The sequence below is a fragment of the Arvicanthis niloticus genome, chromosome 5, assembly GCF_011762505.2.
Source record: "Arvicanthis niloticus isolate mArvNil1 chromosome 5, mArvNil1.pat.X, whole genome shotgun sequence".
Lineage (NCBI taxonomy): Eukaryota > Metazoa > Chordata > Mammalia > Rodentia > Muridae > Arvicanthis > Arvicanthis niloticus.
This window is the reverse complement of record NC_047662.1, coordinates 70,845,754-70,917,842: the sequence shown is the minus strand read 5'-3', so window position 1 is coordinate 70,917,842 and position 72,089 is coordinate 70,845,754.

The window sequence follows — 72,089 nt, the reverse complement described above, 5'->3', positions numbered from 1 at the left end:
CCCATAGAAATACAGAACAGCTGCCTAATTTTCCTGTAATGATACTAGAGCTTTGGGCATGATTGAAAATTTGAGGAGCAATGCCAGACAAGGCATACCCGTGTTTGGTTTCAAAGGGCTCTTTGTTCTGCTGGCCCTAATCACAAGATGGGATCAGACCAGAATGGGCTCCACTGATGAAGACTAGGGTAATCTTCCTAGTAGATGGGACTTTTAGATGACTGCTGCAGCATTTATTAAAAATATCATTCAATGAGTAGCCTTGGGGAAAAGACACTTATGTAATCCAAAAGCAACAGGACTAAGCAAACAAATAAATAATAGACATAGCACAGTGCACCCTATATGCCAGGATTTATTGGAAAATCGTTGAATAGGCTTCTCCTCTAAGGTCAGAAGATCATGTTCTAACCCATTTCTCTCCGAATGCGTACCCCAAATAAAGCATGGGAAAAGGTTAGTGTATCAATTGATGCATGCAAATAATTCAAGGAGAAACATTTGCCAAAGTTTTTAAAAAATTAATTAAATAAGTGCCCTAATTATACTGAGATTATCACGGCAAAGGTCACCTGTATATTCTCTTCTGGGAACCTCATCACTGAGGAGAATGGAAAAGTAGAGCAGCTAGAGAGGGCATCTATGTTTCCTTTACTCTTCAAAATAAAAGTTCTCATTCTACAACCTTGAAAAATGTTTTTGACTATACAGTTTCAGACTGTGTTGCCTTTATATCTGCAAATGTTTTTTAGTCTTTAGTGGCTTTTCTTCTTCCAACAAATTATGAGTCTATTGTTTAAAGTAAGGTCAATATTTCATAGTAAGCATTCACTTATTTCTGTCATTTACTCCAGAGGTCTGTAGTGTCCTTGGGTAGTCACTGTCCTGTTCCTCTCCTTCACCGTCCTCTATCAAAATGGCTCTTTTATGACTGAATTCATTCTGATTTATAAAATTTACTTTTCAGTCTACTTCAAAAGCATTCTTGCTACCTTGGTAGATCAGCTGATATTTTTGCCATGCATTTCTTTGCATTTAGTGCTAAGCTATACTGCATTATTAAACCAACTTTTGCTCATTATGTGATTGGTGACCCCAAATCTTGTGTGTATACAAACTTCCCAAAACAACTTCTTCATTTAAAATGGCACAGGTGGGAGATACGTTCAACTGATGGAGCTACTGGTTAATTGCCATGAAACATAGTGTTGTATGTTTCAAGTTTTAGAAAGCCATTGGAAAGACTTGTAAGTGTGCCTGAAGGAGTAAGCATAAAAAAAAAATCTGGTCATGAAAAGTAAACTGGGGAAGAAATACATGTTCCCCAGTCAGGAAGATACTGATTGAAGCTTCCAGAACAAGGAGTCAGTTACATCCTTGTGGAATTTTGGTCAAAGAGGCCCCAGGGAACCCCCAAGACAAAGGCTATTTCTACTATAGTTGGTCTCATTACAGAACTGACTGTTCAGATCCTACTACTGAAGATGATTTACAGGTTGGTTGCAGGTCTTGGAGAAATGAGGACAAGCCTTGACATGAAGGGTCTTATTTGGGAACTTGTTCCTGTAGTGGTAGTTGTTGTTACTAAGCAAGCTAGAGAGGATCAAGGCCAACAGTTCATCTCAGTTGTGGATCATGCATGCTTCCTGATGGAAGTGACAGTTAGGATGTTCCAATTATAGTGGCATGAGTGGTCTGGCTAGACAACTATCTGATTCAACATAAAGCCCACTCCAGAGTAGAGTTTACTCCTTGTGTTAGGAATTTACACAATTATCATTGGCTGGTGAGTTTATAGGGATCACTGGGGAACCTAACTTACTATTTTTGTATTTGATAATGCCTACCTACTTGCATTTCTAAATTTTCTTGCACATAGAAATCACTGCTACCTGTGTCACCTCAGAACAACTGATGAAACTCTTTAGAGCATCTGAATATAGCTGTACCATAGTGGCCTGATCCTTCACCCTAATTGGGTGTTTCCCCTACTCAATAACCTTTGTGGAAGCATGGGTCAGAAAGGAAAGAGCATAAAAGCCAGTGCTGGGGGTGGAGTGTTGTATGGCTTCTTCCTCAAGATGCAACATTCTCTCCCAATTGAAGTTTTTACCCTAAAAATGAGTGGAAAGCTCACCAGCCTCAGATGGCAAGCAGCACATTAAAAAAAATGTCAAATATTTGGAAAAAATAGAAGCTTGAAACATTCTTGGGGTACCATCAGCGATACAAAAAGAAGAAAACTGATGCTTAGCAGTCAAAATACTAAAAAGAAAAACAGACTTTTAACTGTTGATCTGTCTGCAAGGAGTATGGAGAAAATCAGGGTTGAAGCCTTTTGGGCATAATACCACTTGTTAGGACAGACTTTCTGGTAATGCAGCTGCTTTGAATTATCCATGTTCCTTGTAAATAGTCACCCACCAAAACTCCTGTTAGTAACCTATTGCCCAAAACTCTTATTGGCTCAACAAGTTGAATATTGGTACAATTGTTTCTTAGGTATTTTGTAGGTTTCTTTTCTGAGGTGAGCAGAATTGTGTGTTAAATCTCTGTGAGAACAGTCTGTACCTAAACAAAGAGATGGAAACACAGGCTTACATTCAGGAGCCATTTAACTAATTTGACATTAAAAAATGTTAGAAAAGTACTCTGTATAACATTATTGTATGTATGTATGTATGTATGTATGTATGTATGTATGTACATATGTATGTCATTATGTATGTACCTGTTTATCACTCCAAACTGAAACATTTGCCCCAGGGGAGATTCACCATCCTTGGTAAGTACTCTCTCTCTCTCTCTCTCTCTCTCTCTCTCTCTCTCTCTCTCTCTCTCTCTCTCTCTCTGTGTGTGTGTGTGTGTGTGTGTGTGTGTGTGTGTGTATACTTTAAGCATAAAGTAGATTTAAATGGAAGGAGCCATGGGGGACATTATTTTAAATATACCCTCAATTCTTTAGCAACTTTGAAAGGTAAGTTACTTATCATGTTTTTCTCTGGGGGTCTTCTACCCCAACTGGGACATTTAGTGTGTTTTAACAAAATGTGGCTTCTTGAGATTCTCTCTTCTTTCCTTCTGTGTTTGGTTTGTAAACACAATTCCCATCAATTCAAAGTATTTCTGAAAATTTTTAATTATCCCCTTATACCCTATCGCGTTATCTCCAAGACTGTGGATTGGTAAGACCATTGTCTTTTTGCATTCTAATAAAGTTTGGTAATTAATTGTGTACTGGATAAGCTTTTCCCAATTTACAGATAGATTTCTTTACAATGCAAATTTCTCAACCTGATCCCTTTTCTACATTGGAAGCCAATGCTGTCAAAAGCAGTGCTCATTAAATGCTACTCTTCATTAGAACAATGGTAGTACCTGATTACAAGGTAGCATAGAGCTTCATCTGCTATCATTTCAGGCACAAGTTATTTTATTCTTTTTGACCCATTCCTTTATTATTTTAAGAGTCATCATGATCCTGTACTGTGCTGTGCCCAGGGTGGTTCCAGGCACTCCTGTAAAGTCAGACACAGATGAGTTCCCAGCATGTTAAAGAACAGAAGCGTGACTCCTGCAGACAAGCACATACAGGAGAGATGCCCCACAAAACACTTTTGGATGTAGGATAGATGGCTAACTCCACTGTGCAGTATAGGATATTATGTGATGGGCTTCCTAGAAATTCTCTTAGGCATGAAGTCCTCATTCTATCTCCTTCTGAGCTGAGCCCTTTAGCTCTCTTCAGGAGTCCACATCCACTTGCTCAGTCATCCTCTTGCTCCCTAAGGAAGGCAGCTGTTCAGAGGTCCTCTATGACCTACTTCCCTTCTTCAAGGAGGACATCTGTGAGAATCATTCCTAGTTTCAAAATATCAAAATGACTTTTCTGGGGGCTGTTTTAGTTATATATTCCTTTCTCCCCATGCAAGCATTATTTACTTAATTTTGCACATGCATTGGTGTCTGAAATCCATACACACCATACATTCTTAAAATGAATCTAATTATAGATGAAGTACACCCTACACCAGGCTTAAAATAGAAAAATTTCGCATGTCACTTAAGAATGATTCCAGCAGACAAGGGACTATTGTATTTTGTGAGGTATTGGGTTTGAGAAGAAATCTAAGATTCAGTTTGCAAGACCAGAGCATACTTGCTTATGAAGTGCAGCAAAACTTAGAGGTAGATAGTTTCATAGTAAGGAGACAGGCTGAGTGTCCAAATATAGAATGATGCCTGTGTTGAAGACAAAGAATTCTCTCTAGGGTATTTCTAGAGTCTTTATACAATGGTTGCATTTCTTTAGGGAGATAATTGTTGCAATCATGTTGAGAGAAGACTAAAGGCAGAGAGATCTATGATGAAATGTCAGTTAGAAAGCTTTAGTGTCAGACTAAAGTGGAGAAAGCCAAAATAAAAAGAAAGGTACTTATGTTAAGATATCTGCAGGATTAGATGAATACTAATTCATCAATTATCTACTAAAGGAGGCAAGAGAGGGTTTCCAAAGAAACGGAAATTTCAGTCAAACCATTAGAGACTTTATTGTCAATAATGATCCATGCAGGATCAAGTAAAATGATTTTGACTATACTCGTACATAATCACGTTTTATAATACAACCCAAGGCTAACAACGTGAGAACAGCAAAATTCAGAAAAATGTGAAAATGAAATAAAATAATTTATGCAAAGCCCGTAGGACAGTGCTTGGCATATAGTAAACACGCCATTTATTTGCTTGAGAACTAAGCATAACTTTGTTATATTGATTTAGAAATGGACAGGCCATGTGCTGCTAATAAACCTCTTGTATCTTTGAACAATGTAAAAATATTTAATACATTTCCAGATGATATACACATTTTTTAAAATTAAAGTCCGAGCAAAAATTCTTAAAAGCAATCTTGTATTTTATTTTTAAACCTTTGTTACTTACACTCTTTTCCAGGGTCATGTACCATGCATGGAAAATCAATAGCATGAAGCAAGTAATTTAGCAGGCAGTAAGTCAAGGACAGCCTCTAATTCTGCTCTGAAGAGTGTCTGGTGCTCTAGAGGTACTCCAATATAAAATGTAGCCTTCATTTTTCCTAGGCTAAAAATATTTGAAGTTTTGAAGTGTCATTATCAAACTTGGGTTGTCAATATTTGATGTTGCCTTTGAATGATAATAGCCGGTTTTCACTGACTATCTCTTGTGTACCAAGGACCAAATAAAGCACTTCATAAACATGTCTCTGACCCCATTAGTACACCTAAAAGATTATTACTTTTTTCTTTAGCATTGCAACCAAGTTTTGAAAGGTTAGTATTTCATACAAGCTTAGGGAATTAAGTATCTTGTCCAAGCATTGGCTCTGAGTTGCACATATGAGATGTTACTGGATAAAACTTTATTAGGAGCTCTAGAACCTAGACTTGACTAAATAAAATTTCTTGAAAAATCACCCTGCAAGTCCAAAAGAGGGGAATATTTTCATTCCATTCTATGTCAGATTTTCAATGCATTGTCTTTCCTTTCCCTCTCTCAGACCAAGAGACCATGTTTGATGTTTAATTGCTCAGAACAGTGATATACAACTTTCCTTCTATGGCTATATTCTCTCCTCATACTGAAACTACGTTTCAAACAAGCAAGTAGCAAATAGTGTTAACAGAGAACGAATCCTGATTGTCAGCTTTCTTGTCCTTTTGGTTTGTTAAGTCAAACAAAGGTTCATAGCTACAATGTGCTTCTTTTAACATGCAAGGGGCCATTAAATAAAATAAATGCATTATAATTCAAAATATATTGTAGGAATTTAAAAATGTTTGCCTAAGATAACAGTAACCTGTATTAATATGTTTGTAATTGACTTACTTTAGTAGTCAGAGATTTGAAGTGCATTGTGGAGGTGATACTCAGGGGTTAGCAAATAAGGAAAATGTGTGTGGTTCTCATATGATTGTGTATTAGCCTGTCTTAAGAACATAGTGTTAGAATGTGAGGAGTCACCAGCAGGTATATTCAGTGAGATTTATTATTATTCTACCAAATCTGTATATATTAAAAGACTTTTTAAATCATTGAGGAAAAGCCACATTATAGTTGAGGAGGACAATCATTTATGTGAGATGCTCACAATATTTTTGTTATTTTTCACATAAACTGTTTCATTCATGACCACATAATGAGGCTAGACTTCTGCAGTGTTCTAAAATTAATTATATTGTTATTTTATGTGAATTAAGTTAATATTGAATAACTTCTAGTGAACTTTGACTAAACTCAGAGAGCACATGATATCCATTACTACTGATATTCCCATATGGGCTTGATTTAAACTTGAAATTTTCTGATAAAAAAAAAATAAATGAAAGTAAATATGTCAATTACATTTTGTGCATCCAGATCTAACTTTACAAAGGAGCTAATACAGTAATACTTTTTAACATTTCACAGAATAAAATAAATATTGCTGCTAAAGATTTCAAAATGACAGTTGCCTCTCTCATCCATTTGCGAAATATAAAATTTAGAGATAAATGTCACTATTACCTTTTAAAACTGCACTAAGCATAATTTTAAAATTGATTATTGCACATATCTAATGTATTTCTGAATGTTCAGTGGTTCCATGATAGATTGTACTACAAATCACTTTTATCTTTCATCTTGATTTTTTGATATACATTTTAATATATTTTGTTACATTGCCTGTCTTCCTATGGTCTTGTTGTAAATGCACGTTATAGGTTAGAGAAAATTTTACAGAAGTAATGTATCAGGAAAAAAATTATGAACAAAAGAAAATGTTGCAAAAGTCCAACTTAAGGGATATTCAAGCATGCATATAAATAATCATTTAAAAGGAAAAACTTTAAATATGATCCAGTAAGGTCATTTTAGAATAGTGGTAACTTACGGTTTTTCTTAGTCAGTGTTTTATAGTTGGGAAGATATATACCATGACCACAGCACCTCTTTTTTTTTTTAATTTAATTTAATTTTATTTTATTTAATTTAATTTTTATGTACTCACTTTATATTCCATACACTGATCCCCTTCAGGTCACCCCTTCCCAGAATCCTTTTCTATTCTCCTCTCCTTCTCTCCTGGACAGGTGAGGAACTCCTGGGTATCACTCCTACCTTGAACTTCAAATCTCTGCAATGCTGGGTGCTTCTTCTCCCACTGAAGCCAGACAAGAAAGCCCAGCTAGTAGAATATATCCCAGGTATAGGCTTTGGGATAACCTCAACTCAGTTTGTTCAGGACCCACATGAAGGTCAAGTTGTACATCTGTTACATATGCTCATGGAGACTAAGTGCAGCCTGTACCTGTTACTTGGTTGGTGGTTCAGATCCCTGAGGTTTCAAGTTAGTTGACTTTGTTGGTCTTCCTGTATAGTTATTATCACCTTCCAGACCCACAATCTTTCCTCCTGTTCTGTAAGAATCTCCAAGCTCCATCCATTGTTTGGCTGTGGGTGTCTGCATCTGTCTGAGTCAGCAGGACCACAGTAACTCTTATAAAAGCAAGCATTTAATTGTTGCTTGTTTACAGTTTCAGAGTTTAGTCCATTATCACCATGCAGTGGAACATGAAAGCAAGCAGGCAGACATGATACTGGAGAAATAGCTGAGAGTTCTATCCAGAACCACAGGCCGAAAGAAGAAAGAGCTAAGCCTGACTTGGGTGTCTGAAACCTCAATGTTCATTCCCAGTGACACACTTCCTCCAACAAGACCACACCTCCTAATCATTTATGACAGCCATGCTCATCCAGATCACCATAAAGTTACATTGATATAAAGCTTAGAATTGCTTTCACTGTCTTGGAAATTCTCAGAAACACTCTGGGATACAGAACAGAAGCTATTGCTTCATTTGTTACTCCAAACTCTTTACTGTTTAATACTTTTGAAACAACGTAGCTTTTTTAAAGTTATGCAGTTGGGGAGTTGGGGAGTAATGTGAAGACATGGAGGAGTGCTCGAATTTCTGGGCTTGTTGTTTTATTTTGAAACTGCACTAAATATCTGTTCTCAGTTAATACATATATAAAGCAAAACAATTGTACCAAAGAAATTGAACCTTTATTCACTGCCCTACCCATGGAATATAGGAGAGAACTGCATTAACACAAATTTGTACCAGGAATGATGTGATATTGAATGCCTTGAAAGATGAGTAAGCAAATCCCTCTCTTCAGTAAATCATTTCTGACTTGATTCAATCTATCAACATTTTGAAATGACTCTATTTGTGTTTGTTCTACCACTGTAGTTACAGTGCTTTGCTTAATTTAAAGTAGTATCATGACTGGTAAATGATCATTTGAGCATGCATATTTCTGCTTATTTTAAGCAGTCCACTAATGAATACTCTGTGGAAATAAACTGGTTATATCAAATCAATGATGAGGGTTGAACCATGCACTAATCTATAGGAATAAAACTAAGATTTTAGGAAACAGTTTAATGTCATTGAACAGAATACAACTTTTAGGGTTTCTTCGGGACCTGTGATTTATCTGGCCATACAGGGTTTTTGACTAATTAAACATATCACGTGTGAGTTTCATCTGGTGGAAAAGGCTTTAAATTCAATAAAAAAGTAGTTGGTTACCCTCATAACACTCACACCATTATTACATCAGCGGTTGTATATACCAGGACCACTTTTTATAATAGCTCATAGGTTTCATAGTTTTCCTAGCTTGTTATGAATAATGGTTGATTATTGTTCTCTAGTGGAATATAAATAGAAACGTCCACCATGTCAACTAACCTGTAGTGATGAAGATTTCATGTGAGTACCAGCCTTATTTCTCCATGTGCTGTGATTCAAATATGTAGTGTCTTCAGAAACAGGTCTTAACAGCAAATTTTAGAGTATAAAGTAGATCCATAGCAATATCCAAGAATATTTGGGTAGACTGTGTATGGAAACCCATTGAACAGCAACTAGAAAAGTGCTATTTCATTCCTGGCTCTGGGGTTTTTATTTGATAGTCTTTGGTGTCTGGGGAGGCAGTATCCCGGTGTTAAGGGCAACTTCACTCATATTTCTTTTATATACATATATATTTAGGAAGCTGCAAGAATAGTTGTTTGCTGTTTATCATTTCCAAAGACATTAATGTTAGTTATTTCTAACCATACTCCCCATCGTCTATGATGCCTTCCAAGTTCCTGAGTCATTTAACCCTTCATGTTTTATTTATTCATACTTTCCCTTCCATCCCCTCTGTAGCCTATTTCCCCCTCATCTTGAAAGCTCCCAACTACCATGTAACTTCTTTTATACACTTTGTGACCAGTGCAGTTTTAGCATGGCTTTCTTTCTTTCTTTCCTTCTTTCTTTCTTTCTTTCTTTCTTTCTTTCTTTCTTTCTTTCTTTCTTTCTTTCATATATATATATATATATATATATATATATATATATATATAACATATATATATATGTTTCTTTTTATTGGATATTTTATTTATTTACATTTCAGATGCCATCCCCTTTCCCCATTTCCCCTCCCTAGAAAAACCCTATCCCATCTCTTCTCCTCTTTTTTGCTTCTATACCATTTTAATTACATGCAAATATTAAGGTCAGTTCTAGGTTGAGGAACTAGCAATACAATAGCTGCAAATAGTCAAAAAACAAGCAAGACAATAAACACAAATAGTCAAAGAACAAGCAAGGCAATAAACAAAATTCTATGATACATTAGCAAGAGATAAAATTGGGGCAGGATTTGGATTTCAAACAAGTGTTAGTACATGTGTTAAAGCTCTTTTAATTGTCAAGTTAAATTACTTTTGTTTCTTCTACAGTATTTAATGTAAGTTGCATTGATTGTACACTTTCTAATTGTGTTACCGTGATGAAATCCGGCATGTCAGTTATAGAGGTCTATCAGCCAGCTTTTGTTTTATTTCCCTATCACAAAACCTTGGTCTTCTGAAAAAAGCTTGCAAGTACTACCAAAAGTGAGTCAGGCTTTAAGCAGAAGCAAGAGAGTAGTGGGATTTATTATTGCTGGAATAACAGATTTAATTACATTAATTGCTAGCACCACTGCTTCTGCAATTGCCTTGTCACAAGAAGTTAAGACAGTTAGCAAAAAAATGTTACTAATGTGTTGAATATACAAGTGGATTTAGATAGGCATTTGGAAGAACAGATCGATGCTCTTTATCTTATTCAAATTATTGGAAGGAGGTTCAGAGTTTAAGAGTAAGAAACCATCTCAAGTGCCATGCCAAATTCCATTGGATTCATGTTAATTCTAAAATTTACAGTGGTAGCCATTATAATTAGGAAAAAGTTTAAAGATACTTGCAGTATATTTGGCATAATTCTAACACCTCTCTGGATGTTTTAACTTTGCATAGTGAGCTTATGAATTTAACATGGCATTCTAAAGACTCAAAAGTAGCATCTGTATATGACAAGGAATATGCAGACTTTCTGTTTCTGGTTTTTCTCAGTCAGAATGATTATTTTCAGCTTAACTAGGAACACTAACCTGCTAAATTCATTTTGCCTTTTGGCTGAATATTTCCTCGTGTATATGTAAAATATTTTTCTACATAGTCATTAGTTGATGGACATCTAGGATGTTTCCGTTTCTTGGTATTATGAATATAGCAGAAACAAACCTGAATGAGTAAAAAATCTCTATAGCAGAACACAGAGTCCTTTGGAAATATTCCCAAGAGTGACAATATTTGAAACATATGATAAACCTATTTTCAGCTTTTGAATAGCTTCCATACTAACTAATAGTGGCATATCCAGTTTGTACTCTCTTTAGCAGTGAATTAGTGTTCTCCTTTTCCCACATCCAAATCAGATGTGGGAAACATCTGATTTGTTGTCATTAGATTTTTGTTTGTGAATCTTAGATATTCTAACTTGGGTAAGATAAAATGTCGAAGTAGTTATAATTTGCATTTGTCTGATAGCTAAGAATGTTAAGCACTTTTAGTGTGAGCCTAGCCTTTAACAGCTAAGCTGGAAACCAGGTTGATGTTCTTGATCAGTGCTGCCACAGGAAACCAGATTGAAAGTTCAAGATCCAAGCTTGCCAGGGACCTTTGTTGGTTGCATGACAGGGTGGCCAAGTAAAGAGATAAGGACTCCAGGAGGAATGAATGAATCAGGAATGGTGGTCAGGGGAATCTTGCAGCTCTGACTGACTCAAAATCAGATTGCTTCTTTATTTATACAAGTTTCAGCGAACAAAGACAGACTAGTGGTTTTCCAAGTAGTACAGATTATATCATTTTGTCTCTGGACAAGTGTTTGATTTTTCATTAAGTTTCCAGGATTACAAGTTCAGTCACAATTAGAAAGGACAAATAGAACAGATTTTATTTTTATCATTAGCCCTTTAACTCCAATTCAAAGATTCTAAAGAATGTCTCTGCTAAAACAAACACATTTATTACATGACAGCCTGTTTTTACGCTGGCAGTATTTACAGATTTAAAGTAAGCTAGAGGAATAAAATATCTGAACTGGTCTTTTTATGAATAGCAAATACGAATAACTAATTCCTATTACTGTATCAACTCAACATATATGCTATTAAGTAGAAAAAGGTTATTTTAGTCAATCTACCTTATTTACCTAATTCTATTCCACCAGAGATATGACTGTATGATCCCTTATCTTTAAACCACATTTTCTTAGCAAGTTGTAACAAGATTTCTTATTTTGTTATTAATTCTCCTGGCCAGCCAGAGTTAGTCAAGTTTCTTTTTTTTAATCCCTCAACAATTATATTATTGGGTTTGCTTAGGGGTGGATATCCCTAGAATATTCTTGGTATCATGGCCTCATTTAGAAGTTCCTAGATGAATGTTCATTTACCACAATCTCCAGGGCATAAGGAAGACTTCCAGATAGGACCAGATAAGGTATTTCCTTAAAAGCAGAAGGGATAGTAAGTTTAAGACTTTCCTAAAAAAGAATCAGACATGAATGAATTATAAGGCAGAAAGTTCCCAAGACTGCAACACACAGAGACTAAAATGTAGAAATGAGAGACACAACCACATTGACTGCAACATTCAGCTCAGCTTTGCTGGAGCTGGGTCAATCAGCAGTTCTGGCTTTATGACTTTTGCCATTTCCAATGGATATGGAAGTGCCACATGCTACCAGTGTCTGCTGTGGGGAACAAAGCTTCTTTTGTGGTGGTACCAGTGACTGAAGACTTATAAATGAGAAGGAGAGACATTGAATGCATCTGTGACAAATCTCACACCACAAAAAAATTTGTCTAGATGGGAAGCTATTGAGGGAGTTTTTAAAAAAATTTGATAAAGATGTTGAAGTGTAGCTCTTCACAGTTAATGGATTTGTTGGTGTGTTTGGGGAAAACCTCAATTTTCTTCAAGTTCTGGCCACATGGAATTTGACCTTAATCCATTGAGTATAATGATAACACTAATTGGACTTGATGTTTTTTTCTTTTCTTTTTTTTTTTTTGGGGGGGGCGTGGGCAGTTGGTGAGAGGTCAAGTGTAGGAGGGTGGACCTTAAAAGAAAGGAAAGGGAACATGATGGATGTGTATTGTATTAAATTCCCAAATTATTAGTATTATTTTGTAGCGGGGAAGAATGTTAAACAATTTTTAACAAATATTGCTTAGACATTTGTAATTTTACAGAAGCTTTTTAGTTTGAGGAAATTCCATTTCTTAATTGTTGAACTTAATGCCTTCTTAATCAGAATCCTGTTATAAAAATCCTTTCCAGTTTTTTTTCTTATCTATCAGATTCAAGATATAAGATCATCTATGGGGTGGGTGGTCCTTGATCCCATTGAATTTTGTAAAAAAATGAGACAAAACAATATACTTCCATCTTTTCATTTTTCTATGAATAGCTATACTATTTGTTTAGCACTATTTATTGAAAATATTAATTTTTGTTTTATATGTATTTTTGGCCTCATTGTCACAAATAGGGTTGTTATGAGCTGACATATGGCTACTAATTCTATTCTATTAATCAATATATCTAAATTTTATGCAGGTATCATGCTCATTTTCATCACTATTGCTCTGTAATATAACTTCAATTGAATTCTAATTTGATGATAATTCCAATGATTCAGAGTGTGATGGCACAGAAAGACCATTAGTGCACATTTTTTCACATTTGTGGATACTAGATTTTAATATACATGTATATATGAATGAGTGTGTGTGTATGAGTGTGTGTCTGTGTATGTATGTGTGTGTGTGTGTGTGTGTTTATTTGGAATATGCTTACAGATTAGAAAATTATGAAGGCAATATATCAAGAGAGGGGAAATGAAACACAGTGCCATAGTATACTTGCATTTAGGATACCATTGTAATTCAAAGGGTTGTGGATGGGTTGGTGTTACTTTTCTTTATTGGCAATATGCAAATAACATTACTATATCAAACATAGTAAAATGGGTAAAAGCTTCATGTAGGTGCCAGCTCTACTTCCAGATGTCAATGAGTTGTATAGGTTTTGTCTCCAGTACCAAGACCACGCTATCAGTTTCTGGGAGCAATCTATTCCCTTGAAGAAAGAATATATTGTCCTGTTTGGGTTACCTCATTAAAAACAATCATTTTAGGTCTATTTCCCTGAAAATTTCATAGATTGATTTTTCTTTGCAGTAAAATAGTATTCCAGTGTGTGTGTGTGTGTGTGTGTGTGTGTGTGTGTGTGTTACATTTTCATTATTCATTCATTAGTTGAAAAATATTTAGGTTGTTTGCATTTCTTAGGTATTGTGATTGTAGCAACTATAATCATCACTAATGAAGTTTGTATGATGTAGGATATCAAGTTTTTTGAGAATATACTAAGAAATGGTATATCTGGGCCATATTACATGGAATTATTTTCTGAGAATTCTTTGTATGGATTTTCTAAGTGGCTGTACTAGTTTGCATTCCCACAAACATTGAACAAGTGTTAGTCTTTTCCCAGTACTTGTGAATTGTTTTGTCTTAGCAATTCTGAATGGTGTTTGATCAAATCTCCTAGCTGTTTTATTTATATTTCTCTATTTTGATATGGGTGATTAACACTTCTTGAAGTGTTTATTAGCCAGTTTCATTTCTTTTATTGAGAACTCTCTGTTTAAATATTTAGCCTGGTTTTAATCATGTTATTTGTTTCATTGGGTTTTAGTTTTTACATAATCTGGATCTTATCAGTTTTATCACTACCATAGATGACAAGGATTCCAATTCTGTCAGTTTTGTCTTCATTCAATTCATTACTTTCTTAGTTGTACAGATTACATGCATAATTTTTTTTTGGTTTTTTGGTTTTTTTGATGTCTAAATGCATAATTTTTGCCACCTTCTTTTAATAAGAGTTTAATCTCTCCTCTTGCCCATCACCCATCAGAGGTAGAGGAAGAGAAAAGTTATTAGGTTATGGGAAAAGTGGACCTGTTCAGCAAAAGTACTTTTGGGGGTGAGCTTGATCTTTGGCAGCAGTTCAGTCCTGTAGCAAAGATCAAATACAACTCAGCAGCTGTAGACCAGTCCACTCATCAGGCAGAAGCCAGGCATGAGCCTGCAGCTGTAGTTCAATCCTGAATAAACCTCCAGGCTCACCAACCATCCTGAAGAAAGGCCACTGAAGCCACACACTGCCACTGGAGCCTCATGAGCAGGTATTTGGTAAGTTTTTCTCAATGGCAGTATGAACACAAGTGGAGCTCAGCAATGCTATGTAAAGGCAAACCAATATGTGCCTGTTGTTAGTGAAGAACAACAAGGTAGACCAAGGCAAACCAATGCTCCCTCTCTCACTGTCTGTGGCATTATATTTATTCTCCTTTCTCAGGAAACCTTTCATGTGTCTGCTATTGCAAAACATCTTTCACTAGTGTCTGCTTCATGAAAACATTTCTTCTTGTGTCTGCTTTAGGGAGACAGCCATTCAACCTGTGTGCCCCAGCAAAACATTTGACATAACTCACTTTTCGAAGAAACTAAAAGTTTCCACTTCAGAAGATTTATAGTTTTTTGTAGTACCACGTAACAATTGTTGACATTCCTCAGCAAAGGCAGAGGAATCAGAAAATTGTTTCCCATACCTACATCTTGTTTGGTACTACTTATGTTTTCTTCTAAAAATTTCAGCCTCTCAGGTTCCATGTTAGGGTCTTCTATCCATTCAGTGTTAATTTTTTTCATGGTGATATACTCAGGTCTAATTTTATTCTTCTATATGTAGACACCCAGTTATACAGATATAAATTTAAAAAAATCCTAAGATGCATATGGATCTTGAAAATGCCCCAGATAGCTAAAAAAAAAATCCCAAGTAAAATGAAGTATGCCAAAGAATTACCATTCCAGATTGCAAGCCACATTACAGAAGCATAGTAATCAAGAAAATGGTTCTGGCATAGAAAAAAAAAAGAAGCATGAAGTGTAATTGAATAAAGACCCCCACATGACTAAATGCAACTACAGCACTGTGATACCAAAACCAATACACTGGAGAATAGATAGCATCTTCAACAAATGGTACTGTGACACTAGAACATACAAATTATTTTCTCTTCTGTGTATGAGTATTTATCAGCATGTATATTTGTGTCCAATTTTTGTGCCTTGTGCCAAGAGAAGTCAGAAGAGGATATGAGAACATTTGGAACTGGAGTTATAGATAGTAGTGAGTCATGGTTCTCTCTCTCTCTCTCTCTCTCTCTCTCTCTCTCTCTCTCTCTCATAAATTAAATCTGGGTCCTCTACAAAAGTAGCAAGAACTCTTACCTGCTGAGCTATCTCTCTTGAAATTCAAACTCACAAGCCATGTACCTTTCATTCTCTAGTTTTTCGTATGTCTGTTGTAAGGTTATCCTTTCTATTATATTTTTTATTAATTTGCACCCCTCATTAATTTGACTAAGTTTTGTCAAGTTGTTAGTCTTTACAAAGAAGAAATGCTTTGTTTCTTGTTTTTTTCTTTTGAGTCAGCTAACATGTATATTTATTATGTGATTAAAAATTTTTATTGATTCTTTGTGATTTTCATATCATGCTCCCAAATCCCATTCATCTCTCTCTGTATAAAACCCTGCCCCCAAACCCCCAAAAACAAAAAAAAAAAAAAAAAAAAGAAAAGAAAAGAAAAAAGAAAAACAAGCAAGCAAAAGAAAACAATACATCTCGCTGTGGAATCTGCCAGAATATAACATTTTGCCCAAACATCTTTGCTTGAAAATCTTCATTGATGTGAATCATTGGTCTGATTCAAAGCCTCTGGCTTCTGCTACACTACCCATACTGGATCATCACATAGTCTTCTCTCTGATATCTTGTTGATGCCCTGTGTCAGAGAGATCCTGTAGAGTTGTTTGTATGGAAATGGCCCCTAAATGTGCCCTAGCAGTTCATAAATGTGATAGGTGTTGAGATAGACCGACTCACCAATCTGACTCTGGACCTGGGTGGTAGCAGAGTTGGTCAACTAGCCAGCTCTCCTGAACCCTTACCATCATGGCCAGCTCCTTAGGCTTATTTCAGTGCTGATGTTGATTTTTACATCGTATCTTCTCTTTGTGGATGTTGTTTGTTCTTGCTTCTTTTTTGGCCTTCATTTTCTCCTTGTGTCATTTTGTTGTCTCTCATATAATCTGGCCATTCTATCTTCTAAATTACAAGGGGATAATTTTTTCAATATACAATCATTAAGTAGATAGAATGGAAATGGGAATTGGAATTAGACAATAGATTTGTCCATGCAGTGGCAAAATGGTTGATTACTGAACTACTGCTAAAAACAGGTCACAGGCCAACAGGAAATGCTTAAAACAAGTTATTTTCCACAGGTTATAGGTTTTTATTGGTTTAATCTCTATGCAATCACAAGAAAAACAATATTAGGAACTGAAAATACTGCAGTCTAAACTGAGTAGAAAGGCATTTGAGAATATTGCAATGTTGGAAAATCTTCAGCAAAGCTTCAAAAGTTAAACAGGTTTTTCTTTAAAGGTCTTTACAAGATTTTCAGGTGCATAGTCCAGAAAAGTTCCAGAAATAGAACAGTCTTACAGTGAATCCAAGTCAACCACTATGACATTGAAGATGAAAGTTACTAAGTGGAAATATGATCATAGTCTCTACTAAAGCAGGACCTTATCATTTATTACTAAGGATGTTATGAAATTTAAAGGTCAGTAGGTTTGCATTAGAAACTGTTAAGACATTTTAGGACACACAATAACTCAAATGTTAATTTTTTTTGAGGTATAGGCATACATCTAGAGGTTCCTACTCCTGGAGGTAAATGATCACTCACTAAGATCAAGTAGGCTTCATCCCAGGGATGCAGGAATGGTTCAATATGTAGAAATCCATCAACGTAATCCCATACTTAAACAAACTCAAAGAGAACTATTTCAATAAAATAAATATATTTATTTTAAAAGGAAAAGAAATTTGTGTAATAAAATTATTTCTCATTTGAAGTCTGGATATCAGTGGAGGAATTCTCATAATTCTCTTGAGGTTACTAGAACTAAAATATCTGAAACTGTGATCTGATGGACTGTTTGAGAAGAATTTCACAATTACTACTCAGAAACAAAACAAATGATACACTGAGTTGCCAAGTGTGGGATTCAATCCTCCGGCCTCAGAGTCAGTCATCTCTCCACATGCTACACAGAAGGATCCCCTTTAGGATCATTCTTCAGTTACCACCAACCATAATTATAATGTATTATATTTGGTATATCAATAATTTAAGTTTGTTACTAATTATTTTTCTTGGTGAAATTTAATTTTTAAAGAGGATTTTCAACTTAAAAAAATTTAAATCAACCCTGAGATTCCACCTCACACCAGTCAGAATGGCTAAGATCAAAAACTCAGGTCATAGCAGATGCTGGCGGGGATGTAGAGAAAGAGGAACACTCCTTTATTGTTGGTGGGATTGCAAGATGGTTCAACCACTCTGAAAATCAGTCTGGTGGTTCATCACAAAATTGGACATAGCATTACCTGAGGACTCAGCTATACTGCTCCTGGGCATATACCCAGAAGATGCTCCAACATATAACAAGGACATATGCTCCACTATGTTCATAAAAGCCTTATTTATAATAGCCAGAAGCTGGAAAGAACCCAGATGTCCTTCAACAGAGAAAAAGATACAAAAAATGTGGTACATTTACTCAGTGGAGTATTGCTCAGCTATTAAAAACAATGAATTTGAGAAATTCTTAGGAAAATGGATGGAACAAGAAAATATCATCCTGAGTGAGGTGACCCAATCACAAAAGAACACACAAGATGTTCACTCACTGATAATTGGATATTAGCCCCAAAGCTCATAATATCCAAGGTTCAACTCACAGACCACATGAAGCTCATGAACAAGGAAGACCAAAGTGTGGGTGCTTTGACCCTTCTTATAAGGGCTAACAAAACACTCAAGGGAGCAAATATGGAGACAAAGCATGGGGCAGAAACTGAAGGAGGGGCCATCCAGAGACTGTTCTACCTGGGTATCCATCCCTTGTGCAGTCACCAAGGTAGGCTCTGATGTGGATGCCAGGAAGTGCATGCTGACAGAAGCCTGATATAGCTGTCTCCTTAGATGTCTGCCAGAGCCTGACATATACAGAGGTGGATGCACACAGCCAACCATTGAGCTGATCATGGGGGTCTCAATGGAGGAGTGAGAGGGAAGACTGAAGGAGCTGAAAGGGTTTGTGGCCCCATGGAGAGAGCAACAATACCAACCAACTAGAGAGACCAGTGTTTAAACCACCAGCCTGGGAACACATAGGGAGGCACACATGGCCCCAGGTGTATATGTAGGGGAGCATAACATTGTCAGGCATATGCTGGAAGTCCTTGGTCTAGTGAAGGTTGGTTGCCCCTGTGTGGGGGAAATCATGGGTGGGGAGGTGGGAGTGGGAGGGAGGGTGGGGGCATATCCTCATAGAAGCAGGAAGAGGGGGATGAGATAGGAGTTTCCTGAGTGGGGAGAAAATGGGGAAAGGGGATTATATCTGAAATGTAAATAAAATAACCAATAAAAAATTCATTTCAAAAACAATTCTCCACCATTACAAATACTAATAGAAAAAGAAAATGACTGAAAAATTGCAAGGAGTTCATTTTAGAGAACACATTTTTCTCCTCATGGAAATGTGGGCTTTAATGAATCTTGGTCCTTTTTCTATGTCATTTAGGAGATAACATTCTCTGGGCCTTTATAATAACTGTGCATTTCTTTTCCATTTTCAATGAGGAGCTTGAAGAAATGCTAATCTGTTTTATGTTTTAGGCCTGTATCATATATTTAATAATAAACTGTCCAGTAGCAAAGCTGAGAAGTGCCCTAATTATTTCCATTTATTCCTTTTATTTTCTCCGTTAACTAGAAATAAGAAAATGTGTTTTTATAGATCACCCCTTTCCATTCACAACATTGGTACTTTTATTAAAATTGTGTTTCCTTCCAACTCACTTTTTAAAAAATAAAGATACCTCTCTGTTTATTTTATAATAAAACTTTTAGAATTCAAATCATATTCCCTTATTCTTTGTAAAATAGATTTAAGACATTTTATTTCTGAAGTGACCACTATTCTCTCCATGTAGGAAAAAAAAGGATTAAATTCTTACAGGAGATATTAATTTACTACTTGACTAAGCTCAAACAGAAACAAACAAACAAACAAACAATAATGATTGTATTTTCACATATACTCTCTGTTATGTAAAACATTAGTATTTCCTCTACTGTGACGGGCACTATGCTAATTGCCGTGTAAGTTAATTAACAGTGTGCCCTGACTAATAAAGCATAATATTGAAAGACATTGAATAAGAGCACAAGATTTGCCTGATAGAAATGTGAGATACATTTGAAATATCTGAAATAACAATTTGATTTTTTACAATTGTGTCTCCTCAAATGTATTTGCCATTTTAATAATAATTAATAAAATAGAAAAATATTTAATAAAGTCAGTTTTAATAATTTATATAGCAGAGTTTTAACATAATTTTTTACTATTCGTTCATTTATTCTCCCCATTCATATCAGAGACAAAGGAGTAGTGATAATATATGCAACATTATAGATCAGATATTATAGTACAGAATACAATAGTTAAGGAGGAAGATTTAATTTTTCATCTCTTTTTTCATGTATCTGTATTAAATGTACCTTAAAATAAGATGAGGATTTCACTGCAGTTGAGAAAATGAGTGTCGGGCATCAAGGGAACCTTGCACTTTGTACAATGCCCCATTTAGAAAACTCTTCTTTTCTATTGAATTTGTGCTGGGAAGTCACAATGGCAGGTTTCACTCATTTCAAAATGGTTTGGGAAACTCTGATGTTATATCTGCCCTCAAATTACTGTATTTGAAGTTCAAGTTGAAATAAATGGTATGAAAAAAGCTTCAACCTTGGGAGCAGATGGGAAGTAGGCTAAGAAAACTCTGGGTTTTACTAATACTTACAGACCTACAAATCAATGAACTTCTTTTCCCTTGTACCTCTAGTTTATGTTTCTTATCTTTGGAACTCTTGTGGAATCTGTGACTTAAGTAGGGATATATTTTGGGAGGTTTTCTTATCTAATACAGGATGTTTAACAAGGCACCATGAGTTCCACATATTTGTATCAAATTCAATGTGCCTGATGTAGAGGTTGTTACATTACTCAGTAATATATGTGAATTATCCTAAGGTATAAAACCTCAATGCTCAGGATATTACTTCCAAGATTATGGGTTGAGTTTTCTTTCAGCTGACTGTCAATGAGGTCAGTAGCACATGAATGACATATTTTGTATTACAAGAAACTCATCTGTTGGTCACCTGTTGTTTCTGGATATGTGGGTGTAGATAAGACATTTGTTAGTACCTGGATAGTAAAGCTGTCAGAAAAGAAAAAGCTATAAGAAAAGGCAGAAGCACAGTCAAAATAGGTTTCTACTCAGAAATCAAATTACAGGATGCTTAAAAAGACTCAGTAGGGCCAGGCAGTGGTGAATTTAATCCCAGCACTTGGGAGGCAGAGGCAGGCAGATTTCTGAGTTCGAGGCCAGCCTGGTCTACAGAGTGAGTTCCAGGACAGCCAGGGCTACACAGAGAAACCCTGTCTTGGAAAACAAACAAACAGACTCAATAGAGTCAACTTAGAACTAAGTTTATTTAATTTGCTCAAGAAAAACTGTAATATAAGAAGAACATATTGTTCTTTGTTGTTGACATTTCATACTTCTCTGGGTGCTAGAATTGGTATTAAAATTTGTCACTTCAAATTACCCTTGAACCCAGCTATCATGATAGTACCATGGGGGCACCTTTTATTTTAGAATCGAATAGCATTAAGTGGGCATTTCTTCAATTGGAAGTTCAGGTTTTTTTTTTTTTTCCAGGACAAATGTTTTAACAAGGCTAACGTTGTAGAGCTGTTCTTTGCTCAGGACATTCAGCTTTATTTGTATGTGGATAAAAACAGTATTTAAGGATATGAAATATGTTCTCCATATAACCTAATGAGTCTGTAAGGAGGTTCCTTCCCTTCTTAAAAGACATGTGTGTGACAAAGAAACAGCAACTTAACTTTAGTTTTGTAGTTATTATTTTGCTCATGTCTCTTACCAGTCAATAACTGCAATTGACTTTATTTAGTCAATTGTCCTTTTATAAATGGAGTTAGTTCTAGAGATTCTGGAATACCAATTTTCCATAAGGAAAATAACCACTCTGTTTTCTCCTTCCCAATACATATAATGACATTGATATAATAAATACAATAGCTCAATTTTTCAGAATTGATAGACAATCCAAAGTTTCCTGTTGTGTTATGTCTTGTATTACAAGGCAAATGGTAATAGACACTTTTTTTTTTGCCCAAGATAAATCCTTCTGCTGGTACTCTTTTTGAATTGAATGTTAAAAAAACATATTTGATAACTCAACATCTATGTATCATTTGCCTGCGGCTGACTTGTGGGATTTCCAGAAGACCTCCTTTATTGTAACAGTAAGAATTGCAGTTACTGCTCAGTTTGGTTCTCAGAGATACCTTCTGGTGTCTGCATGGGTCAAAGTAATGAATTCCAGGGAGGTTTGCTCAGGAACAGAATCACCACATTAAATTCCTTAGATCATTAACACTTACACTAGCATCCCTGGAATATTTCTATTTTACTGATTTTCAACAAGAGGCACAGACCTTAAAGAATAGAAGATCTGTGATTATTCCAACCATTTCATTCTTTTTTATCTAGAAAAGGTAAAAAGACCATCATGTCCCTAGAATTTCCAACAATTACTCATATAAATTTTCTGATCCTATTGGAATTATATTTTAATTTGACTGTTCTGGATTATACTTCATCTCTTGACTTTGTTTTTTGTTTCTTGTTTATGCCCACATTTTCTTTCAACAGTTCATGTATCATATCAGTGAACTTTCTCTAGCCTTTAAAAGGTACATATCAAAACCATGAGTTCTTTCTATTAAAATTTTCCACACAATCTTAGTCTATTTAGTTTTTCTTTTAAATCTCTCCTACTTGTGAGTGATTACATCCCCCATTCGACTTTTTCTCTTCTTGTTATTGAATCTAGCACAAGGATATCTTTGTTACAATAAGACAATTAATTTACTAATGAAAATATTATTCCATCTGCAGTAGCAAAATTGAATCATGAGAGAAGATGACAGATATCTTGCTATATTATTGAACAGCTCTTTTCACAACTCCTTCTCCATGTCTCAGTAGCTGTTCTATTTAACTATTGCAGTTTGTAGTAGTTGCTTTGCTTGTTTCCCTAAAAGCAATAGCCAACAAAAACAGCATGAAAAGAAAGGTGAGTCCAACATGGACATGAAAGCATGGCACTATTATTTTTTACGATTTGAACAAGAATTGCCTCTGTATGCTCCTATGTATGAATACGTAGTTGTTAGATGACTGAGTCATTTGGGAAGGTTTAGGAAGCATAGTCTTGAGGGAAGAAGTCTCACTTCTAGTGGACTTTGATATTTCAAAATAAAGTTGTCATGCTTGTTTTCTCTCCATCTTGATTATGAATTGTGGCATAGGCTAATGGTTGTTCCTTTCACCACTCCTCTACTCTGCCACCATGGACACTAACTCTCCTATATCCTAATCTCATTCTTCTATAACTTGCCTTAATCTAGGTCACAAAGACAGCATTCGCATTAGAGAAGGGAGAGATGTATTCTGATTTACCATTTATTTTCTTTTTATTGAATCCTAGAAACTAGCTCATGGACAGGTGTGACCCACATTTAAGGTAAGTTTTTTATGTAAATCTGTTAATATAGTCTCAATATTATCTTATATATGTAACTAGAGTCTTGTTTCCTAATTGGCTTGACAACATGTCAAATTGATAATCATTTTTAACCATTACACAGATAGGACAGCATCATTGTAAAGCTAATAATCAACTAAATAGAAATAAAGTAAACAAACATTGATGTTTTCAATGTCTACAAATTAACAATGAATGTTTTTTAGACACACAGACAATGAAGTGAACTTGAACATGCCTAGCAGAGTATAGACTTTTAGAAATCTGAAGATGCCTTAACTACTGTACATTACTTTATATGCTTTTAGAGTATAGTTATTGACAGAATAACAGCTGATGTAACTTTACTCTAACCCTCTCAAAATGACCTTACATTGGGATTCCTTAAAATTACAAAAATCAAAAATAACAAAAGTAATTGATAATACGCTGACACTGTGAGAATAAATCAGTTTATAACTTACATTGTTAGAGGAGCAGGACATATTTCTAAGGTGAACATATTGTAGAAGGTTTCGCCAGTGACCTAACAGCAGAAGTGCTGTGTGTTTGCACTAAAATTCTAGCCCTGTATATTCAAGTCACCTAGAGCTGAGAAAAGTTTTCCTCTTCTCCTCCTCCTCCTCCTCCTCCTCCTCCTCCTCCTCCTCCTCCTCCTCCTCCTCCTCCTCCTTCTTCTTCTTCTTCTTCTTCTTCTTCTTCTTTTCTTCTTCTTCTTCTCTCTTCCTATTCTTCCTATTCTTCCTCTTCTTCCTACTACTCTTCCTCCTCCTCCCCCCTCCTCCTCCTCCCCCCCTCCTTCTCTTTCTTCTCTTTTCTTTTCATTTAGATTTGATTATGCGTGTCTATGGCCTGAAGCCTTTCTTCTGTTATATCCAGCCTCTGTAGTATTAGAAAAAATAACTAGCTTCTAGGAGGTTTTAATTATTAAAAATGATTACAATAATAGATAGCATTTTTTAAATCATTATAATATGAAGGGTATTAAATTTTAATACTTTAAGAATTTTATGATAGAGGTGTTTGTAAAATTTATAGAGCGGTTACTAAAACTAAAAAGTCTCATGCTAAATTATTAGTAAATGACAGAAACAGGATTTGAACTCAGGAATTCTAATTTCTACATTTATAATTTTTACTACCACAATTTAAATCAACTTGAAAATATTGTATATATTCTCTTTTTCTCTTTCCTTTTTTTTCATTTTTAGTATAGAATAGAGTTTATTCAGGGCATGTGGAGAGGAGTAGAGAAGTAGAAGAGTAGAGCCCAGCCATGAGCTCATGGAGAGAAGGGGAAAGGAATGGGAAAAGCCTAAGAGGACAGTGCAGAAGCAAGAAGGCAAGAGATCAAGAGATCAAGACATATGCATTCTCAATTTCCAAAAGCAACATCTGCCACTGAAAACATATCTAACTATACTATATATTAATAAGAAATCCTACTATAGTTAATGAAGTCAAAATAGAATAAATAATAAATCATAATTTCCACATGACATACAATGACTGTTCATGAATCACAAAAATATAATTTTACAAATAGACCTTATGAAAAGAAAAGTTTAGTTTTCTTTTTCTTCAATAAAATTTTAGGTGTTTGGAATGACTTCATCAGACCTCTGCCTCATACTGTTCATAATGAAATCAAGGATCAGGGGGTCATCTTGGTAATTGGTCTTGGTAGAGGAGACAGAAAGAACTTAACAGCTTAAGATGTTAGATGACTAGAAGAGAGCTCTTCTGGACACAGGAGGGCAGCTGCACATACTAACACACAGCCATTGAAACCGTTTATTCAAATTCAGTCGATTCCAGTTTCTATCAAGAAGACAGAAATTAGACACATAATCCCTCTGTAAGACATGGAGTTGTTGGCAAAATGTTAGCTTCTGTAAGAGGGAGAGACAGTTGTGTCAATATATAGGCCCTGGTAAATTGATCACTCTTAAGTCAATGACTACACATTAAAAAAATATTTGGTCAGCATAAAATTATTCTTGAAAGATTAAAAGAAAAATAACACACAGTCCTGTGGGTTAGTAGGAGAGAGTGAATTGGAGAAATGTTGGGTGGGGAGGTAAATATAATTAAAACACATTGGAGCCTGATAGAGCTGTCTCCTTAGAAGTTCTGCCAGAGCCTGACATATACAGAGATGGGTGCTCACAGCTAACCATTGAACTGATCATAGGGTTCCCAATGGAGGAGTTAGATAGAAGACTGAAGGAGCTAAAGGAGCTTATGGCCCCATGAAGAGAGCAACAATACCAACCAACCAGAGCTCATAGGGTCTAAACCACCATCATGGGACCCATGGCTCCAGCTGCGTCTGTTGGAGAAGATGTCCTTGAAGGGCATAGGTCCTTGGTCCCTTGAAAGCTGGATGCCCCAATGTGGGGAAATTTGAGAATGGAGAGGTGGAAGTTGGTGGATGGTAGGTACACATCCTCATAGAAGTAGGAGGAGGAGGGATGGGATAGGTGGTTTCTTGGGGGATAGGAGGAAGGGGATAACATATGAAATGTAAATAAAATATCCAATAAAACATTAATTACAAAAAAACTAATAAAATTTTTAAAATTATTTTTTAAATTACTAAAACTGTGTTCATTAATCTTGAAAATCACAGAGCATTTGTTGTGTATTTATTCAACTATATACAAATGTGATTGTTTGTTAATAGATAAAGTTATATTTTGAAGTTCTGCCTAGCCAGGAACTCACAAATATCCACTTGTTTCTACCTCCCAAGTGTTGGAATTACAGACATTCTCCAGCTCACACAACTCCCATAATAAAATAGTTAATTTTGGAATACTTTGTATGTTTAATACAAACATGATCAATGAAAATGCTTAACAGAAACAGTAGTTAATAATGAACTTTGTGCTCTAAGGGTGTGTATCTTTCATAGCATGTCTACATACTTTTACCCCTTAAAAGGTTAATTGAAAGATTTTCTGATATGGAGACAAAAAAGGAAAATCTACATTTTACTCTAAAGATTAGAAGAGACACCAAGTACAAAAAGAATAAACATAAAATAAACTGAAACCCTAATACACATTATTTTAATAAATTGATAAAAAGCTGGAAAAAAAACCCTTCAATAATACAAATTACACAAAGTTTAACAAAATGTATCACTTTATTTATTTTGTTTTTTTAATGTATAACTTTACTGGTGATTTTTTAATTGGACATTTATTATTTACATTTCAAATGTTATCCAATTTCTCGGTTTCCTACCCAGAAACTTCCTATGACACTCTCCTCCCACCTGCACTTCTATGAGGGTGTTCTCCCACCCACCTATCCACTCCTGCCTCCCCACCCTGGCATTCTCCTTCACTGAGGCATGGAGCCTTCACAGGACAAAGGGCCTCTCCTCCCATTGATGCCTGACAAGGCCATTCTCTGCTACATATGCAGTTAGAGCCATGGGTCCCTCCATGTGTACACTTTGGTTGGTGGTTAAGTCCCTGGGAGATCTGGGAGTACTGGTTGGTTGATATTATTGTTCTTCCTAGGGGTTGCAAACCCCTTCAGCTCCTTCAGTCCTCTCTCTAACTTCTCCATTGGGGAACCCATGCTCAGTCCAATGGTTGACTGTGAGCATCTGCCTCTGTATTTGTCAGACTCTTGCAGAACCTCTCAGGAGAAAGCTATATCAGGTCTTATCAGCATGCGCTTCTTGGTATTAACAATTGTGTCTGGGTTTGGTGACTGTATATGGGATGGATTAATGGTAATTTTTAAAAGTTACTTCTTTTCTCTGTGGTTTTCAGGTGTTATTGTTGACTTTAATATCATAATTTTCTGGTGTCTTCTTGATGTAATCCTTGTTGTTGTGTTTTAATCTTGATATGAATGAATTATAAAGATAAATGTTTCTGCCCAGAATGCTGGAAGGTTTTTTATTTTTCTCTTCAGTGTACTGAGACACTATATTTTATAGGTACTATGAAATATAAATAATGCAAATCTTCCAAAAAAGGATGAACAATAAACAACCACAAATTTATTAATTTTATATACATTTTCTGCTATCTGATTTTTCCTCTTCCCCTTTCTTTGGATTTATCTTTCTTTTTTCCACTATTTTCTCCATCTCATCCTTCCTTTTTCAATTTTAGTTGCTGTTGGGTTCAAATTGTTAGCTTTCACAGTATCAAGGGCTTCTCTTCCCGTTGATGCCTAACAAGGCCATCCTTTGCTACATATACAGCTGGAGCCATGGTTTCCTCCATGTGTACTCTTTGGTTGGTGGTTTAATCGCTAGAAGCTCTGGGGAGTCTGGTTGGTTGATATTATTGTTAACCTTGTGTACCCTAGCACATTTATATGCTATTGAGCCACATTCATAAACTTTGTTGATGTATTTGATGCTTGAACACCAAAACACATGAATTCCTTCACTAATGATTTAGGAATCAATACAAAATATAAAAATATTCTTATAAAGCATGTCTCTGAAAAATTAAATAAATGCTTTACATATTCTGAAAAATTCTGTGCTAAATTTTACATATTCAGCACAGGTTTAGAAAGTAGAGTTCAGGTGGTTTATGTTTACTAAGCAATGTGTTTCATAACTCCATCTGATTGTATTTATTACTATATGTGTACATCTATGACCACTTGATGATTCCATTAGTAATACCCCAGTGGGTACCATGATTTTTCTCTAATTTGACCTTTCATTTTTTATTGGATGTCTAATAATTTTACTTAATAATTTTTATAATATAGACAAAGATAGAAGACATTTCAAATGAATTATCTTTTCCTTACTTTTTCAATGTTAAAGTTTTATGAACATCATACTACAAAAGTTTTTCTCATTAAAGGAAAGGTTTTTTCCATTACTGATAAATTTCAAACAGTATATTAAAACAAGCAATTTAATAAATTATTATTTTATGCTTCATTGATTGATACTTATGAAAATTGATATTAGAACTAAATGTATAATACATTAGAGGAAAATGACAAACCAACAAAACCACCAACATACATGTTAAAAACTGTAAATATATAAACCCATCAATAAATTAAAATGTAAAGTGGTGTTTAATTCTATATACTCTATTATTTTAGAGTATCATATTATTAGATCAACAAGAAAAAGTTTATATAGTTGTCTGGGTAAATGTAACATTTGACAATAATTCTTAAATTGAAAACTCTTTTTATGCTAGGAATAAATAAGGACTGTTCACATTACAAAATAGAAATTGTTATTACATTTAATATATAAACATCTAAAGCAAACTAATTTTTATGAAATAGAATTTAGAACTGAGGAAACCATAAGAATAACATAAGAATGGGAAAACAACATGAATGCTTCCTTAGAAAATATCCTCCAGGCTGCTTTAAGCCTTCTGTCATATGGTTCAGCATTAAGGATGTTTCCATTTAACATGGAAAAAAGACAAATTCACTAATGGGACTATTATTTTTTAAAAACATTTTGAAACTTCTAGTGTAAAGAAAAGCCTAAAGAAAAGTACAAATATTAATTACTATTTTATTGGACATTTTATTTACATTTCAAATGTTATCCCCTTATCCCATTCCCTCCTACCAAGGAACCACCTATCCCATCCACTCCTCCTGCTTCCATGAGGATGTTCCCACACCTACCCTTCTCTCCAACCCCCCCCCCCCGCATTTTCTAATTCACCCACACTAGTCATCCAGCTTTCATGGGACCAAGGCTCTCCTCTCCCACCTCTACCCTACAAGGCCATCCTCCCTTACATATATAGCTGGAGCCATGGGTCCCTCCCTATGTTCTCCCAGGGTGGAGGTTTAGACCCTGGGAGCTTTGGTTGGTTGGTATTATTGCTCTTCTCATGCGGCCACAAACCCTTTCAACTTCTTCAGCTCCTGCACTCAAACTCATCCATTGGGAACCCCTTGATCAGATCAATGGTTAGTTGTGAGCATCCACCTCTGAATATGTCAGGCTCTGGCAGACCTCTAAAGAGACAGCTATGTCAGGTTTCTGTCAGCATGCACTTCCTGGCATCCACATCAGTGTCTACCTTTGATGCCTGAACATGGGATGAATACCCTGGTGGAATGGTCTCCAGATGGCCCCTTCTTCAGTTTCTGCCCCACACTTTGTCTCCATATTTGCTCCTTGAGTATTTTGTCACTGCTAAGAAGGACCGAAGCACTCATACTTGATCTTCCTTCTTTCTGAGCTTCATGTGGTCTGAGAGTTGAATCTTGGGTATTATGAGCTTCTGGGCTAATATCCAATTATCAGTGAGTGAATACCATGTGTGTTCTAGGATGCTATTTTCTAGTTCCATCCATTTACCTAAGAACTACTCAAATTCATTCATTTTAATAGCTGAATAATACTCCATTTTGTAAATGTACCACATTTTTTGTATCCACTCCTCTGTTGAAAATCATCTGGGTTCTTTCCATCTTCTGGCTCTTATAAATAAGGCTGCTATGAACATAGTGGAGCATGTTTCCTTGTTATATGTTGGAGCATCTTCTGGGTACATGCCCAGGAGTGGTATGGCTGGGTCTTCAGGTAATGCTATGTCCAATTTTCTGAAGAACTTCCAGACTGATTTCCAGAGTGGTGATAATCCCAGTTGGTAGGACTCCACCTTGCAATCTCACCAACAATGGAGGAGTGTTCCTCTTTCTCCACATCCTTGGCAGCATCTACTATCACCTGAGTTTTTGATTGTTGGGGGCCGACTTTTAGCAGAAAGCGGCTATCAGCTTTGCAGCCATCTTGAGCCATATACCCTGACATGAGACCTGAATTACAATAGCCTACAACAGCTGAGAACACTCCGATAATCTTGGTTTAGATACCTTGAGATTAAAGGCACGTGAGATTAAAGGTGTGTGAGATTAAAGGTGTGTGACTTAAGAGTATGACTTAGAAGTATAGAGATCAGAGTTAGAGACAAGACCTAAGGGCATGATTATAGGTGTAACTTAGAGGCATGGCTTAGAAGTGAGACATATAAAAGGCAGAGACAGAACAGATCAGAAATCAGACTATAGAAGATAGAATCAGACATTGGGGAGACTATAGAGAGAGAATCAGAGACTATAGAGGGAGAATCAGACAGGAGACACTTAGAGGAAGAGAGACTGAAGAATAAACAGGATTGAATCACACCCTGTCTGGTCTCCATTCTTTGAGTCTGCCCTCACCCTCGCTCTTGCTGAACCTCAACCCGCAGACCGAAGCAGCAGCTTGGGCCGGGATACAGTGGCCACCCAAACGTGGGTTGACCTGGGCCTCAACATTTTGCCTGGGCTGCAACATTTATTTTGGCCGCCCCAACGTGGGGCTAGTGTGGACCCCAACATTATTTTGGCACCAGAACAGGGACTCGAGCTTGGGCCTCAACATTTGATCTTAGCCATTTTGACTGGTGTGAGGTGGAATTTCAGGGTTGTTTTGATTTGCATTCCCCTGATGACTAAGGATGCTGAACATTTCTTTAGGTGCTTCTTGGCCATTCAAGTTTCCTCAGTTGAAAATTCTTTGTTTAGCTCTATACCCCATTTTTTTTATTGGATATTTTATTTACATTTCAGATGCCATCCCCTTTCTTCATTTCCCCTCCCTAGAAAACCCCTATCCCATGCCCCCTTTTCCTTTTTGCTTTTATACAATTTGTTTTAAATGTTAATCAAAGGCTTTATAAGTTTTGTAATGCTTAATCAAAAGTGTAACCCAATACCCAACCTAAATATATAAACTATCTTTGACTGGTGGAGACACATGAACATCTGCCTTCATGCCCTCTCCTCTCTTTCTCTCTCTCATCACCTAGCTTCTCCTCTACATCATCTTCTCCTCTCCTTACTCCATCTCTTCCTCTCGGTACTCCTTCCCCCTTAGTTCCTCCTACATATCATCCTTCCTGTTAAAATAAAACTTTGATTGGGAAAAGATCTTAACCAATCCTACATCCTAGAGAGGGCTAATATCCAAGATATACAAAGAATCAAGAAATTAGACTCCAGACAACAAAATAACCCTATTAAAAATGGGGTACAGAGCTAAACAAAGAATTCTCAACAGAGGAAACTTGAATGGCTAAGAAGCACCTTAAGAAATGCTCAACATCCTTAGTCATCAGGGAAATACAAATCAAAACAACCCTGAGATACCACCTCACACCAGCCAGAATGGCTAAGATCAAAAACTCATGTGATAGTAGATGCTGCCGAGAATGCAAAGAAAGAGGAACACTCCTCCATTGTTGGTGGGATTGCAAGCTGGTATAACAACTCTGGAAATCAGTCTGGAGGTTCCTCAGAAAATTGGACATAGCATTACCTGAGGACCAAGCTATACCACTCCTGGGCATGTACCCAGAAGTTTCTCCAACTTATAATAAGAACATATGCTCCACTATGTTCATAGCAGCCCTATTTATAATAGCCAAAAGCTGGAAAGAACCAAGATGTCCTTCAACAGAGGAATGGATACAAAAAATGTGATAACTTTACACAATGGACTACTACTCAGCTATTAAAAATAATGAATTCGAGAAATTCTTAGGTAAATGGATGGAACTAGAAACTGTCATCCTGAGTGAGGTAACCCAATCACAAAAGAACACACAAGGTATTTACTCACTGATAAGCGGATGTTAGCCCAAAAGCTTAGAATAGTGAAGACTCAACTCACAGACCACTTGAAGCTCATGAAGAAGAAAGACCAAGAGGGGATGCCTCAGTTCTACTTAGAACGAGTAACAAAAATACTCAAGGGAGCAAATATGTAAACAAAACATGGGACAGAATCTGGAGGAGGGGCCATCAGGAGACCATTCCACCTGGGTATCCATCCCATGTACAGTCACCTAAGCTAGACACTGATGTGGATGGCTGGAAGTGCATGCTGTCAAGAACATGATATAGCTGTCTCCCTAGAGGCCTTCCAAAGACTAACACATTCAGAGAACTATGTTCACAGTTAACCACTTATATGATCAAGGGTTTCCCAATGGACAACTTAGAGTGAAGACTGAAGGAGCAGAAAGGGTTTGTGACCCCATGAGGAAAGCAGCACTACCTAACAACCAGAGCCCCCCCAGTGTCTAAACCACAGGCCTGGGAGCACATAGGGAGGGACCCATGCCTCCAGCAGTATATGTAGGGGAGGATGGCCTTGTTCTGAACCCCATTTTTAATAGGGTTATTTGGTTGTCTGAAGTCTAATTTCTTGGGTTCTTTGTATGTATTGGATATTAGCCCTGTATTGGAAGTGGGATTGGTAAAGATCTTTTCCCAATGTGTTGGTTGCCATTTTGTCCTATTTACAGTTTCCTTTGCAAATATTAATTACTAAAGGCATGGTTTTCTACCCTGGAAATCAAAGAAAACTACCTAAATCCTATTAGCTCTTAACAGTTTGTTAGCACTGGCTGATTGATAATGATGTAGACAGCCATCGATCATGCAACATCAGCCCAATCAAAGATTACAAAAGTCATTTACAATAGGATAAAAATGCAAATTCTAAAAAGTTCAAAAGATAAAGACTTTAGTTGTTTAATTGATGGATTCTACACTATCTCTAAAGAGTAAAGACAAAAGTTAATTTATGTTAAATAACAGAAACATCACACTCTTTCTCAAATAATTTAAAGAGAGAATATCGTCATAATCTCCATTTTCAACTTAGGAATGTGCATCAAACTTGAAAATGTAGTCTAAATATTGTTTTTGGTGTGTACATATCAAATATATAGTAAATAATGGAGGGAGTTTTCTCTCCCAATCACTACAATTTCATAAGCTCTATTAATAAGAAAATATAGTAAAAACCATATCAGTATAGGTAGACACATGAGTGATTAGAGTTTAGCAGTGAAGGCATAATTAATGATTTAATGAAACTCAAACTGGCATTTTAAATGAGCTGGATGACCAAGTGGATTAATCCATAAATGCCAGTGCAATAAGAGTCTAATAAAATGCATTCCTACATCATGTTTTATTCCAAAATAAATCCCTGATGGATTAAAGACTTATGGTTATTTTCATTATATTTAATCTTTAATCCTTAGAAATTTATTTTCTAATACCCAGTGTTGGTAAGGGCATGTCAATCAAGTAGTAATTCCTGCAAAAATTTCACGAAAGCAAATTTACAATATGGACCCAGGATCTTAAAAGCATTTAAAAAAAAAACCTGAGTCTCTTTCATCATCTGGGTTAGATGTGACCTGAAAGCCTCTTCTCTCTGCTCTAGATTTTATAGTCCCAGAAGGTACTAAACAAGGAGTCAAGAAAGGAAAGCAACCCATTGTTCTACCAACTGTGGTGCCTATGAGCCACAAGGCAACTCTTATAAAGGAAAACATTTAATTGTTGTTTGTTTTTTATAGTTTTTGAGGGTTAGTTCTGTATTATCATGGCAGAGAGAATGGTGGCAGGTTGGGGTGGTGCCAGAGAAGTGGAGAGAAGCTTTATCCTGATATGCAAGTAGAGAGAGTAACAGAGAAAGTTTGACCCTGGCTTGGGCTTGGGAAACATTATCCCTCCAACCCTGTGATGGACTTTCTCTCCAAAAAGGCCACACATATATAATCCTGTGGAGGGCATTCTCATTTAAACAACCACTGAGCAATAGTGGCACTCTTAAGTCTGAAGTTGTCAACAGCAATATAATTGAATTTAAGACCTACCATGTACTAGGAGAGAAATCATGTCTGAGACTTGAAATCTTCCTAACTTCTCTGCACTAGTAATTTTATGGTTTCTAAGGAGGATATCTGCAACCACTTTAATAAACTAGCATAATCCTTAGATGCAGTCTAAATACTTGTTTTTATGTTCACAGATAAGCGTGTGTAAGTATAGCTCATACCCTTCATCTCAGAAACTTCCCTTAAAGCAGATAGAGACTACCACAGAACAGAACAATATTTTCCATCCATCTTTGACCTGGACAACTGGTAAAAACAATGAAAACCTGATCCTGGGATACTCAGCTCCAATTAATATAACAACATAACTTCTATATCCAAGGCTCATGGAATATCACAGAAAAAAAGAGGCAAAAGAACACCTAAGGAAGTCTTCTTTGTTAATTGTGTCCAGCAGAAAAGACAGAGAAGATACATGCTACTACCATGGAACTGCCTAAACAAACCTGAATGGAGTAACACTAATAGAGATTTTTTCTTGGCAGGGCAAACTTAATGGGGTTCCACTCCAAGACTAAGAACTAGAGACAACTAACAATCTTTGAGAAAAGGAGAATTAGTCTTTTATAAGATGAACTCCCTAGGGCTGGAAAGATGGATCAGTGGAGCACTGACTGCTCTTCCAAAGGTTCTAAGCTCAATTCCCAGCAACCATATAGTGGCTCACAACCATCTGTAATGGTATCTGATGTCCTCTTCTGGTATGCGTGAAGACAGTGACTTCTTACTCACATACATAAAAAAGTAAATAAACCTTTAAAAAACAGATAAGCTCCCTAGGTGGTTATCTAATTCTAAGTAGCTATTTCTGAAATCATATAAGTAATACCCAAAAAACTCAAAGACCATATTTACATAAATGTGTGTGTGTCTGAATGAGTGTGTCTGTGTCGTGTGTGTGTGTTTGAGTAGTACTAGTAGTAGTAGTAACAGTAGTAGTAGTAGCAGTAATAGTATCAATTCAAGAAAAAAAAAGGAATGAATTTGCGAGGGAATGAGTAGGGCGCAGGAAATATGTGAGAGAGAATAAAAGGAAGAAAAATAATATAATTACATTTTTATTAAAATATATTTTAAAAATGAAATTAAGCATGACTCCTCAATTTCAAAAAAGATTCAGTTAAATAGCAAAATGTAAACAATTTTTTAAAATTTTTTTTGGATATTTTATTTATTTACATTTCAGATGTCATCCCCTTTCCTCATTTCCCCTTCCTAGAACCCCTATCCCATTCCCTATCCTCTTTTTCACTTTTATATTATTTTTACTACATGCATGTATTAAGGTCAGTTTATCAGTATATCAGTATAATAGCCTAAACTTGCAAACATTAAAGGTAATCATCACCAAGAGATGAGATAAATTTAAGATTTAAGCTGGACAACCAAGCATTTCACAACTTTATTTACAACTCACTATTATTCTGTATTATATGTACTTACTGTGATGTTCAGTAGATCCAGAATATAGATTTTATTGATCTTGGTGAACACTTCTAGCCCTAACCAATTGCACTAGATTGGTCACACTTATTAATTGAAGCAAGTCAGTTATCCTAAGGTGGAACCTAGTTTCCCAGAATTCCTCCAGAGTAATGTTAACTGTCTCTCAGGCCATTTTCAAAATGTATCCTTCTCAAGATCAAACCCATATATAAGAATTATAGGGTTCACAACATAGAGAGGTGCAGGCAGTGACTTAAGCAGGTGCTAGAATGTTGTGCACTGTTTGTCTCAGTATGAGACAATGGTTTTCAGCCTGTGGGCCATGACCCATTGGGGCTGTAATGACCCTTTCACAGCAATCATATATTAGATATTTACATTACAAATCATATTAGTAGCTAAAATGTTTAGGGTTGAGGGTCACAACAACATGAAGAATTGTATTTAAGTGTCACAGCATTAGGAACTTGGTTCATTGTTATAGGACATCAGCAAAAGATGATTCAATGTACCCCAAAATATAGGATTACAACAAAGGAATTTGGTGGGAGAGAGGTATATATTAGCCAAACAAGTATGTATTACCCCTCCCAAAATAAAATAAGAAGTGTTTGAGCTGAGTTACAATCATTTGAAAACAGATAAAAGTATACAATTAAAAGCCAAGGCAGTAACCCTGTGAGAATTTTTGGATAGGATCTAGAACATAAATGTCTTGAACAGCTCAGCATTTATATTGGCTTTGTAAGGGCTTTATTGGCAAGACTTCTGTGTAAAATTCTTCTTTATCACTCCTATATTAAGGAAGGATGGATGTGGGGATAGATGAAATGATGGATGAAAAATATTCAGACATGTGTACTCAAAACACCCCCTATCGTGTTCAAATTTCATCATGTTTTTTATTTTCTATACCATCTCAAAAAGCATTAGCCTGGGATACTTATAGCCAGGGATTTTTGCCAGACATTTGCATTGTTAATGATGTGGTCAGCAGGGTGGTTACAGATTCAAGTTCTATGGAGTCAGCTAGAAATCCCAGAAGACTTGAAATTAACTGCTTGGTATATTTTAATATATAAATGCTTCTAAATATGTTTTTAAAGTTCATATGAATTGATTGTCCTTTTGACTAATTTCTTAATTTGATTCATAAAAGTATACGGGCAAGTTTTGGTTTTAGATTCATCAGGATTTTTTTTTAAACTCATGCATTGACATTTGCTGGATATTTCACCCTGAACTTTTAACCTCCTCCATCCTGAATCAGCCTCATCTTCATAATGAAGACATCAATGTCTCTATTTCAGAGTTATTATGGAAACTAGGGAATGGTTCATGGAATGTGCCAGATATGAGCTTGCCAAGTAAGAGGAGCTCTGGGAGTGCATTTTTATGACTTTCATTATGAACATCTAGAAAATAAAGAGAGCATATAGATATGGAAAATGAACTGAGAACTGTACTGTTATCTATTTAACAGGAAAAATTGCTGCTATGTGTGGAGACATTAAATAGTATATGGTTATTTGTAACCAAAAAGAAACTTTCCTTCCTGGACACAGAGAGAAAGGAGGCAACTCGTATTATTCAGAAGATGATAAAATTTACAATACTTAGGAAGCTCAGAAAGTTACAGGATTCACAGAATCTTTCTCAAAGGTTTTAAAGCAATAAATAATTTCTGCAGAGGGGAGCCTTTTCAAATTTTACAAGGAGCTCTAGCATTGCTACTTTACTCGTTCTTCGGTCATAATATGTTGAGATTGTTGGTGATACAGATGCCTTAAATATAACATTCTTCTGTCAGTAACCCCAATATATTTACTGGACCACACTACTTGAGTTTGTAGGAATTGTTTTTGGTTTGTCATTTGTGATTTATATCAGGATTGAAAAGATCTTTGTTCACATCTGCCCAAGAACATAATGAAATTCAGGAGCATATTCAAATATAGAGCTATCATTAACTGATATATTCAATTACAAATTCATTATCATTGTGGGGAGCCAACAGAAAGCAGCTATCATCCTTGCAGCCATCTTGAGCCATATACCCTGGCAAGAGACTTGATTACATCAGCCTACAACAGCTGAGCACACTCTGATAACATCTTGCGTTAGATACCCAGGATTTTCCCTTGGGTGTGTGAGACTTAAAGCTGTGATTTAGAGCTGAGACTTAAGGGCGTGACTTAGAGATCAGATTTAGAGACAAGGCCTAAGGGCATGACTTAAAGGCATGATTTAGAGGCATGGCTTAGAAGTGAGACGTATAAAAGGCAAGAGACAGACAGAAGAGTTCAGTACAACTTAGAACTAGGAATTAGGCCAGAGAGTACAACTTACAGTACACCTTGGAGTTAGTTATTAGACATTAAGAGTACAACTTAGAGTAGGAATTAGGCATTGAGGAAGAAGACACTTGGACTAGAGAACTCAGAAGAAAGATTATTAGGTATTAGGCACTTGACACTTGGAGGAAGAACTTGGAATTAAACATTAGGCGCTTAGCACTTGGAAGAAGTAACTTGGAACTTGGAGGCACTAGGGACTAGGAACTAGGGACTAGGAACTCAAGACTTGGGACTTGGACTAGGAAGAGAAACTGAAGAATAAATGGGATTGAATCACACTCTGTCAGGTCTCCATTCCTCATGTTCGTCCTCATTCTCTCTCTTGCTGAACCCCTACCCACAGACCGGAGCAGCTTGGGGCAGTGTGGGCTCTAACAATTTAGCCCCCAAGGCTTTTGGCTGTGCAGGTCCCAACATTGACAGAGCGGTCCTAAACATATCATAATTGGCATCACAGTCATCAAAGGCTTCTGAACCTCTAAATATTAACTATAGCAAGTATGTAAGTAAAATAACTCCTTAAAATTATGCTGCATGAGTGAAGTGGGATTGTGTGGGGGTGAGGAAGCACCCTCATAGAAGCATAGGTAGCAGGGATGGGATAGGGGGGTTTTGGAGGGGAAACCAGGAAGAAGGATAAAGTTTGAAATGTAAATAAATAAAATAACAAATAAAAAGTAAAAAATTATATTGCATGTAGCACTGTTATAAATAATTTCTCCTTTTAAGTTTTCTTTTATGTATGTAACATAAAACACAGAAAATATTATTTATCAAAGATACTTATTCAAAATGACATATTAGATAATCTGCAGAGGAAAGCACTGCTACCACATGAAGAATTTGTTCTCAAACAACTTGGACTGTTAGTTAGGCATGAGCACACACATACTCAAGGGTTTTCTTTTATCATATAATCATGCTTTGAATATACTTTTGTGTTTTTCCATCCAGCTATACATCTTATTTTAATGTCCTCTCTAACGTTCAAAATACTACCTTATACTATTCTGTTTAATATGGTAACAGACAGGAATAGCAACTCTGAATACCATTATAAAGAAGCTGGGATCCAGAAACTTCTAAAAGGTATTATAATTTTTATTTTATTAGACAGAAGAAGATATTCTGTATACATTTTCACCCCATTCTGGGCCCATGTTGTCATTCCATTTTGAAGCCATGGAAATCCATGGTTTCAAAAATGTTATGTGAACTTTAAAAATGCTGACTAATACTAGAATCATTTATCTTCAGATAATAGAAACTCTTGACTGGACAAGGCATTGTTTTATTTTCCTGATATAGTAAAGGAAGCTAATGTGTTTCTGGCTATAGCTATTGCTATTAATTCTCCAACCTTTATGACCATGAACCACTGCCCTCAAATTTTTTCTTCCCATTTTCATCAATATAGCTATATATAATCTTGCTTTTGCAATGAGAAAACGCAGACCAACGATACATTACTATTGTCAGGCTTATGCAAAATTAAACATTACTTGTTGACTTGAAGAGACCTTTATGCCAGCTCTGAATGGATATTATTTTTTCATGTGGAACTCATTAATTTAGTTGTTTGAAGAACATCAAAAAACAATAGTGCCAGCACGTTTTCTTTTAATAACTAATGTTAACGACAATACTTGTACTCTTTAACATTAAAAGTCTCAAAAATATATTTAGAATATCTTTTTTGAGCTGGATTCTATAGCTTAATCTATAAAACATTGGTCTAGTATGAATAAAGCTATGGGGCCAATATGCAGTTCTGAATATCACCAGGCATGTTGTAATGCTGCTGTTCATAGAAGTCTGTTCTTTCCAGGTTCTCCTCCTCACATTCAGCACACAAACTACAAAGTAGTAACACAACTGTATTAAAAACAAACAAACAAACAAACACCTAAGGGATGTACAGACCAGAATGAAATCACTGTCAATATTGACAGAGGGTCACTTGAATATAAGAATACCCAAGGACTTAGGTTATACCTTGGGGCTTTCAGCAGAAGAATTTTGGTGCTATGAAACATAGTCATGATGAATCTCTATTTTCATTAACAAGATTAGATGATGTGAGCCTTTGTTCAGTGCATGTTTGGATCTAATGTACCTAATTTTGACACATCCACTTATATAGAGCTATATCTTTATAAGTTTGGTCATGGTATTATAAAATATCTGAAATATGTTAATATTCTTTTAAAAGAGTTATACTTATCTAAATTTTGGAGGTGAAAAACTCAGATAGCCTGACACATGTTCTGTCAAGGCCCTTGCAGGAGATAGATAGTGATTGTGGGAGAGAGTACCTGTGGGTAAAGGAATTCTTTCTCAGTAAAGAAAACAGTAGGAGGTGAGAGTAGGTCCACACTCAGACTTTTGTACCAGGAGTCCTAGGAGAAATGTCTTCATCAGTTAAGGGAATTTCCATAAACTTCCCTTTAAACCTCTCAAAGGTTCTATTGGAGCCTAGTTAGAGAATCTTCATTTGCAGGCTATGAATACATAGCACTTAAGGGAAGTGGAGCCCCAGAAACTCCTTAAAAGTATCTCTGGAGCTTAGAGGTTTCAGTGATCCAGTGGGTGGCCCTATACCCATGCACATAAAGTCAGAACAAATTAGTCTCAAGTGTGTTACTCCAAGCTTGATTCTTATTTAAATGTAAACCACTGTTTTTGAGGACCAGTCTCAATTTCTAAATTGTGTGTGTGTGTGTGTGTGTGTGTGTGTGTCTGTCTGTCTGTCTGTGTTATCTATATGTGAATCTATGTTTATGTGGACACACATACATGTATACCCATGTCATGATCCATGTGTAGATATCAGCAGAAGAGTGTCTGTTCTTTTCTTCAACCATGTGGTCTCTGGGTCTCAAAAACTCTGGTCAAGGGCATGTAATTTCTAATCCAATTTTTTGGACCAGTTTCACTTTTAATATGAGAATACCCATGTTTTTCTTTACAAATTCTTGGGAAAACTAGATTTTCTACATATAGTGTCTAAATCAGGGCTCTGTTCCTATAACACTTGAGGGCTAGTGGTTGTGATTTCTTTTTGAGTTAGGCCATTCACACTTTCTGTAAAATATACTAGATTATTACATTTACTTTCTATCTGTACCTCAAGCATCTCTATTTTAAGTCATCTCACTTTACTACATAAGTTGAAGGCAATTGACTTTAATGAAAAACAAGAGAATAAAATATTTCCTATAGAGTGCATCTTATTTGGGTACATCAAAAAATAAAAAAAATAAAATAAACCTCTTCCTAATCAAGCAACTTAATTTTTTCGTCTCCCTGTGTCTCTTTCTCACTACTTGTTTCAATTTCTTTCTTTTGTATTTTCTTCCCTTCCTTTCCCTTCATGTTTGTTTTCTTAAATTTTGTTTAATTCCTCTTTAAACATGCTTAAACACACATGTGAATCAACCCACAGAGCATAAAGCCTATGTGTGAGTGTTCATAAACATCTCATCCTATATTCTGAAGCTTTTTCATTTCTCTCCTCTTTACATTCACAAATAACATGGTGAATTTTCAAAAAAAAATTATGCTAAATATCAATAAGGTCAGTTATGACTATCTATATTAATTAGAAAATTAGTACTTTTGTTTCTTAGGAAGTTGCATATAAAACCTTATATATTAGACTCAGAGAAACAACACTATGGAGAAGTAGATGTTGGGGTAATAGATCACTGGTTCAGATCACTTGCTGGAATCCTGGAATTTAGTTCTCTGCACTCATGTTATACAGCTCTCAAACACCTGTATAATAAGCTATGGAGGATACAACACCCTCTCCTGGCATCTGTAGACACCCGCATACTTGTGAAAACAATCCTATTGGCCTATAATATTAGATATTTCTTAGAAAGCTTTTAGTTAATTCCAGGGAATTCTGAAATTTAGTTATTCCATTTGTCTCTTGGGAATTATTTAGTAAAACTATTGTAATAGTATGGCAGACCTTTAGGTCAAGGCCCATACTTTTAAATACCTAGGGTCTAATGAACTACATTTCTGGAGGTCTTCTTATACATATGAAAGCTCCTTTTCTCCCTGCTCCCTCTCTCTTTTCCTCTTCCTGTGCTCTCTTAAGCAACATATGGTATTTTTTTTTTACACATACTCCTATTTTTTGCCTTAAGGAAGACTTGTCAATCTATTTATAGAAAGCAGCGATTTTTTTTCTTTTGCTCTTGTTCCCTTCTCAAGTGATACAAAACTCCCAAAATAGTTAGGTTAAAAATCTGTTGCTTAAATTTTAGAAACTGTGATGATTAAATAATCAGTTGTGATGATTAAGTAATGTCAGCCCTTTCCTGCCTTCCACTCTATCTGGTATGAGCTTTGAAATCTGTTGTGAAGCCTGTGAATTTGCAGGATGTCTCCCTCATGGGTGTTAGGTACTTAGATGAACAATGCTCTGAAAGAAAATGTGAGAACAGAATCTTCCATCTAATTTTTCTGCAAAGGTGCTACATCAGGAACTGTAAAATAGGGTACTGAAAGAATGTGCAGCCAGACTAAGCTATTCTGCAGCATCCAAGGCTGCCCAAATCCTAAATTATCATCACTGACCTCAGGCTGCCCTTGAGGCTCAGGAGCAAAAAGATAGAGCTGCAGTGAGAGCCCTGGCAGTGACCAGAGCCAAGTTTAAAATGAAGAATGCTGCTGTTCCCAGCTCTTCAAATTCCAGCATGCAGAATTTCTAAGAGGCAGCTCTAGACTCCTAAAGCATTACCAGCATTTTTCATAGTGCCATTCCCTTTAATGAGGAAAGTATATTACTTTCTCATAAGTAGATATTTGTAGATAGTTACAAAGAAGCAAGTGGACTTTTTATTTTGTTTAGTTTTGTTGTTGAAGAGAAAGTTTCTCTGTTTAGCCCTGGCCTTCCAGCAAATTGCTCTATGGACCAGAATGGCCATGAACTCAGAGATCCACTTGCACCTGCCTCCCAAGTACTTGTATTAAAGGCACGTGCCACTGCTTCCTGGAACAATTTCAAAATTCTAATTGACTTAGGGAAGTTTTTTATATTATTATTGGATAGAGTTTTCAAATAAGATGACGGAATGAACTGAGAGAATTTTTTAAATAAAATTGACCACTATAAATACACTTTTATTTTGTGTATATGAATAATGCATGCTTTGTGTTTGCATGTATACATGTATGATACATGTGTATGAGTGTGGTTGCATGCATTTCAATGGCTTTCTCTCAATTGGCACCTTCTACCTTCATTGAAACTGGATCTCTTTGTTGTTGGCTGCTTGCTGTGTGTGCTAAGCTAGCAAGCCTGCTAGCTTCCAAGGATTTTTCCATCTCTTCCTCTTGTGTGCCACAGAGGTTTTGAGGTTTTATAGACACATGATATTATACATGGCTTGATGTATGTTCTAAGTTTTCAAACTCAGGTTCTCACTTTTGCACATTTAGCACTCAATGCATTGAGCCACATATCTAGGGTGTGCTTGTATCATGAAAAAGCAAATAAATAATGGGGATCTACTTTTCTTTTTCTTTCTTTTGTTTATTTACATTTCAAATGTTAACCCCTTTTTTGGTTTCCTCTCCAAGAACACCTATCCCAACCCCTCCCCCATGTCTCCACGAGGGTGCTCCTCCACACACATGCCCACTCTCACCCCACCACCCAAGCATTCCCCTATGCTGTGGCATCAAGCTTTCAAAGGACCAAGCGCCTTCCCTTCCATTGATGCAAGACAAGGCCTTCTGCTGCTACATATGCAGGTGGAGCCATGGGTCCCTCCATGTGCACTTCTTGGTTGGTGGTTTAGTCCCTGGGAGCTCTGGGAGGTCTGATTGGTTGATATTGTTGTTCTTCCTATGGGGTTCCAAATCAATTCAGCTCCTTCAGTCCTTCTCCTAATTGGTCCATTGAGGTCCACCTGATCAGTCCGATGGTTGGCTGCAAGCATCTGCATCTGTATAGCTAAGGCTCTGTCTGGCTGAGCCTCTCTGGTGATACACACAACAGGCTCCTGTAAGCAAGTGCTCCTTGGCATCAGCAATAATGTTGGGTTTGGTGACTACATATAGGATGGAAGCCCAGGTAGAGCAGTCTCTGGATGGCCTTTCCTTCAGTCTCTGATCCACTCTTCGTGCTCAAATTTCCTTTAGACAGGAGCAGTTCTGGGTTAAAATTTTAAGAAGGGTGGATAGCCCCATCCCTCAGCCAGGGCCGTGACTAACTTTCGAGTATGATCTCTACAGGTTCTCTCTTCCCTTTGTTGGGTATTTCAGGCCCTTCTTTTTACTCCTGATTTCTAAGACAAGACAACTTGTCCTAGTGAACAGCAAAACAAAACATATTTATACTGTATAGATAGCAATAGTATGGGTGATTATTCTTTCTTTTAAGCCTCAATTAAAAAGTGAGTGCTAGTTGAAGGTCCACAGTTCTCTTTTTATAGCATTTTGTTGTTGTTCTGTTGTTGTTTTTGTTGAGAATCCAATAGTAAACCACATACCAGACCTTAGGTACATAGTTCTATGAAAATATTATTTTATTGTAATATGCACTGGTTATGTGTTTAATGAAGTCCACATGCAACTAAAAAAACCCTTCTTTTTAAAATAGATCTATACAATTAAATTAATATGAAATATTCTTTAAAAGGGTAAAACTAGCTCTTTTGTTTTTATCCTGAGGTGACAAATTAGCTGATTGGAAGTGACTATGTAAAGTATGCATATAGACCTGGGAATCTACATTTTAAGTAGTAAGGTAGGAACTGAGAAAGATGCACATTATGAGTGAATTCCTACAAACTATAGTTAGTTGTTTATGGATTCAAGTATTATTGTTCAATATGTGCAAGAGCAGCATAAATTACCCTAGTGTGCAGACAGCATGAAACCACCAATTTACTTCCCCTCACCACAGCATTAAATGTCAAGGTGTCAAGTTGTCCCTTCAGGTTTTATTGGCAAACATAAATTATTGCTAATAGAAATTGCACCAGTGAAATTTCTGAATAACAGATGACTTTGGAAAGCGTCACTTCCAGAAGGAGCTATAGGACACTTGAGATAATTTATGATACAAATATTTCCAAAAGGTAGTCTCCTCAGAAGGTTGATTTCTAAATGTAAAATAAATAACTGATGAAGTTCTGCAAACTCAACTTATCTCTTGCAATTTCTGTCAAATACATCCTTTAGGAACTCACAGCTCTGACTGCAAATCCACAGTCCAAAGAGTACCAGACAGTGTGGAGGGAGATTCAGTTTCTCGGGAAGCAAACATCTTTAGTTTTATGGTTTCCAATGTTGTTGTTCCATATAATATTTAATATTTGTTTCACATTCTTCTATATCCAGAGCTAGGGAAAAATAGAATTCCTTATATCCTGAGTGTATTTTCTTACCATTGTATTTTCTCTTTACTTTGAAGTCTTCACAGAGGACATGAATATAGGTAGAGAAAATCAATTTGAAATTTTGCATAGATATAAGTGCTTTAGTTAATAACCTAGCTATGTGGACCAAACATGAAATAAAAGCAGCCTGCAGTCTTGTCAGTGAATTTATAAGCAGATCAATGTATCAGATGAATTAAAAATATTTTATAATCCTAAGACTTCATAATTAAGCTGTCAATTAATCGGAGTATCATTAATCTTTATCACCAGACTATATTTATTTAAAGGCGTTTCACTCTTCTTTCTCCATAGTTTCCTTGGAAACTAGGTTTAACATGCACTTGGCTCTGAGTTTGATTCCCAGGATAAAAAAAAAAAAAAAATCATGTTTTCTAAAAGGTTTTACTGTTCTACTGAGAAATCATCCTCTCAGTACTGCCACTTAAGAGGTATGTAACGTTACTTAGGCATTCTGGTTTTTGAGACTGTTATGTATTGTTTTCCAAGTGATAAGGCAACTAATAACTAATTTAAAGCATTATTTTGAGGTTAAAATAGGTTGTGGGTTTTAATATGATCAGTAGAAGTTAACCACCCTAGAAAATGTGCCATATGTGTCTGTTTTTGTTTTTGTTTTTTTTTTTTTTTTTTTTTTTTCTCTAGTAGGGACACATTATATTTTTCTATTTGATCCCACCAACTTCCAATTCCTCTTCCCTAAGGAAGTCCAGTTGACATTGGTTTGTTACTAGGTAACTTTACTGATGTACTTCCAGGCTCTGATTTTAGTCTTTTATCATCTTGCTGATTTTACTAATTCCAAACCTAATGAGATGTATTGTTGCATTAAATTAGAAATGCTTCCCTAAAGCTTCCCATGCCAAAAAGAATTCACTGCCATGCATCTGGTTCTCCTCTGTTGTTTCTCATTAGACCCAACTTACTTCCTGCTCTGTAACCACAGAGATGATAGATGCATAAGGACTAAACTCTTCTCACCTCCTCCTCACTTCCCACATCCCTTAGGATAAGCTTCACTTGACTAAATTTTGCATGTTTCTGCTCTGATAGAAGCCATTTGTTCTTTTCACATGTTTTCCTCCTGGACTTGTAGTTATGGATGGTTGTGACCTGTCATTGTAGTTGGTGGGAATTGAGCTGGGTTCCTCTGGAAAAGTAGCCAGTGCTCTTAAACTTGAGTCATCTCTCCAGTCCAACAACTTTATATCTTGAAATCAATCACCTGCTTAGCACAATGTAGAAGACAGAGATTTGTATTTAATATCCAAACATGACTTAAGAAGGAACAATGGTAAAGTAAAGGCTAATGGGAAATGACAAAACCAACAAGCTTCAGATACTGTATAGACACTTCAAGAAAAAACATCAGGGTTGATGATTGGAAGAACTCCTCTTTCCACTCCAGGTGGGTACAGCTGGGTGAGATGTATCAGAGGCTCTCAACTTCACAGTAATTTGTAAGGTCTCTGTCTCTCCAGTAGCCGACAGTGGAGACTTCAGCATTTTTGTTCCATCTTCTATGAGTTAACAGTGAAAATATGTATTTGCTAAAAAGTCTAGTAAAGGAGGAATCTTAGTACTTTATTAATTTGTTTTAAATTTGCACTTTTAAGTGAAAAATATTTTTTAATATTTTAATATTTTTTAAACAAAGCCAAGACTTTTTATAATTCTTTGAACTTTAAAAGTAAGTAATTTTTTAACTTTCCCCAGATATGTTGCACATATAATAATTTATGTTTTACTTAGGAACACAACCCTAGTTTATCGACTGTGTTTTTCTTACCACATGGAAGACACTAATATTCCCAAAATGCAGTAGCTTGCCTCTGAAGACAACTTCCTAAGAAGCTGCTTCCATAAAAATCACCACAGCCATCAATGATCTTCTCTCACTCCCAGTCATATTTGAAACACAATTTTAATGTATGTTTGATTCTTTTTTCTACTTTACTTTAGGGTAGTTTATTTAAAAAATTTTATTCTGGTTATGATAAAAGACAGAGTATGTTCTTTACAAAGGATCTTAAGTATAAAATTTTCATCTCTGTATTTGGATATATTTTATACCTTGTTAAATAACTAAATAGATTGATGGACAATGAAAAAAACCTGCTGAGTTGTCTTTAAACATTTTCAGAATTAATGCTCATGTAAATAGCTGATTATTGTAAAAAAACTAAATTATCAGTGAGACTTACACTGCATTTCAGGGAGATACTCCATGCAAATTGAATTAGTATTTTGAGACTACATTATTACCACAACATTACTTTTAAAAAAAGGGGTGGGGAGAGGCAATCAGACAGATACACAAGTCTTAGACTGTCACTGATGTTGTGAACACTAGATTTCCAAATTCACATGTTGCTTAGTGCAGTATATTTTCACAAATGAAAAACAGTTAAATTGTTCTTAACTTTTATATTTAGGCTGAATTAAAAAACAAAAGCCAAAGAAGAAATATTCGTATTATGCATAAGGAAATGAGGGTGAAAGTGAGCCTACAAGAACATTGTTGACCAAAGTCATACTATCTGTAAAGACAAACTTAGATTCAGCTGTTTTTATTTATTTTTGTTTTCTTTTGACAATCCTGTTACCACTTTCCTTAAATGGTGCCCCTGCTCTCTCTCCTTGTATCTATCTACCCCCATACACTCTATTTCTATTTTCTCTTCTTTCCTTCCAAACCCTTTTTTTTCCTGCAATGTTGACATATTTTTCTGTAAAGCCAGATCTTTATCTTTGATTTGATTTTTAATTTTCTGGAAAGAAATGCTAGGGGATATAGTGATGACATTTCAGATTAAATTATATTAGAAAAAACACATAAAAATTAGCATGCTTAATATGAGTGATTAAAGAAACTTACATATAGAAAAATACATACATAAGTTCATTAAAGTTAAATTTGCTTTGTGAAGTAAGACATAGAATTCTATAAAGTGAAAACAAATATATCCCTTAAATACATACAGAAAAATACATTTAAAAAGGTGAATGAAATAAGTCATACCATACAAAACCTAAAAATGAAAATAGAAATAATAAAGTAAAAATAAACTGAAAAAATCTGGGAGATGAAAAGCCTAGGGAAAAGAACAGGAACAAGAGACACAAGCATCATCCACACACTACAGGAGATAGAAGAGAGAATATCAGGCATAGAAGAAACAGTAAAAGAAATTGATATATCAATCAAAGAAAATGGAAAATCTAAAATAGTCCTCACACAAAACGTCCAGGAAATCTGTCATACTATGAAAAGACATAATCGAAGATTAATAAAAATAGAAGGTGAAGAGTCCCAGCTCCAAGGTTCAGAAAATATTCTCAACAAAATCATAGAAGAAAATTTTCAACCCTAAACAAAGAAATACCTATAAACATACAAGAATTTTACAAAATTCAACTAGGCTGGACCAGAAAAGAAAATCCTCCTGGCACATAATAACAAATTACAAAATCTACAGAACAAAGAAAGAATATTAAAAGAGCATAAGGCTAAGTAACATATAAAGGCAATACTATCAGAATAACAGCACACTTCTCAACAGAAGGACCTGGTCAGATATAATGCAACCTCTAACAAACCACAGGCGCCAAGAGAGACTACTATACCCAGCAAAACTCTAATCACCATTGATGGAGAAAACAAGCTATTTCAAGAGAAATACAAGTTCAAATCTATTCACAATTCCATCCCTACAGAAAATTAAAAGGAACACTTCAACCCAAAGGGGATAACTAAATCTAAGAAAGCACAAGGAATAAGTAATTCCAGACAAGCTAATACAAGAAACACACACACACACACACACACACACATACACACACACACACACACTCACATACACATGCACACACATGTGCACAAACACACACTAACAACACCAACATCAAAATAACAAGAAATAATAATCTCTGGTTATTAATATCTCTCAAAATCAGTGTACTCAATTCCTCAATAAAAAGACACAGGCTATCAGAATAGATAGAAAGAAAGGATCCATCATTTGGCTGCATACAGAAAACACATCTCACCTATAAAGATAGATATTACCTCAGAGTAAATGACTAGAAAAAGTTTTTCAGGCCAATGGAACCACCAACCATGTTGAAGTAGCCATTCTAATGTTTAATAAAATAGCCTTTCAACCAAAATTAATCAAAAGAGACAGGGAAGAACACTTGATAGTCATCAAAGAAAAAAATCAAACAAGATAATATCTCAATTCTGAACATCTATGACCCAAAAACAAAGGCACCCACATTTGTGAAAGAAACATTGCTAAAGGTTAAATAACACATATCAAACCCTACCCATTAAGAGTGGAGGACTTCAACACCAGGCTCTCACCAACTGACAGTACATACAGACAAAACTAAACAGAGAAATAACAAAACTAACAGACATTATAAATCAAATGGACCTAACAGAAACCTCTGGAATATTTCTCCCAAACACAAAAGAATATACCTTCTTTTGAATACCTTGTGGATCCTTCTCCAAAATTGACCATATAATTCATCACAAACCAAGTTTCAACAGATGCAAGAAAATTAAAATAACATCCTGTATCATATCAGACCACCATGAGTTAATGCTAGACATTAAAACCAACAGAAACACTGAAAATCCTAAACACTCATGGAAACTGGACAAGAGTGTACTCAATGAATTCTAGGTCAGTGAAGAAATAAGAAGAGAAATTAAAGACTTTCTAGATTTCAATGAAATTGAAGGCACAGTGTACCCAAATTTATAGGAAACAGTGAAAGCAGTGCTAAGGGGAAAGTTCACAACAATATGTAGATCTATAAGTAAATGAGAAAGTTAGTATATCAACCATTTAAAAGAACACATGAATGCTTAAGAAAAGAAAAAGAAGAAGAAGAAGAAGAAGAAGAAGAAGAAGAAGAAGAAGAAGAAGAAGAAGAAGAAGAAGAAGAAGAACAACAACAACAACAACAACAACAACAACAACAAGGAGGAGGAGGAGGAGGAGGCAGCAGCAGAGGGGGTGAGGGGGTGAGGGGTTGAGGTGGAGGAGAAGGAGACCAAAGAGGAGTAGAAGACAGGAAATCATCAAAATTAGGACTGAAATCAGTTAGTTAGAAACAAAACAATAAAAAAGAATCAAGGAAACCAAGAAAAGAGCTAGTTCTTTGAGAAAATCAACAAGATAGATACACCCTTTCGCCAAACTGACAAAAAGACAGAAAAAGGATCTACTTCCTCAAGACTTTCAAACAAGAGTTAGTACCAATACTCATTACACTATTCCACAAAATAAAAACAGAAGGAGCAGTGCCAAACTCATTCTTTGTGACCATAGTCACCCTGATACCTACACCACAGAAAGACCCAACAAAGAAAGAGAATATCAGACTGATTTCTCTTATAAACATTGATGAAAAAATCCTCAATAAAATACATGCAGACTGAAACCAGGACACATTAAAGACATCATCCATACAGATCAACTAGGCTTCATTCCAGGGATGCATTGATGGTTCATATATGAAAATCCTTCAACAAAATCCACCATATAAAAAATATGGAAAAAAAATCACATGATTATTTCATTATACTCTTACAAAAGCCTTTGAAAAAAATCCAATAACCCATTGGCCTGCAAACTCATGATTTTCTTGTTCTTAACAGCTGAGTAGTATTCCTTTGTGTAAATGAACTACATTTTATTTATTCATTCTTTCGTGGTGGGACATCTGGATTGTATCCAGCTAATGGCTATCACAAATAAGGCTGAAACTAGAAAATGTCATCCTGAGTAAGGTAACTCAGACCAAAAGGACATGAATGGTATATACTCACTAACAAGTGAATATCAGACAAAAAAGTGTACAGACTATCTAGGAATATAATCCATAGAACTCAATAAGGCTAACAAGCCTAAGGGCCCAAGTGAAGATGCCTCTATCCCACCTGGAAGGAAGAAGAAAGCAATCGCAGGAGAGGAGAGGGAGGGAGAAACCTGGGTTGGAATGGTGACAGAGAGGGGAAGAGGAGAGCATGAACAGGTATTGGGTAGGGGAACAACACTGAAGCCCCGAGGGCCAGCAGAAAGAATGGAAACAGGCAACCTCAGAAGTTGGAGGTGGGGGGACTCTACAGAAAGTACCAAAGACATGGGAGGTGAGAGAATCTCAGATCTCAAAGGGAGAGACCTTAGATGAAATTTCCTATGGTGGGCAGAGGGAACTTGTAGAGTCTACCTCCAGTAGAAATATAGGGCATCAAATGGAGGGATGGAGTAGCCATCCCATAGTCAAAAACTCTGACCCAGCATTGTTTCTGTGAAAAAAAAAAAAACAAAAAACAAAAAACAAAAACAAAAAAAAAACAAACAAACAAAAAAAAAAAAATGCAGGGACAAAAACGAAAAAGAGCCTGAGGAAAAGTAAGTCCAGGGGTAGGCCTAAATTGGGGTCCAGTTCAAGGGAAGGCCACAAGGCCTGACACTATTATTGATGCTATCATGTGCTTCCAAACAGGGGCCTATCATAACTGCCCTCTGAAAGGCCTAACAAGCAGCTGAAAGAGTCAGATGAAGATATTTATATCCAACCAATGGACAGAATCTGGTGACCCCTTTGGTTATATTAGTGAAAAGCTGGAAGCTGAGGAGGATAACCCTAGATGAAGACCAGCAGTCTTAACTAACCTGAACTCCGGGATCTCTCAGACCTGAGCCACCAACCAGGAAGCATACACCAGCTGATATGAGGCCCATAACACATATACAGCAGAGGACTGCTGGGTCTGGACTCAATCAGAGAAGATGCACCTAACCCTCAAATGTATTGAGGCCCCAGGGAATAGAGAGTTCTGTTTGAGTAGGAGATGGGGTGGGGACATCCTCTTTGAGACAGAGGGTGAGGAGGTGTAGAATGTGGATCAACCAGAGGGTGTACTTGGAGGTGGATAAAATCTGTACTGAAAAAAAAAAGATTAAATAATAAATTTTAAAAAATTCTAACAACCTCTTATGTTATTAGACATATCAGAGATACAAGCGTATGTACCTAAACATTATCAAAGTAATACACAGAATGTTGACAGCCAACATCAAAGTAAATGGAAAGAAACATAAAGCATTAGCACTAAAATAAGACAAGAATGACCACTTTCTCCCCATCTATTCAATATAGTACTTAATGTTCTAACCAGAGCAATAATACAACAAATAGTATTCAAGTAGATACAAATTGGAAAGGAAAAAGTCAAAGTATCACTATTTACAGAGGATATGATAGTATACTGAAGTAACCCCAAAATTCTGCCAGGGAATTCCTACAGCAAATAAACACCTTCTGCAGAGTGGCTATGTACAAAATTAACTCAATGAAATCAGTAGCCCTAATTTCTTTCTTGGCCCATTTATCATTTGAAAGTAGGGAAACAATACCCTTTAAAGTATCCACAAATAGTATAAAATACCTTGGTTTAACTTTAATCATGTAAGTGAAAGATCAGTATGACAAAGCTTTAAGTCCCTAAACAAAAAAAATTAAAGAAGGTATCAGAAGATGTTAATGTCTCCAATTCTCCTGAATAGGTAAGGTTAACATAATGAAAATGGCCATTTTACCAAAAGCAATCTACAGATCTCCAGCAAAATTCCAACTCATTTTTAAATACCTTAGAGCAATTCTCTGCTTCATATGGAAATGTAAAATACCCAGGATGGTGAAAACAATTCTGAAAATAAAAGAACATTGGGATAAATCAGCATCCCTGATCTCAAGCTGTACTACAGAACACTAGTGATAAAAACTACACGGTATTGGTATAGAGACAGACATTTTAATCAATCAAATTGAATCTAAGACCCAGAAATAAACCGACACACCTATAAACACTTAATTTTTGATAAGTCAAAACCATGCAATGGAAAGATGAAAGCATCTTCAATAAACAATGCTAAATTAACTAGATGCTAACATGTAAAAGAATGAAAATAGATCCATACTTACCACCCTGCATGAAAATCAAATCCAAGTAGATCAAGTACCTCAACTTAAAACTGGATAAGCTCAATTTTATAGAAGAAAAAGTGGAAAATTCCCTTGAATGCATTAGTATAGAAGAACAGAACATCAATGGCTCAGGCTCTAAGATCAATAACTGATAAATGGAACCTCGGGAACCTGCAAATCTTTTGTTAGGCAAAGGACACTTAATAGGACAAATCAGTAACCTACAGATTGGGAAAGGGTCTTCACCAACCATACATCTGACAGAGGACTAATACCATAATTTACAAAGAACTCAAGAATTTAGACATCCACAATTCAAATAATCCAATTTAAAATAGTGTACAGACCTAAACAGATAATTTTCAACAGAGGCATCCCCAATGGTTCAAACACACATAACAAAATGGCCAAAGTCCTTAGTCATCAGGGAAATGCAATTCAAAACATCTCCGAGGTACCATCTTACACTCATCAGAATGGATGAGATCAAAAACTCAAGATATAGCACATTCTGGCAAGAATATGGAACAAGCAAACATTCCTTATTGGTGGTGCAAATTTAAACTTGTACAACCACTTTGGAAATCAATTTTGCAGTTTCTCAGAAAGCTAAGAATAGTTCTACCTCAAGATCCAGCTATACTACTCCTGAGCATACATGAAAAAGATGCTCCACCATCTCACAAAGATACTTCCTCAACTATGTTTATAGCAGCTTTATTCATAGTAGCCAGAAACTGGAAACTACATAGATGTCCCTCAGCTGAAAAATGGATAAAGAAAATGTGGCTCACTTACACAATGGAATATTATTCAGCTATTTAAATCAAAGATATCTTGAATCGTGCACTAAAATGGGTGGATTTTAGCAATATCATCAGGAGTGAGGTAATCCAGTTCCCAAAGGACATCCATGGCATATACTCACTTATCAATGAATATTAGCCATAAAATACAATATAGTCCATAGAGCCAATATAGTCCATAGAGCCAATAAAGCTAAACAGGAAGGAACGCACTATATGTTTGAATCTCACATAGAAGGGGGAGTAAAATAGTCATAAGAGGCAGATGAAGAAACCAAACAGGAGGGAGGAAAAGTGGAAGTGGGAGGGGAATGTGGTGATTATGAACAGATGTCTGAGAGGACAGGAGAGATGTCTAGATGGCCATGAATATGAATAGAAATATGCAACTGACTGGGGTGAGGAGATGTGTGTCAGGGGGTGGGACAGAATCTACAGCATTAACCAAAGACCTAAGGTGAGGAAGGCACCGAAGAATCAATTGGGGTGACTTTAACTGTGACTCTAGATATTGCGGATATGGAATCTGAAGAAGCCTCCTCCTGTAGCCAGACAGGAACCTAAGTGAAACAATAGAGACACCAACTCATTCACAAAATGTTTAACCCAAAATTTATCCTTTCTAAAAGAAATGCAGGCATGGAGCCTGGAGCAGAGACTGAGGGAATGGCCAAGCAATAACTGGCCCAACTTGAGACCTATCCTATTAGTAAGCAGCAGTCCTTAATACTATGGATGATAGTCTGATATGCCTGGACACAGGAGGAAGATTTCTTAGGAGAGGCTCCACCAAGTAGCGGACTCAGGCATATGTAGTCATATGCTAAATAGTGGATGGAGTTTGGGGACTTTTATGAAGGAATAGTAGGAAGGATTTCTGCATTTGTTTTTGCACTTATATTTTCATCAACAATCACTTCTATTATCATCAACGATCAATTGATGTTAAAGAGAATAAATTCACTAGTCATGCTATTTTTGTTCCTTAGTATTCTGTACTAATGCTCAGGTTATGGAATATGTTGAGAATGACATTTTGTAATTATTGCAACATTTTTTTGAACTACAGAATTTCTATTTTAGTTATCAAAACAGGTAAGAATATTCATGGCTTTCTTGGACAATGAAAATAGATTAGATAATATCTCATTTACAGATGCATATCTTTATACAATTTAGGTATATACTTTCCTAATAATAAGAAATTATGTTTTGAAGATCAGTTTTAGTAGCCTACTGAAAATATGAGATGTATTTTAATTAACAACACCTTTTGTCTATTTAAATAGATTTAATACATTTTGTGGATTCGCTAAAAATTACTTCAGTCCAAAATTCACCTATTTGTGTTGATTATTATACTAATAGCTGAAGGTAGGTTATATTTGTTCTCCTTATTTTTAAGTGTATACATTTATGATAAATAAAACTATAAGCCTAGTAATTCAATTATATATCTATGCAGATTAAAACATTATATTTAAAATGTACAAAATATGAAGTCACAAAGGTTTCTGCACACTTCTGTTTGCCACTTAGCCAGAGACCACACACACACACATATACATATCTATGTATGTATTATTTATTTATGTATATTTATATGTTTATAAAAATACATACACATTTCTATATATCAAACTTTTTTCTATTAATTTATTTATTTACGCTCTTCCTGGTGCCCACTCCCACATCTTCTCCCCACTTCTATGAGAACTGAAAGGGCCTCCCTTGGTATCACCCTATTCTGGAACATCAAGTCACGAAAGAATTAGGTGCATCTCTTCCAATAATATAAAGAGAAAAAAAAGTTCTATGATCAAAATCCTATGCATTTGTGTCCATTAAGGCATCTCTACAGAGAGTACTAAAAAAAATATTTTAGTATAAAGGGAAGATTAGCCACAAGCACAGTAAACAGTCTTGTAACAGCCAAAACTGGTTTAAGAGAACAGAACTAACACATCAAAGCAACAGAAAATAATAAACAAATTTCAAATATAAATCTAAATATTATTGTGTCAATTCTCAAAAACAAACAACAAAACCAGACAACAGCAACAATAAATCCCCACAGACTTACTAGCATTATGAATGAGAAAACAATCTATTTTTCTATTGCTTCTAAGATGTACACAGTGGCAAGAACATATACCAGCTTAGGCTTAAAGGATGGAAAATGTATTCTGATAAATGTACACAGACAAAGAAAAAACAATACAAAGAATCAGTAAGCTGAAGATTTGGTTCTTTGAAAATTAACGAGATAGGCAACATTTATCCATATAAATATAGAAGACCCAAACTAATAAAATTAGAGTTGAAAAGGGAGATCTCTTCCTAACACCCAGTTCCAACTGACACATCTACAGTACCACTCCTGCAATGAATTTTCAGGTATTATTGCAGAGGATGGGAGGGAGGATGTAAGAACCAGAGTAATGGAGTTTGGTGTGAAATTGAGACTCTTACAAATGCCAGAAGCAACACCTATGAAGTAATAGCAACATGGCCTGAAGAAGATAACACTAGTATACATGCTAATATAGACAGGGAAAAGCTGGCAAAACCTCAACCCTACTCAAAATACTACATGAAACTAAGGAGTACTGAAAGCAGGAGAAATAAACCGTCCCAGGAAATAGCACACCAAGTGGTTAATCATGTTTCTAAAGAGCTGTCTATAGCAACAATGAGAGGTCTATGAGGAGATAACATGAAGTTGGTTGGAGGTGATGTGGGTGGGGGTCTGAGGGGAGTTAGAGGATAAGGATGAATATAGTAAAAATATATTGTATGAGTTTTTCAATATTTAAATAAAATATTATTTTAAAACATTTTGATCATTTATTTTGTTTGTTATAGTTCAAAAAATATTCACTAAACACCCTTTAAGAGTCAAGAAATATTCTTGGCTATAACCTTATATCCAATAGAAGAACTACAATTAAACAATGTATTGTGCTTCTGTAGATTAAATTCTAAATGGAGCAAGAATGTAGTAATAAGTAAGCCTTGAATGCAACTTGAGGACAGAACAGAGATGAGTGCTGCAGTGTTGTTTCATCATAGTCCCAGCTGTTGAAATTAAAAATGGCAATATTGTTGGCACAGTTTTCTGGATTATTATACAAAACATAAGGTAGAATACATAGATCAATAGCAATTAATCTGTACAAACACTTGGGAAATATATATGTCTGACTCTCATGCATAATGGTATACTTACATAAACATACAAGAAATAATGCTGTTAGTTACTAAAATTTATTTCAAATGTGTTTGCTTTTAGCTACAAAATATAGCTAGTATCATAAAGCAGGTAATAAAAACATAAATGTAGCATTAACTGGTTTTACTCAAAATCAGAAAAGGTGGGTCTGAGGTAATCACTCAGCTGGTAAGAGCATGTATATACTTCCCTGGGACCTAAATTAATTACCCTGTACTCACATCAGATTAACAGCTGCCTGTAACTGTAGTTTCAGAAGGATCTGACACCATTTGTCTCCAAGGGCAGCTGCATTCACATGTACAAACCCAAACACAGATGCATACATACATACATTTTTAAAATATTAAAAATATTTTTTGAGGAAGGCATAAAAACTTATAATCAAGTGTCTATTGTTCATTATTGCTCAAAATTTGGATGTTAGTTCATGAGTTTTTAAGATATGAATGAGATGAATTTGAAAGACTGACATAAAAAATAATTTAATATCTAGAGTATTCACATTATTATTACAGACTTGGCCAGATTTGATTTAAAATGAATAGGAGCAAAAGTGGAGAAGTAATATTTTGTTAAATATATAAAGACACATTTATATCAGTAATGTTAAATAATAATGAATTTTGTTCTTTGTGAAGAACAAGGGTATCTATTTATGGACAGTCTCAAGGAAAGCTCGGGGTTTTCCGTTGGTGATTTATTAAGACATAGCTTCATCTGGGTTGATTAGATGAACATTACTCCTTTGTGACATAGGTGTGTATTTGAATATTACTTCTGCCTGTATATTTCAGAACATGAAGCTATACTTCATCCAGAGAGGTTTACATTATTTGCTTCAGGATTAAATGCCTTGATTGCATAACAGCACACAATTGTAAATGACAAAGCATTATCTAGGGTCAACATTCTTTCCTACACCATTATTTCTTAAATGGATATATGAAAATAAAAATGCTTCAAAGATAAATAAAACAACAGTTTCTAGGATAATTTTATCCTCTACTTATTTATGTTTGTCTGCTCAAATCCATTAAGGATATAATTTTCCTTTCTGGCATATTGCTTATTTGATGAGTTTAATAAAGAGGCAGGTCCTTGGTAATAAAAGAAGTTTTGATCAAACAATCTGCACAAAAAAGCTTGGAAAAAAGAGTCTTCAAAACCAAGAGGTAAACGACATCAAGCTTCTACAAGAAAATATCCTATCCAGAGAAAGAAGATTGTGGTCATTTATTGTAGCAATCATAAAATGCTGTAAAGACGGGGAAGTTATCGGTCCATTTTAATCAGGTTACTCAAACAGAACAGCTGCAAGCAGAGATTGCTGTTTAGGCTGAAAATGGGAAAGACTCTCTTATAAAGTAAAATGCTGCGGGGTCATATGTGAAAAATAGGACCTTTCTCTGCTTTTCTTCATAACAAAGCATAAAAGCATGTTTGAACCAGTTCAGAGCCTAACTGGGTATTGACAAACATCACATAAAATGGCCTAAATGTACTTCTAAGGACAAAGGTTAGTAAAAGAAATCAATTTCACCACAAAATTTTACCCCTTTCATGCATTTAGTTTTTTTTGTATTATGATTTCTATATTAAGATAATGAATACCAGAAGCCTAAATGATAGTTAATGAAAACCTCTAAAACACTAACCCTCACGTTCCAAGTTGCATATAAACAAAAAGCTATTTGGGAAACTATGGTTATTGTTTATTCATGTGAATACAGAACTGCCTAATATTCCTCAATTTTCTTTTAGAAATAGAAAATATGTGAATTATATGATACGGATGTCTTGATATTTTTTTCTTTTTAATGGGATACTCATGAACAATAGAATAAATATGAGAGGACTCCTCCATCATGATTTAATTAGCACCTAATTAATGAACTAATGAACTAATGAACAGATTTGTAACCTGTAGCTTTCTTTACTAGCCTAGGCATAACTGTGGAGGAGTTCGTAAGATTTGGCTGTGATAGGCTATCATTACACTTTAGGAAGTTGAAATAAAAGGTCCTTCATTTAGTTTCTAATCTATGTGATGCATGGGAAAAATCAAATAAACAGCTGGATGGCTGTCACTGGTGCTCATAAATATCCTGCTGACCCCGTTTTTGTTTCAGGGGGACTTTGAGCCTTCCCTAGTCAAAGAATGAGTGCATTAGTAGAAGGGATATTTCCAGACATAGTATTTTGCCCTTTCAAAGTTTTGCTGCACGGTCAAGAAACTGTTATCTGGCAGCATTTGTGAGCCTTTCCTGTACAGCACTAGATTCAAACCCAACTCTGACTATCAAATTTTTAGGAGTGGTCAATGTTGACAACTTTTTTTTTCAATAATATCTTTGCATTTTATTTTCCCTTTGGCAATAACAGTTTGAGGATTTCAAGCTTAAACAGCAAAAATTAAAGAAAATTTTGAGTAGTTTTAGTAAGTTACATTAAACTAGAATTAGTCAGCTTCTTTTAAGGTCCTGTTTGGAGAATGACAGTACCATGAGAGAAGGTGCATACTAAGAGGGTCTGAGTCAATAAGCATGCACCCTTTTCTGAAGTGCAGAGATAAGAACGCTGCTCAGTGTTAAGGGAAAGCAGATGTGTACTTAGTTGGGAAAAGCAGGCCCTCATCTTTTACACATCTTTGGAACTAAGAAAAATCTTTGCCCTCCTCACTAAGATGCTTTGTAATCCTGTCTCATTGCATACCTGAACATCAGAATCACTATTATGAGGGTAGGTGCGGGGATAGGGAGGTTAGGAAGCACCCTCTTGGAGGCAAATGGAAGCAGGACTGGATGAAGAACTCTTGGAGGAAGGACCAGGAAGGGGGGCAACATTTGGATTGTAAATAAATAAAACAATTTTTTTTTAAAAAAAGAATTAGCACTTTATTATTTTACAAGAATAATGCATTAACTTTCCCCTCACTTAAAAATGATTTGTCTGGTACACAAGACTAAGGGAATGTGGCAAGTGACGAACATCTGAGTTCACAAACACTTGGTGAATATAGTGTTAAAGTAGCTCAGAATCATGACACTCTTAATGAATCAAGTGGGAATGCAGGCAGGAAGAGAAAACAACTTTAAAATGGGAGAAAAATATTATTAATGACTGAAGAGAAACCCAAAATACCAATATAAATGTAATCTTTACAATATATGGGCATTTAAAATCATAGTAAGATTATTACATTTTTCAAAAGGTATATACCATAATGGCTTTTAATATGTAATCTTTAGTCATGGATAAATTAAATTACATAAAAAGTAGAACAGAAGAGGAGATGCTGGCTGGTGCTAAGATACTATAGTGGACCATGGATGAATCATCAAGGATCGAGGGAAATGACCATGAATAACTTTCGATTCTATAGCTAAAGAATACAGGACAGGTTTTATAAATACTTAGAACCAAGATTTTAGAATTCTAAACTATATAATAAGATTTGATTTGTCCTTGAGACAGTAATAAAAATATATTTTTCATAGTCTTAGGTCAAGCAAAGATATCAAAACAAAAAATTCTACACAGAGCTAAGCTACTGCTCCCGTGGTTTCTATAATCAATACTTTGGTAACTGTAAGCTGCACACACACAAGCAAACACACACACATACACACATGCACACGCATGGAAATACACACACACAGCACTAAGGGACATCAATGTCTAGTAGGGATTTCAAGTTGTCTATACTTATCAATTTTGGCACAAAAATAAAGCTTGTAGCTCAAAAGTTTATTCTGTCATATACCAATCCAGGCTGGCAAAGTACATGGCTTGCTTGAAAATCAATTACTATGTGCACATAATAGGGAGAATTTTAAAGACACTGTAGAAGAGGACGATGCTCTAAATCTTGCATTCATATTTAATAATAAAGTATGCAGATTTAGAACTTCTGGTTATGATTCTTAGCATTAATTTTTGTAATCATGTAAAAAGGTTGTTAACTAAATGGCATGAAATCAATAACAACAACAGCACATGTTAGAGACAGCATCATGAGCAGAATAGCTAGTAGATGCTAATGTTCTCAGATTACTCCGCATCACACAATGATCTATTACTCCTGAGCATCCTTTGGGATTTTCCCATTGGAAGGATAGATTTGTGCTTCTTTTCCTTGTAGTTGGCATCCAAGGTGTTTTTGTTATTATAACAGATCTCAACCATTGAACAAACACCCAAAGATTGGTATTGAGAAAATTTTTAAATGATACTTTAAAATGTGCGTGTGTTTGTGTGTATACTTTATGAATAATCTTTGCATATAAGATTTACCTCAAATGATTGTATAAGCTTCAGGACCATTACGTAGATAGAAGGATGAAGATAAAGAAAAAGGGAAGAAAGAACCAAATAAATAAATAAATAAATACTTTCATGTTTTTGATTCCAGAGGGACTATTTGAACTATGTTATCTTATGGATGGTGTTATGACTAATTGAGAATCCCTGAGTGGCAACATTTGTATGGCCTACCACAGTTTTTGAAAAGAATATGTTTGAACAAGCTATCTGCAGAGTATGATGTCATGTTCTTTAGGCATATGCCAAGCAGTGATATAGTTGGGTTATATGGTAAATTATTTTTTAGGTATTTAAGAATTTTCCATACTGATTTCTAGAGTGGCTACAGAGATTTGCATTCCTATCAGAAGTGAATAGTATTCTTCTTTCTTCACAGATCACTATCCCCACATTTCCAAATCAACACCATTTCTTACTATATTCTAAATTTTATCCCAGTGTCCACAGATAAGTACAAATATCATTCCACATCAATGAACTCTCTTGTTGCAACTAATGGAGACTATCACAGAAAATCACAATGAACACAATGAAGGGATGAACTGTTGGGGGCCGACTTTTAGCAGAAAGCGGCTATCAGCTTTGCAGTCATCTTGAGCCATATACCCTGGCAAGAGACTTGTATTACAATAGCCTACAACAGCTGAGCACACTCTGATAACATCTTGCTTTGGATACCCAGGACTTTCCTTGGGTGTGTGAGATTAAGGGTGTGTGAGATTAAAGGTGTGTGACTTAAGAGTGTGACCTAGAGATCAGATTTAGAGACAAGATCTAAGGGCATGATTAAAGGTGTAACTTAGAGGCATGGCTTAGAATTGAGACTTATAAAGGCGAGAGGCAGATAGAAGAGAGATCAGAGAATCAGACACTTTAGAGAGAACAATTTGGAGTAAGAGAGATTCAGACACTAGGAGTAGGAGTAGATATTAGACACTCAGAAGAGAACAATTAGAGTACAAGATTGAGTACAACTAGGAACTAGAAGGAGTACAACTAGGAACTAGGAACTCAAGACTTGGGACTTGGACTAGGAAGAGAGACTGAAGAATAAACGGGACTGAAACGCACTGTCTGGTCTCCATTCTTCGCATTTGTCCTCACTCTCTCTCTTGCTGAACCCCGACCCGTGGACCTGAGCAGCAGCTTGGGCCAGGATACAGTGGCCGCCAAGCGCGGAGTGGAGAGGACCTCAACATTTTAGGCCACCCACAGTGGGTCAGCCTAGGCCCCAACATTTTTGGTGTCCGAACGTGGGGCTAGTGCGGTTCTCAACAATCAACAGGTTGTGGGGATCCTATACCCAAAGGACACATCTATACCCCAGCTTCTGGATAGTTTATGGAACATCAAAGAAGAGAGGGCAGAAAGATAGTGAGAACCAGAATAGGAGGAATTGAACTGTGAAAGAGTGTCTACTAGAAATGTTTTCATAAACAAGACCAGAAGACGGAAATACCAACTGAAATGAAAGCAGGGAAGGGGAGAAAGTTTTGTGTGAACTTACCACTCAAAAAAGAACTACAGGCAACTAATGACTGCTGGGAGGAAAATTAGCGCTTCCAAGGGATGAGCCACATTATTGGTTGTACAATGCATAGTGGTCATCCTAAAAACCATTTACATACCAACAATATAAATGGACTTACAAGATTGCACTTATATATGTTTAAGCATTCACATGTGCATATATGACACATGAACTTAACAATAAAAATGAAAAATATAGGCTCTCATCTTTAGAGTGTGAGGACACAATGAAAGAATTCAATGGAGGGTGTCTGAGAGAGGCTGGAGGGATGAGAAAGTGATGTAATATTATTGAAATTAAAAATATATATATTTAAACTTCAATTATACTTCAAAGAAAGATTTAGTGTTTGTAGTGGGTTTGACCACTCATTTAGATGAGTTCATTATTCATTATAAATGTCCTTTCAATTCAGAATACACTTGCCTAGATTTCAATGCTAGTATCTCACTTCTCCTTTTACTACAGCAAAACAAAAGATGTCCTCTGTCTACAGAAGTTTTTTTTTTTTTTTTTTTTTTTTTTTTCTATCTTCTTTGTCACCATCCAGGCAGAATACCACAATGTTAAGAGTGCAAACTGAGGTCTTTTATTCTATTCAGAAAATGATTTTATGATTCAGTGCTAAGTTCTCATGATCCCTTTCCTCTGTACTCTGCACAATGTGTCACACGTAATAACCATTAAACAGCCATATTTTGAACATAACAGTAATTTATATGATATTGTGTTTTGGGCTTAAAGAGCCTGCATTTAAACCATAGGTTTCCTCCATTGAGGAAAAGGTCTTATGTTTACTGAAAATAAGACAACTCAGGAGTTGAATCTCTAGAGGTTCCTAAAGTTCCCAGACAATCTGCCTCTCATCCTTTCTAAAACTTTACTTCTCACTCATAAAGTAATTCCTACTGTGACAAGTAGATGAAGTTATTTGGAGAAAGTGTATTGGATGGAGTGTGTTCTGCTGGAAGCTCAGTCTGTTACAGGGGGGAGACTCAAGCCCAGCCTGTTTCTTTGATTGTCCTCTTCAGACCTGAGTGCTGAGCTAATACAAGTCTTCTTGTTAAATCTGACTGTATTCTTGCTCTTTGGATATCTGAAAGGCTTGAGTTTACCAAATTAAATTTAAAAGCCATAAATAAATTCAGCAACATATATTTTTATTTAGATTTTTTTACAAGTATGTATTTATTGATTTACTTTACATCCCAATATCAGCTACCCCTCTCTCACAGTACTTCCATCACAAGATCCTCCTACTTTCTCCCCTCCGCTTCTCCTCTGAGAAGGCAGATCCCCATGGTATCATGCTTCACTCCATCTCCACATTCCTCTATTTACCACACTCTCATACCACCCTCAACACCCACTACCTTACCCCCTACATGAAGTCATTGCAAGACTAGGTTACCCAATTAGACTAAGGCCAGACAAGGGAGACAATTTAGAGGAACTGGATCCACAGGTAGGCAACAGGTTAAGGAACAGTTCCTATTTCAGTTGTCTAGGACCCATGTGAAAACCAAACTGCACTTCTGCTACATATGTGCCAGGGTCCTAGGTCCAGTACATACTTTCCCTTTAGTTGGTGGTTCAGTTTCTGGGAGCTCCTAAGGATCCAGGTTAGTTGACACTGTTAATCTTCCTGTGGAGTCCCTGCTGTTTTTGGTTCCCTCAATTTTCTTCCCCCAACTCTTCCACAAGACTCCCTGAACTCTATATAATATTTGGCAGCATCTGTTGACATTGACTGCTGGATGCCTGTCAGAGGATATTTATGCTAGGCTCCTTTTTTTGCAAACATATCAGAATATTACGAATACTGTCAGTAATTTGTTCTTGTCCAAGGGATGGGTCTTAATTTGGGCCAGTCATTGGTTGGCCGTTCCCTCCATCTCTACTCTATATTTGTTTCTTTCTATCTTGTAGGCAGGAGAGAATACCAATGGCTCAGACACTACAACCAACAATTAATAAATGGGATTCCATGAAACTGAAAAGCTTCTATAAGTAAAATTATACTGTCAATAGGACAAAATGACAGCCTACTGATTGGATAAGATCTTCACTAACCCTACATAGGAGAGAGAGCTAATATTCAAAAATATAAACTACTCAAGAAGGAAGACCTCAACAGTTGAAATAATTCAATTTAAAAATAGGGTAGAGACCTAAACAGAATTTTTAACTGAGAAATCTCAAATGGCCCAGTTGCACCTAAAGAAATGTTTAAAGTTCTTAGCCATGAAGAAAATGCAAATAAAAATGACTCTGAGATTCCACCTTACATCCAACAAAATGGCTAAGATAATAAATCCCAATGGACAACACATGATGGTGAGGATGTGGAACAAGGGGAATCTTCCTCTATTGCTGGTGGGATTGCAAACTTGTTTAGCCACTCTGGAAATCAATCTGACTGTTTCAGAGAAAATTTGACATAGTTCTACCTCAAGACAGAGCTATACCACTTTTGGGCATATACACAAATGGTGCTCCACCATTCCACAAGGACATTTGGTCAACTATGTTTCTAGTAGCTTTATCCATAATAGCCAGAAAATGGAAACAATTTAGATGCTCCTTAATTGAATAATGGGAAAAGAAAATGTTGTTCATTTATAGAATGGAATACTTCTCCGCTATTAAAAACAAAGACATCATGATATTTTCAGGCAAATAAATAGAACTATAAAATATTCTGACTGAGATAACCCAAACCCAACAACCATGCATTGTTTTTACTCACTAATAAGTAGATATTAGCCATAATGTAATGAATGTATAACCGTGCTACAATTCAAAGACCTGAAGAAGCCAAATAACAAGAAGGGCCCAAGGGAAGATGGCTGAATCTTTCTCAGAAGCAGAAATAAAATAGATATGGGAGGTTGATGGAGGGAGGGAACTGGGTTGGTGAGGAGATGGGCAAGGGAGCAGAGAAGTAGGTGGGGGATCAAGTGTAGGAACAGCAGTCGCAGTCGAAAGACAATGGAATTAGGCAGTAAGGAGGGAGGAAGCATCTTTTGCATGTGCCAGAGACCTGGAATAGGGTGAGAGAGACCCCAGGGTATCTATTGGGGGTAACTATAGCTGAGACTCCTAGCAAAGGGGGATATGATTCCTCAAGTGGCCACCTCCTGCAGCAAGGCAGGACTAGCAGTTAAGACATAAAGACAGCAACCCACCCAGAAAATTTTACACCCAAATTATGTCCTGCTTGCAAGCAACATAACATTTTTAAAAAGCATTTCATAAGCAACAATTGTCCCTGTTTGTTAATTTGGTCATTCCAGAAAAATCTATAAATTTAAATCAGAATGATAGGTGGATATTTTAGATTCTCTATTCATTTCAAATTACATGAGACAATTCATGATGTTAATTCATGGTTATGTATTTTTAGTTTACAAAATCTTTCATGATACTAAAGTTTACTCTGACCTCTACTGTAAGACATGAAAAGCTTATGTAATGAGGCGCTAAATACTGAACTAATTCAGAAAACACTGCAAGTTGCTATTAACATTAAAGATCTATAGTAGCTTAATATGTTACATATAATTAATACTAACCTTCAACCACTTGGCATTTACCCACACTGTAAGGTACTTAAATTATGTAGATACGAACAGCTGGTAATTGATAATATCTACCTCCAACCTCAGAAAATTGTAATCTCAGCTAGAAGTCTCCAGATAAGGTCAGGACAAAAAGAGAGAAGTAAGTTCTTCTCGGCTTTTGTATAAACTGTCCTTCAGGGCAAACAGAAAATCAAAATTGCTAAAAATAAAAAACTGAATTCACCTATCTCCCCACCATCTTATTATCCTGATATTTGCAATAACATTACTGAATGAATGGTAAGCCTAGAAAAGATTACAAGAAGGTACAATGCTTAATTTTCCTAGAATAGTTTCATATTTTTTGATGCCATAATTGGTAAATTCACCACTCAAAATGTCTTCCTAACAAAATTAAGCAAAGCTTAGGTTATATATACTTTATGTTGTGTTTTATTTCCAAGTTTGAAATGAGTCAGCTTAATAATTGGACAAACATAGTTTGGCTTGTTGCCATTCACATCAAAAAATGCCCTTGTGTGGTAGAGGAAGGTGTGGGCAATTGAGGGCTAACAGCATTAGTTTTCAGAACTATTTCTTCTCTTGTAACAAGATAACTATTTTACAAGTTATGAATCCTATACTCCTTTCTTCTCTAAAATGCAAAAAAAAAAAAAAAAATGGCAGTTCCTCTTGTAAGAGATGATAATCTTGTTGGTGCAGTATGGTATTCAGTCCTCTGGCTTGTCCTTTAAACTTGTTGACCAACAGGCAGACCTAGTATCACTAAGCATCTAGGAAGGGCAACATCTCATTGTTAGTTCAACCCAGTTAGAATGTAGATCCTGCCTGAAGTTTAGGATTCTTAATCTCTGATTTGGTCCCATTTATGCTGGTGTTCCTGGATCATAGACAAGATTGAGGGAAAAGATTCTTCATGTATACATTGTATCACTCAACTCAAAGACAGGATGTTGTGTATGAGATGCATAATTTTAGATTTTCTTACAAAAACTTTACCAGATGTATAAATAATGTATTACAGCAGAGTCTAAATTAAAACAACTCTCCTCACCTGTAGGAATTCTGCCATAGCTTGTTGCTGACTTTAGTAAAAAGTACAAAGCTCTGCAAGCAAGGCCAGAGCACAACTAAGGAGAAAGGAATGTAGAATTATCATAGGAGATGGAGGTGTAAGAAATGGGTGAAACAGTGAAGTCCTGTGAGGGTCAAGATTGTTGAGACTCATTCCCCACCATATCCCTGAGATGTCAACCCTATGATTTTAAGGACCCACAGGCACAATTTAACAACATTTCTCCTTAAAAGGAGAAGCTAGTTTTGCAGTATTTGGAAAAAATGCCAAGAGATTGAAAGAATGGGTGCAGGACCAAAAGTTGGAGAAATGAGAAATATGAACAAAGAATGTTGTCTTTTCCTCAAAGCTGATATTCTCACCTGGTCATAAATCAGGAAGAATAATGTACCTAAACATGTTTGTGAACAAGGAAAATGTTTATTCTACAAGGAGTACAAGATACAGGAGAAATGCATCCACATCAACATGTGCTATGAGTAAAGCAGTGCCTGTGCTCTACTTCTGACCCTCAGAACTATAAATTATTTGTGTCATTTTATTCATTAAAATTATGACACTGTGGAAGAAAGATGATGGAAACTTGATACAAGGACTGTCCAGTTTCTTGTATTGCCCACATGTCTTTGTTTGAAGATCATCTAGTAAATTATCTTTATTTCTCAGTTTCGCCATGGAAAACAATACTCTACAGTAACATGTGCCCCAACATAAGAAACAAAGAAATACACATTGTTTGATTAAGCTATAAGGAGTCTGAGAATTTATTTAATATAAGTATAATATTTACCACCACCTATTGAATAGCTACTGTGAATAAGACAATGAACGGTGCACATTGCATTACAATATTTAAAGTTTGGTTTTGTGTTCCTGGCAACTGTGAGAAGAGAGGGCATTGATTCTCCACTCTCATATATAAAGATGCACAGAGATACCAGGTACAGGGCTACACTGTTATTACAGTCTGAGTTGATTTTACTATGCCCTACATTCAAGATTTATGAACAATATGATATTTACTTTCAAATACAAATATAAGAATAAATTAAGCAAAAATTAATTATAGAGATGTCACACTAATAGCAAATCATTCAAAGGATATCTCCAGCTCAGATGCTTAGGTTTCTAGTGAAACTTACTTGCCTTGATCCATAACAGACACCTTTCCGAAAGACCAGGTAATCATCAGAACCCATGATTCCTGATGAAGAAAAACTTGTCAGGTCTCTTACATTTGCAAAGCAAGGTAAAGAAGGTTTAAAAGCTGAAGGAGAATGCTGTGACCTTAGGGAGCAACACTACAGCCATCATTCAGTTCTGTTATTAAGGCCTCAATGTGCACTGGGAAGCAATTTCTGAAATGATTCAGATAACTGCTTTGTGGTGATCTAAGACACTTGAACTGGAGATTATTTGTGAAACAAAGCATGGTTCAGCTGTGTAATTTTTTCCTCCCTGTGGGAAATGCATAAAAAAACATGTGCTAGTGACAGAAGATCAGAGGAGCCAGCAGCATGTTAAAGTATCTTTTTAAATTTCCCCACACGTGTAAGTAAAAGAATAGAATAAGAACCAGAATCTGCTGCAGAACACAATTGCCCTGCTTGCCCAACCCACTCTAGTTTTTCTTAAGCCCTTCATCTGAGTGTCCTGGAGATAAAAGGGGTTGGTTATCTCAGTAGATAAAAGATGCCACTGGAGTAAAGCTTAAATAAAGATTTAGAGATGGACAAAAGTATGTGGATTGGCAAAGGGACACCTTGACAGAAGGAGGCATTATAAAAAGTGTCAATGAATCTTGTGCCTAACTGAAAAAAGAAGCAAAGTAAAAAGTAAAAAGGAGAAGGACACATGCATGCTATTGTGTTTGCTTACAGAAAAGCCCTAAGGTTACTTTATTGGGAGCAGGGGGATCTCACATTAATGTCATAAACACTCTCACTTAACACCTTGAGATATTTTGCATCTTGTCCTCAGCCACATTTTACATAAAAAATGCAAAACTTAGTTATAAACAAATATTAGCTGCACTGGCTAAATTCTTCCACATCATAATTTAATATATTTTCCAGTAGTCGTGTACTGGGTTTTAAAGACTGTCAGGTTGGATTTTTCAAAGAATCAAAAAGACTGAAAAATATAAAATATTCATTTAAAATTGGGCCAGAATACAGTTTCTCACTTATCTACAGTGGTTTGGTTACAGAAAGAGCTTAAATACAGGAGGAACTAGGAAGTACTCTTAAAAAAGTAGGTCATCTAGGTCATCTTTGCTGTTAGTCCTAAGGAAACTTTCCTACATCTTTAAATGCTTATATTATATAGAGTTCAAATGCATATGATTATCTTGTTTTCCATATTTAAAGAAAATGAAGAATAAAATGATTACATCATAAGATGACAATTTAATTTGGAAACTTGCACTATATCACACCTAAGTACTAATTGTTTTGCTATACTCATGGATGAAAGGATATTTACTGCACTTGATCTTACTGTGTCATTTTTAATGTGACAGTTTTAGCAAACATAATTTCATTTCAAGGAAGAAATGGACGGTTTTGCAGTTCTTTGTGTAGGGTTGAGGCCTTGTATCCTCCCCTCTTTACTTTACTTTTACTTTAGTATGTCTATTATTTTACTTATGTTTACATGAGCTTTTGGGTGAGATTTCATGAGCCTTTCTTCTTACATTTCTAGAAGACAAAATCACACAGCCAACTGCCCATGCCTCTGTCTCTTAAAATACTTCCAGTCCTTCTTATACAGTAATCCCTGAGCCTTAGGTGTGTGAGCTTTATTGTATACATATACATTATTACAGGGCTACATAGACGCATTTTGATTGGCTGCAGTTTTCTGTAATGGTCTTCATCTATTGCAAAGAGAAGTTTCCTTGATGTGGGGTGGATCACCCTGGCGAGTATAAATGAATGGTAGAAATAATGTGATTATATTATGTTACCAAAAAATAAAAGAAATAAAAAATAATTGCTTCATTTCCATAGTACATCAGTAGCATTCTATCTATAACCATGTCTGAAAGTATATACAAGCCATATGTAATTTTATTTTTTTATGAAAATATAAATCATTTAAGAAAACTTGATATGTCCAAATTCCACCCATTTTACAAAGACACTAAATTTGAGAGAGATAAACAAGCATGGCTGTATTGTTTGAATACAGCATGTGAACCCAGCTCTCTTGCTCCATACACAGAACCATTCTGCAGCTATGCTTCTTATGAGAAAAAAGCAAAACAAAACAAACAAACAAAAAACAGCTTTCATAACTTACATTAAAACTTGATCTGGTGGCTGTTGATTTAATCCATCTTTTCACTAACAATACAGTGCCAAATTAAAATAACAAACTCAGAGCAAACAAGACAAATTTAAAATTTCCCTTCATCCATAGAATAAGACATGCATGTTGTGTGTCCTTTGAGTTCTTTTATAGGAAAGTCTTGCCCTCCACAACACTCAGGTACAGGGTGTATCCAAATGGTTGATGCTAAAACATGTGAAAATCTATGGATGAAGATTGGCTTAGAAATAGACACGAGAGTCCTGCCATCAGCACACAGTACCACATAATTGGTAATCAATTATAGGTTTCTTCACTGACTTAGATAGCACATCTGTCTCTGCACTGCTCCTGCAGCTGAGGTTAACTATACCCTCATAACATGGATCTTTAATATTACTGTTACTCAGATCATGAAAGATGCTTTGATTATGCTTTTTTTTTTTTTTTTTTTTTTTGGTGCTCCCTAATTTCTTCTCCTTCTTTTTTATAATAAAAACAGAATAAGTATAAGTTTATTTTTCTTAATTTTTCTCTATCAGTTAATATTTAATTAATCACATAAGTTTGCATTACTTACTAACAGGACTGTATTATTAAGTGAATGAGTCATTTATTTTTTATTGGATATCATATTTACATTTCAGATTTTATCCCCTTACCCCATTCCCCCACCACACAGGAACCTTCTATCCCATACCAACTCCTCCTGCTTCTATGAGAATATGCCCCCACCTACCCCCACACTCCCACCACCTTCGAATCCCCCCCCCCCCAACTTGGTGTTCAGCCTTCATGGGAACAAGGATCTCTTCTCTCACCTATGCACAACAAGGCCATCCTCCTCTGCATATACAGATGGAGTCATGGGTCCCTCCCTATGTGCTCCTAGGCTGGTTGTTTAGACCCTGAGAAGCTATGGTTGGT